This window comes from Lathyrus oleraceus, chromosome 1 (genome assembly GCF_024323335.1).
Source record: "Lathyrus oleraceus cultivar Zhongwan6 chromosome 1, CAAS_Psat_ZW6_1.0, whole genome shotgun sequence".
Classification (NCBI taxonomy): Eukaryota; Viridiplantae; Streptophyta; class Magnoliopsida; order Fabales; family Fabaceae; genus Lathyrus; species Lathyrus oleraceus.
The window spans coordinates 197,044,370-197,116,458 of NC_066579.1; the positions used below are offsets into that span (position 1 = coordinate 197,044,370).

A 72,089-nucleotide genomic window follows, 5' to 3' on the forward strand; every position below is an offset into this window, starting at 1 on the left:
CTCGCTCATCCAAGTTCTCGCCATCACTCAAAATACATCCAACCAATCAAACTCTTTTCTCGCCGCCGTGCGACTAATCAAAAACCTTTTTCATAAACGAAACATATATTGTCTTAAGGTGATGCAAAACAATGTTTCAGCCATGATTGTTGAGTCGAGATAAGTGACGCTTTTTCGAATGTAGATTTGTAAATCCATTAGATGTGTGGTATACGTCCGCTCCTCATCTGTTTTGGGTAAAATAATGTTTTTCATCAATTAATACAATATAGCTCTAGCTAAAATCGACCAACAAACAAACATTTTTCTACCCAGAACTACGTAAGCCTTGATTTCTCTGTTGAGATACGTAGGAGCAGGATTTGTAAATCTTGTCAGGCCCATTAATAAAAAACTTAGGTTTAGTCCTTCGTTAAAAAAATCCAAAAACGTTTCTTCTATTCTTTCTCTCCCTCATTATAATTTGATAAGACTAACATAAGCTAACATTCAAAACTAAACTAACTAAACGGTTCCCGTTGAATACAACGGGCGTGAGGGGTGCTAATACCTTCCCCTTGCGTAACCGACTCCCGAACCCTGATTTGGTTGCGACGACCAATAATCATTGTTGTTTTGTCTTGGGTTTTATCGATATTTCCCCTTTCCTTTTTAGGAATAAATAAATGTTCTGTGGCGACTCTGTTCAGTCCATCATTGCGAGCGTGCGATTTTGCTTCGCTTAAAGTCGTATCCCCATTTTTCGAGGTGCGACAGATGGTGACTCTGCTGGGGACAGGAACATCCTTAAGTGAGTCAACCCTAGTTCAGTTAAGTTTTCGTATGTGTGTTAGCTTTATTTGTTTATTTTTTTCTTCCTTTGTTATATGCTTTCTTTATCTCTGTTTTATCGCATTTTTATATCTGTATATATATCTATGTGTAGGTGTTGGGATTTTGATATCATGAATAAAGCTCTACACCCGAGCTTTGGAAAAAGAAGAGAGAACACATAAGTTTAGAATTGGAAGTTGTGTAGTGTTAGTCCCCAAGGGCCACTCCTTGCGTGCCTAGCATGAAGACTCCCCTAGAGTAGACCTGTTTGTAGATCTCGTTATAAGACAGCTAGCCTGTTGCATGACGTTGATTCATGAAGGGTCCATGACTCTAGGACCCCCTCTTAGAACCAGTTCCTGCTTTGGTGGTTGTGTAATGTTGGACTCCAAGGGCCTCTCTTTGTTGCACCCAACATGAAAACCCCGCTCAGAAGAGACCTTTCGTCACTCTTGTCATAAAGCGGCTAGCCTGTTGCATGATGTTGATACGATTATGGTCCATGACTCTGGGAACCTTATCAAAAACGTAGAAACTATCCTGTGAGTGGGTTTATGGGTAACCAACTTAGAACTATCTATTAAGCAGCCTACCAAATAGGGTGTTTTGAGTTACCTTATCCCAAAACCAAATACCATGCATTCATGATCATTTTCATAACATCATGACACTCATACAAAATTTTGTTTTCAGGGAATTTTTGAACACGTAGTTGCTAAGTACAAAAAGTTTGTAATGGGTTCAGAAAGAAGGAAAGCATTACCATTCAAAGCCAAAATGCCAGATACCGCCAACATATCAAGACTTTTGAATGAACTTCCCGCATGCTTCAGGGTTACTTTGCAAGGAAAGTTTGGCCATATTTTGGATCTTCTCTCCGTAGATGTTCAAACACCAGCCATCACCGCTTTAGCTCAGTTCTATGATCCTCCGCTTCGAAGTTTCTTATTCCAAGACTTTCAGTTGACTCCAACCTTGGAGGAATTCGACCGGCTCTTGGTATTTTCTATGAAAGGAAGGACACCGTATAATAGGATTGGTCAGGTACCTGAGGTAGAGATGTTAGCCCTTGCCCTCCATATCCCCATATCTGATGCATTGGCTAATTGGAAGAAAAGGGAGAATCTCTTTGGTTTTTGGAGGGCTTACCTAGATGAAGAAGCAGAAAGGTTGTTTGAGATACGTCATTGGGATGCATTGGCAAATATACTAGCTCTTCTCATATATGGGCTAGTATTGTTCCCAACCCATGAAGGTTTTATAGATTCAGCTGCCATAAGTATCTTTTGGGCCGTTTGGAAGGATAAACAAAGTTTGGTTCCTCCACTATTAGCTGACACTTTTCATACTTTGCATACTCGACATCAAAAGAAGAATGGAATGTTGATATGTTGCCTTCCATTGCTCTATAATTGGCTTATCTCATATGTGTTCAAGCCTGATGCTCACATCAGTGAAATGTCCAATGGGGAGTGGGCAAGAACTCTGGTGTCTTTGTCTAGTAAGGATATCATTTGGTACCGACACAAGCTGAATGTCGAAGAAATCATTATCAGTTGTGGTAGTTTCCCAAATGTACCACTAATAGGATCTAAAGGTTGCATCAGCTACAACCCCATGTTAGCTTTGCGACAGTTTGGATATCCTATGCGTGGGAAGCCCGATGGTAAAGAGTTAGAAGAGATGGTTTTGAATGATATGGGAACCAACGATCCTTTTCTCCTCCGTAAGATCATTCGATCTTGGGAAAAGGTGTATACCAAAGGAACAAAATTAGTAAAGAAGAACGATGCAACAAGGGTTCCTTATCAGCAATGGATCTCGGAGAGGATCAAAGTTGTGAAGCTCCCTTTTTCTATAGAGATTCCTCTAAAGTCTACTTCACCAGAACCAGTCCCTGTTTCTCTTGAAGAGGTGGAAGAACTTCGAGCCATGGTAGCTAAACTTGGAAAGGAGAAAGATGATCTGCAATCTGAACTCTACAAAGAAACTGGGAAAAATATGATTCTCAAAAGGAAGAGTAACCAAAGTGTCGCATCACGCGAAAAACCGGCGGGAAAACAAGAACAACAGAGCCGCCACCGTGCGTTATTTATCCCAAAAGAGGGAAAGGAAACGCTCAGAGTAAACCTGGGAAAGGAAAGGTCTCGCGACCAAAGAGAATGGGATCGGGAGTCGGTTATGCGAAGGGAAGGTATTAGCACCCCTACGCATCCATCGTACTCGACGGGATCCACGCACAATAGAAAGGAAAATGGTTGCTAAACACTGCTCAAACACACACACACTGGCTGAAAGAGACACAAGAAAACAAAAGAGACTGACTCGGCAGGACATCGCATCATGGGCCTACTTAGTCTATCAGGCATAGACATCAGAGTCAAAGTAGTTCGGACTGGGGAAACGACACATGCTCGCTAGGATGTCGCATCCTATGCATACGTATCTCCTTGGACGAAGGAGAATCAGAGCATTCGTAGCTCGGCTGACACGCACACAAACAGACACAAGCAAAGGCAAACGTGGAGCCCGAATGCCAATCACTGGACTTACATCAGCATCCGAACCAAAACACACACAAGAAGGAAAACATGGAGCCCGAATGCCAATCACTGGACTTACATCAGCATCCGAACCAAACAAACCCACGATGGAACCCGAATGCCACTCGATGGACTTACATCAGCTTCCAAGCACACGACAACACAAAACAAAGACACAGGCGCCCGGAGAGATCTGCTCATCTCCTGCCTACGTACCTCATCTGGTATGAGGATCAGGGCGACGTAGTTCCCCTACAGAGGGATAAAGGACTAGCCTAACCAGATAACAGAGGGAGACACAACTAGGGAGACTACGGCTCGAGCCTAGATGTTATCATGCAAAATCATCCCTAAGTTAAGGTTTCTAGCTAACTTGCACAGGGAGCAAGCCTATCCTAAATATGACTTGCACAGGAAGCAAGCCACACCTAACTTGCACAGGAAGCAAGCTAAACTAAACCTGACTTGCACAGGAAGCAAGCTAAAGCAATCACACAAGCACAAGTAGCACACACTATATGCAAGCAATGGGCTCAAACAAGGTCAGGTTTTAGTCGAGGGGTCATATCAACCTCAACAAACAAACCACTGGAACTGGGTAGTGTTAGCTCTTAACCTTGCCATTGAGGGGCTAAGGTGAAGCAGATAGAAGGTGAGTGAAGATAGGACTTCACAGTTCTTATCCCTGGCCTGGGAGAGCTTAAGACAAGAATGTGTGGGTTCAGAAGGTGGGAACCCTCCTACACATTTGAAACTGACTCAACTGTACAATTGTACAAGATCTTGGGTTTGTATCTGCAATGCATCAACACAGTGGTGTGAGCAAAGCAGATGACACACAGAATAGCAGGGGATGGATTGCACATCCCTTGTGTCTGCCAATTGCCTCTTCACTTAGGAGGTCTTTGACTCTATACAAGGACAAATGTAAACAGTCACAGACATTGCCTCTTAAGGAGGACTTCAGACAGGTGCCTGGCCAAGTAACAGGCCAGGTCTTCCAGACTACATGGAGTAAGGAAATATACCTCAATGCAAATTGCTACTCAAGCAAAGCAAAGCAAAGTTCACAAGGAACTAAAAGCAACTAAAGATACCTGAAACCAGTCAGACAACATTAGTACACAAGTCAAAGTTAAATCAAAATGAAACAAAAGTCAACAGTCAACACAAGCAGATAAATGTGCAATGCACAAGGCTCAAGGCATGTGAGCCAAGCAACCTACAAGACAAAACAAGTTAGTCATGATATTCAATCAAGCTCAATCATTTTGTATTGATCTCTTTGGGTATTTGTTGCTTAACCTGAAACAACAAACTTAAACATGAGCAACATGACCACTAGGACAAGCCTAGGGTCAAAAAGAGATAAGAAAGTCAAAACAGCAAATGAATTTCAATCAAAATCAAGTTCAAGCAATCAAGAAGCAAACTCAATTGGTTTCATGTTCATATCAATCATCATCATCATTTCATGAACAGATTAGGTCAAAGCATGGCATTTAGAAGCCCATAGAAGTCAACAGCAAGACTCAACTCAAAACCAATCATAAACAATCCCAAAAATCATCAAATAAATCATGATCAAACATAATCCATAGCATGGTAAGCACACCAAATTTCAACTCAATTGGATCATGGGAAGTAGGTCAATGAAAATCAGAAAGGCAAGGTAAGTTCAAACATGCTCAAAGAAGTCAACCAAACATGTATCAACTTCAAAAAATCATAACTCAGTGATAGCATATGAGAAATGAATGGGATCAACACCATGATAAACCTTAAGATGTCTACTAATCACATGTAAAATTTCATGTCCATCTAATAAAGTATGAGAATTTCACAAATGAAATGGGAACATGTATCACAAAAAGTCAACATATGACCAAACAGGGGAGAAAAATCTCAAACAATTAGGAAATGCCACAAATAAATCCAAGAAAAATCACATGTAAACTAGACATACTCAAGTACTTTCATGCAAAAATTCAATCCAATTTGAGGTCAAGAGGCATGGTAAAGAAAATCAAGAAGTTGCACATCATTGGTGTGACACAAATTGTCACACCCTAATTCAAAAAATCATAACTCAACAACCAGATAAGATAAATTCACAAACTCTAAACCAAAATCACCATGAATGTGTCTAGTTTAAGCACAAAAAATTTGGGAGCCATTGGATAAAGCATCATCATTTCACAAATGTTTTGGCAAAGTGTACAAAATATGAGCATATGTCATAAACCCTAGCACCAATTAAAATCTATCCATGCAAAAATTCTGGAAAAAATATCATAAAAAACTAGAGGTCAAGATGAACATTTCACAAAAAATCCCATCCAATTTGGATTAAAATTGAGTGACTTATGATTTTCCTAAGTTTGCCATGCCAAGTGAAATAAAAATTGAAAAATGAAATGATTTAATTAAATAATAAAACCGGGAATGGCAAAACGGTAAATAAGGGAGTCACTAAGTGAAACGCCGCGTTTCACTTAGTGAGGTGGCGTCCGGTCATTGGTTTCATGGCCCAGAAGTTGGGAGGGACATGCAATGCAAGGGCGAAACGTGTTCTGGGCAGGAAATTAGGGTTCGTACGCTACAGTAACATCATCATCACTTCCAAAATCGTGAATGAACTTTTGTGCCCAGAAAATGAAATCCAACATATCAAACGAAACATCTAAGAACACAAATCAACATTCTACCATTTATTTTCATCAACTCAAGCTATCACATGAGATATAAGCAAAAACAAGTTTGAACATGAAACTTTAAAGTCAGATTTCTCTCAGCACAAGCAACCAAAATGCACGATTCAAAGCTTAATGAAACCAGCAAAGTGAGATCTATTAGAAGCATGGCATAGTTTAGCAAAATAAGGAGGTCGAAATCTTACTTGTTCTTGAAGAAAATGGTGAAACAGTTGGGATTTGGTGATGTTGGCTCAAAACAGTTGCTCACCCAGCTTCCCAATGATGAATGTTTGAAGAAATTTTGCTCAAGAGTGCCTGGTTTTGCTTCCATCCCAATCTTCCATGAGTGAAGCTTGATGTAGCAGTCGTGTAAACAGGCCTTACAATTGGTGTGTGAGGGTTGGAATCAGCTCAACAAGGGTGATGGATGATGGAGCAACCAAGGCCAGGTCGGGTCCTTGAGGTTTTTTGACAGAATTTTCAAGAATGGAAGAAGATGAGAATTTGAGAGAGTGAGAGTTCTGTTGGTTTTTGTTGGCTGCTAGGGTTTCTTTTGGCAGAAAATGAACCTATATACTTCTGTTTATGGTTTTCTAATTGAATGCTAAACACAAATTAGTTTAATTGTAAGTTTTGCTAAATGACCACTTTGGCTTGAATGGTGAGGTGTAAGGGCTGTAGCACGAAAATGGGCTTTGTAACATGACCAAAATGCAATTTCAGAACATGTTTGAATGGCCAAATTGATTAGAAATGGTTATCTCAAAAATTCACTTTTGTACCACACTTGAAATAATTCATGTAAGTGAAAAAAAAGCCATTTTGATTTGTAATATTTTGGTGCATGATGGTTGCATATTTGGAAAGAGGGGATCAAATGTGACTTGTTGCAAAAAACCCCACCCAATTTGGCCAAATGGTTTGAGAGATATGGCCTTTTGAAGTTCAAGAATTTTTGAAAATGAATTGATCATAACTTGCCAACCATACATGGGAATTGAGAGTTCTTGGACTTTTTGGAAATGGGAGAACAAGATCTTCAACTTTCATGTTGGGCAAAAATTCATTTGAAGCTTGTATCATGATGTAAGTTTGGGATCAAGAAGTTTCCATTTTTGGCAGGTTTCAATTACAGGTCCAGTTTCTATTTTTGGAAATTTCTGATCTGGCTTCAAATTCTTCCATGATGATGTTTGACATGTTATATGAAGACTATATGGACATGAATGAGACCTCTCAAACCCAATTTCCACCATCAAATCACTGATTAAATGCACAGTTGACCAACAGTTGACTTTTAGGGTTTCTGGTGAACTGAGCCATGACTGATGACTTCTGAACATCCAATCCTTGACCAAAATACTTCAAAAGGACCCCTAGGTCATGTGAACATGTTGGACAAACCCTAGGGCCTTGGCTCAATGAGAATTGCACTTGCTTGCTTGATTGACTGATCTCCTGACCAGTTTGACCTAATTCTTCTGATGACTTGCACTTGAGGCAAAGGGGACAATGCAATGTTATGCAGTGGACCATGTTATGTTATGACCAAATATGAAAATGTATGTACGATGATAGGTGCAAATTTGAGGTGCTACACAAAGGAAGGAATTGAGCAAGATCTCAAGGAAAGAGTCTTGGAGTGCCTAGATCAGGCTGATAGTGGATTAGGTTCACTCTGTGATGAGTTAGCTAAGGCTAAAAGAGATGGACAAGAGTGGAAGCATTGGTCGGACCTAGCCACTAAGCAAAAGAAGGAGGTAAGAGAGGAGCTTGAAGCCCAAATACAAGAACTGAAGGAGCAACTTCGAAGCTCCGAAGCTGAAGTGGTGCGTGAAAGACGTCTTAAGGAACAAGCCCAAAGAACCTCTCAAATATGTCCTAAAGCCTGGGAAAAGAAGTGTGATAAGTTGAATACCAACAAGGAGCTAGCTAGTTATTGGAAGGAACAATATGAGTCTCTGAAGAGCCAAAGCATGGGTTGGTTAAATCATAGGAAGCATCTGAATGAGATATTGGATGAGTATGAATGCACCATCAACCTTCTGTAGCCAAGCCTTGATGCATACCATACTAAGTTGGCTAACCTCATAGAGTTTTGTAATGGCGTGGCCATAGACTTACCATGGAAATTAGAAAATGCTCTAGAGGACATGGATGAAAATAACACTCATCCTTCGGCTCATGACCTTGTTTTGCTTTGCGAAAGGATGATGCGAAAATTCAAAAAAGAATTGAAGGCACACAAAGAGCGAGTTGCTAAGAAGACTCTTTAAGTTGTTTGCTTCGTGTTATTTCCAATTTTTTGTATTTGGCTTAATGTTTTGTACCCACTTTGACTATGTACTTCGTACTCTTTGGCTTCATTGAATGAATGGGTATTGAATTTTTGAATCAGCTTCTGACTATTGTTTTCTATTTCTGTTCACATTACTTTCAAAGTGCGTGCTCAACAACTGCAAAGTTTATAAGAATCCCTAAAAATAAATAAACATAAAATGCATTCATACATACATTCATGCATTCTCCATATAAATAAATAAAAACTCATTTTGTTTTCTCTATCAGTTGTTACACATTGAGTCCTCAACACCACTACAACACCAGAGCCAGCGCTCGTCGAAGAATGGCGGACCAAGAACAAGAATTGGAGCGAGTAAGCTCAGAACTCAAAGACCTACGAGGAAACATGGGTCAAGTCATGGAGATACTAAAGGTCATCAGGGCAAAGTTGGACATCCAAATGACGGTCGTTTCAGAAATCGCCCATCCTACGATTGAACCCCAACCTGCAAGGACAGTACCAACCACCTGGCCAGCCTATGGTTTACCTCCCGGTTTCACACCTCTAGTTGAAGGCGCCCCTGGTTTTGCACAATCTACTCAGCAGACGGCTCCTTTACCAACTATCAATGAAACTCATCCAGTGGTCCACACGTTCGCACCACCTCTCGTTCGTGCACATGTGCAACCTTACTTTGAGGATCAACAACATGCTCTGGACTTTTCAGACAAAGATGATGAAAGGCAGGAAGACATAAGAGGGATGAAAGAGAATTTCCAGATTCTTGAGAAAAGGTTAAGGGCTATGGAAGGTGACCAAGTTTTTGGTGCTACTGCTAAGGAGATGTACTTAGTGTCAGGTCTTGTGATTCCTGCGAAGTTCAAGACCCCGGATTTCGATAGGTATGAGGGCCACTCGTGTCCTAAAACTCACCTTATTATGTACTATCGAAAAATGGCTGCGCACGTAGAGGACGATAAACTTATGATACATTGCTTCCAGGAGAGCTTGAGGGGTGCTCCCTCTAAGTGGTACTTAAGCCTTGATCAAAGTAGAATTCATTGTTTCCAAGACTTATCTGATGCTTTCATCCAACATTATAAGTATAACATGGATATGGCCCAGATAGGAGGCAATTGCTCAGCATGTCCCAGAAAGATAATGAGTCTTTTAAGGAATATGCACAACGATGGAGGGAAGTGGCCTCGCAAGTCGAACCACCCCTTGCTGAGAAGGAGTTAGCAGATTGGTTCATGGGTACGGTAAAACCATTGTTCTATGAAAGAATGGTGAGTAGTGTATCTGCAAGCTTCTCTGACCTGGTCTCCGTGGGCATAAAGGTCGAGCTTGGATTGAAGAATGGAAAAATGATAACCACCCCTGAAACATCTGGTAATAATGCCAAAACGTTTCCCGGAAGTTGTCAAAGAAAGAAAGAGGGGGAAACAAATGCAGTGTCAACCAGTCAAATGAGGAGTTATTCATGGAAGAAGCAACATCAATTTTCTCAGCAACAACCAACTTATCCAGTGCAATATGTTCAACAACCGTATGTGGCAGCAGTCACACCAAATTTCAACTAGTCACAAGCTCCTGTCTATCAACCTATTCAACCAGCACCAGTATACCAGCAAGCGTCCACGTCACCTGCTTATCAACAGCCGAGGGCACAGGCTCCTCGTCCACAAAATCCTCCAAATCAAAATAGAGTACAAAGAGGTAGACTTCCGTTTGCTTCAATCCCTATGACATACACTGAGTTGTACCCATCGTTACTACGAAAAGGATTGGTGACTCCCAGACCGTTGGGTCCTCCACCAAATCCCTTACCTCCATGGTACAATCCAGATGCCCATTGTCCTTTCCATGAGGGTGCCCTTGGGCATGATCTAGAAGGATGTTATGCTTTGAAGCATATTATGCGTGAGCTAGTTGAGAAGAAGATTCTTTCATTTCGAGATATTTGACCTAACGTAAAAAGTAATCCTCTGCCGGCGCATGGTGATGTTAATGCCATCGAGGATGCTTCTGATGTTTGTATAATCAAAAATGTTGAAGATGTTAAAACCCCGTTGATAGCACTTCATGCTAGATTGGTGGGAGCTAGTTTGATTAATACACGCCACGACAATTGTGAAAAATGTGTCGTTCATCCAAGAGGATATAAAGTGGTACAAAGTGATATTTAAAACCTGATGGATCAAGGTGTTTTGCAAGTTTGTGGTCCTACAACAAACGAGGAAGTTTCAGTCATTGAACCCGTTTTCAATCTACCAGAACCGTTTGAGATAACTTAGTTGTTCATCCATCACCCGTGGTAGTTTGTATGCCTACCCCCTTTCCTTTTGAAAGCACCAAAGCGGTACCCTGGAAGTATGACATAACTGTGGTAGATGGAGTGGTAGATGAAAAACCCAAAGCTGCTGAAAGTGAGAAAGGCTTGAAGAATGTTGACCCCGATATCACTAACATCGCAGGGACGAGCAGGATGACCCGCAGCGGTCGGATTTATACTCCCAATATTAATATAAACCCTCAAGAACCAACAAGGGAAGCCGCAACTGCAAATCCTACCCCAGATTATGGAGGGGCACAGCCGACAGTGCAAGCAGATGAAGCGAGTGAATTTCTAAGAATAATAAAGAAATCCGACTACAAGATAGTTGATCAGTTACATCAGACACCGTCAAAAATATCTATCTTGTCTTTGCTTCTGAATTCCGAAGCTCATAGGGAGGCTCTACTGAAAGTGCTTGCTCAGGCTCATGTTACCCAAGATATAACGGTTGCCCAATTCGATGGGGTGGTCGCCAATAGCACAGCCTGCAACACTCAAAGTTTCAGCAATGAAGAGCTACCCAAGGAAGGGAAGAATCATAGCCGCGCCTTACATGTATCCATAAAGTGCCAAGAAGATGCTCTGGCCAGAGTTTTAGTTGACACTGGATCGTCCCTCAATGTTCTACCAAAGAGGGCACTTGCTAAATTATCTTACCAAGGTTTGGAATTGAAACCTAGTGCACTTGTGGTAAAAGCCTTTGATGATTCTCGAAGGACAGTAGTTGGGGAGGTAGAGCTACCAATCCAGATCGGACCGCATGTATTCCCCATCAATTTCCAAGTCATGGACATAAATCCCGCTTACAACTGCCTTTTGGGATGTCCATGGATACATGCTACTGGGGCAGTGACTTCTACTTTGCATCAAAAAATGAAGTTTGTTGTCGATGAAAAGCTCGTCATTGTCTCGGGTGAAGAAGATTTTATCATCAGTCAACTCTCCTCTTTCCGTTATATCGAGGCCAATGAGGATGCCTTAGAGACCTCTTTCCAAGCACTTGAAATATCCAATGCCACACTTGAAGAGGTTAAGAACCCTATTGAGAAAACCAGTTTGTCGTTCGCCTCTTTGAATAGGGCAAGGTCAGCAGTTGAAAGTGGAGGCCCTGCAGGTTGGGGGAAAGTCATCAATGTCAGCGAGAAAAATGATCGTTTTGGTTTGGGGTACAAGCCTTCTGCTAATGGAGGAGCCCTGGTCCCTACAAAGGACCGCGCACGGAGCATACAAGAAGTTTTCCTGAGCAAAGGATTTATCCATGGAGATCAAGTTGGTGTAGTTGAAGATGACACTGAAGATGGAGAAGCATCAAATCTGATATACCGGTGTGAAGCGCCCTTGACAAATTGGGAAGCAGTTGAGATTCCAGAAGTTTTTCCTGTGTCAAAGTAATTATGTTTTCCTTTGTTTTTTGAAAATCCTTAGCTCTGCCCAAGACTAATGGATCATTTGTAGGGCCTCTTTAAATTTCAAAATCATTATGACAAATAAAGAGCATTTTGTTCAAATTCTTATCGTTCATTCATTTGTTTTTCTTTCCTTAAAATGGCAATCCTTTCAAAAACTACAAAAATATTTTTAATTCTTTTGCATTTTATTTCCATTTTTCTAAAAAACCATCATTAAAAAAACATGCAAAATAATCAATAAACCAGTTGAATTCGATGACCCCCCTACTTCCTATAACTTTGAAATCCCCATCTACCAAGCGGAAGAGGATAGTGAGGAAGATTATGATTTCCCTGAAGAATTGGAAAGGCTGCTCGAGCACGAGTCAAAGGCCCTTCAACCGCATCAAGAACCAGTGGATACACACAACCTTGGCACTGAGGTAGACAAGAAAGAGGTCAAAGTCGGGACTACACTTAGGGCAAGCATCAAAGAAAGATTGATCGAGTTGCTGCAAGAATATGTAGATGTATTTGCTTAGTCGTATCAGGATATGCCAAGTTTAGATACTGATATTGTTGTCCACAAGCTACCACTACAGCCAGATTGTCCGCTAGTGAAGCAAAAGCTCCGAAGAGCAAGACCCGACATGGCTCTCAAGATTTGTGACGAAGTGAAACGTCAATTTGATGCCGGTTTTCTAGCAGTTGCGAAGTACCCTCAATGGGTAGCTAATATTGTACATGTACCCAAAAAGGATGGCAAGGTCAGGATGTGTGTTGATTATAGGGATTTAAACAAAGCTAGTCCAAAGGACGATTTCCCCCTGCCACATATTGACACTCTGGTAGATAACACTGCTAAGTTCGCGGTCTTCTCCTTCATGGACGGATTCTTGAGTTACAATCAAATTAAGATAGATCCAGAGGACATGGAAAAGACCACATTAATCACCCCTTGGGGAACATTTTGCTACAAGGTAATTCCATTCAGTCTCAAAAATGTTGGGGCAACTTACCAAAGAGCAATGGTCACTCTTTTCCATGATATGATGCATAAGGAAATTGAGGTTTATGTAGACGATATGATTGCAAAATCCCAAAGTGAAGAGGATCATATAGACCACTTGCAAAAGCTATTTGAGCGTCTTCGGAAATTTCGACTACGGCTGAATCCTGCTAAATGCACCTTCAGTGTCCGATCTGGAAAGTTGCTTGGTTTCATTGTTAGCCAACGAGGAATTGAGGTAGATCCAGACAAGGTTAGGGAAATACAAGAAATGCCTGCTCCGCGTACAGAGAAAGAAGTTAGAGGATTCCTGGGACGTTTGAACTACATCTCTAGGTTTATATCTCATATGACTGCTACGTGTGAACCTATATTCAAGTTGCTCAGAAAAGATCAAGCAGTTGAATGGAACTCTGACTGTCAAATGGATTTTCATAAGATTGGACAATACCTGCAAGAGCCCCCTAATCTAATTCCACCTGTTCAGGGGAAACCACTCTTTATGTACTTAACTGTGCTTGAAAAGTCAATGGGATGTGTGCTGAGACAACATGACGAAACCGGCCGAAAAGAGCATGCTATCTACTATCTAAGTAAGAGATTTACCGATTGTGAAACCCGATATTCACTCTTGGAGAAAACTTGTTGTGCTTTAGCATGGGCCGCTCGTCGTCTAAGACAATACATGATTTGCCACACTACTTTGTTGATCTCAAAAATGGATCAAATAAAGTATATCTTTGAAAAGCCTGCTTTAACTGGAAGACTCGCCCATTGACAGATGTTACTATCTGAGTATGACATCCAATATGTATCTCAAAAAGCCATTAAAGGAAGCGTGTTGTCTGATTACCTAGCCAACCAGCCCGTTGAAGACTACCAGCCGTTGAAGTTTGACTTCCCTGATAAAGACATTATTGTAGTAAAAGATTGTGAAATCCCAGGACTTGATGAAGGACCTGAACCCGGATCTCGGTGGAAGCTCATGTTCGATGGTTCCTCCAATTACATGGGGCATGGTGTAGGAGCTGCACTATTGAATCCGAATGGTGGATATACTCCTTTCACAGCAAGGTTGTGTTTTGATTGCACAAATAATATAGCAGAATATGAGGTGTGCATCCTAAGCATTGAAGAAGCAATTGACCTCCGAATCAAAATCCTTGAAGTATGTGGAGACTCAACCTTGGTGATATACCAAGTCAAGGGCGAATGGGAAACCCGTGATGCCAAGTTGATCCCATATCGTGCCTATGTCATAGAACTAATAAAATACTTTGACGAAATCACTTTCCGTCATATCCCGAGAACTGAGAATCAAATTGTTGATGCTTTGGCTATGTTGGCTTCAATGTACCAAGTTAGATTCCATAATGAAGCACCTCTCATTCAGATCGAGCGGAAATTTAAGCCTGCCTATTGCCAACTGGTTGAAGAGGAAGCTGATGGTAAACCTTGGTTTCACGACATCAAATGCTTTTTGAAAAATCAAGAATATCCAATAGATGCAACAACCCTTGACAAGAAAACATTGAGGAAGTTATCATCCAAATTCTTCTTAAGCAATGGTGTGTTATACAAGAGAAACCACGACATGATTCTGCTCAGATGCGTGGATGGACGTGAAACGGACCTGTTGATCAAGGAGATTCATGAAGGATCCTTTGGAACTCATGCCAATGGGCATGCCATGGCCAAGAAGATTTTGAGAGCTGGTTATTACTGGTTGACCATGGAATCCGACTGCTTCAATTATGCTAGAAAATGTCATAAATGCCAAATCTATGCCGACAAGGTACACGTGCCTCCGACCCTACTAAATGTTTTGACGTCACCTTGGCCTTTCTCAATGTGGGGCATCGACATGATTGGCTCCATCGAGCCTAAAGCTTCCAATGGTCACCGCTTCATCCTGGTTGCCATTGATTACTTTACCAAATGGGTAGAAGCCGCCTCTTCCGCTAATGTGACAAAACAAGTGGTTGCACGGTTCCTAAAGAAAGAGATCATTTGCCATTATGGGGTTCCAGGCCGGATCATCACAGATAATGGGACGAATCTGAACAATAAGACCATGAAAGAATTATGTGAAAGCTTCAAGATTGAGCACCATAACTCTTCATCGTATCGTCCAAAGATGAATGATGTTGTTGAAGCCGCTAATAAAAACATCAAGAAGATCCTGCAGAAAATGGTGAAAACCCATAAGGATTGGCACGAAATGCTACCCTTTGCACTGCATGGATACCGGACTTCCGTCCGCACTTCAACAGGGGCAACCCCATTCTCTTTGGTATATGGGATGGAAGCGGTTCTCCCAATTGAAGTGGAGATGCCTTCAATGAGAATCTTGATGGAGACCAAGCTAGAAGAGGCTGAGTGGATCCAAAATAGATTTGATCAGTTAAACCTTATATATGAGAAGCGAATGACTTCTTTGTGCCATGGACAGTTATACCAGAAACGGCTCAAAAGGGCTTTTAACAAGAAAATACGTGTTCGGGAATTCAGAGAAGGAGACCTCGTGCTTAAGAAGATCTTGCCAATACACAAGGACTCACGTGGGAAGTGGACTCCCAATTATGAAGGCCCATATATTGTGAAGAAAGCTTTCTCTGGAGGTGCCTTGATCCTCACAACTATGGATGATGAAGAGCTCTCGCACCCCGTGAACTCTGATGCAGTTAAAAAATACTATGCTTAATAAAAACCCGCTAAGTCGAAAACCTGAAAGGGTGATTTAGGCAAAAAAAGGGTATCCCGGTGGACTGAAAACCCGAAAGGGCGGTCCAGGCAAAAGTTAGGGATAAAAAAAATGGTAGCTCGCTAAGTTGAAAACCTGAAAAGGTGACTTAGGAAAAAAGGAGCGTCCCGGTGGATTGAAAACCCGAAAGGGCGATCCAGGAAAAAGCTAGGGGCACAAGGCATAAACTGCATCGGTTGTTACTGATTAACACCGAAGAATCCGAGGCGGAAGATCAATCCAGTTACTCCCCTTAGAAGCAAGGTTTTGGGAGAATCATATCTATTGGGGATGTTAGTGGTCACTGAATTCAACGTAAACCTTTCCTTATTGCCATTTTCCAAAAATTGTAACATTCTATGGAGCTATGCCATTTGTGTGCTACCATTCTTGAATAAAATACAAGTTTTGCCTGTTAATCATTGTTATTTATGTTTTTCTATATCTTTCTTTGTTATGCAAAGTGTCATTTATTTGTTAATAATGAAATTTTGAAACTTGAAAAAGAATTTGAAATTTAGTGAAAGGAACAAAATTACTTTGATATATGTGAAAATCAAAGGAAGATCCATTATTTTTTCGAAAGTCTCAAGGTTGCATAAATATTCCTGGATCACCAACAAAAAAAATCTCCATGGAATACAACTTATTAATCCTCTGGAAGGATGGACCTCTGGTTATTTGTAACTGTCGATCATGATAGATTCTCCTCTGGATGCGCCTGTTAATTGTACGGGTTCGAGTTATTGGTGTTGAGGAATCAGAATCCCTGTAAACAGTCCATACAAACTCCCAGTCTGCCTATTGTCAGCATTGCATATCATGATCATTCATATATCATGCATAAAACAAAAATCAAGTCATACATGGTTCAAAGTGTACTCTATGCCCATGTTTGTGACCCCTTCGGTCCCGTTGTTGATTGTTATCCCTTGACCCAAAGACCAGTTGTTGCTAGTATCGTTTCAAAAGTTCAAATCGTCGTTGGCATCACTGTCAGACTATTTGTAAGTACAATTGTAATTGGTATCTGAATTTTGGTTGTCACCAACATCATTTCAAGTCCAATTGTTGTTGGCAAACTCCGTTAAAAGCTGGTTGTAATCCATTGCTTGCGGTTAAGTCCAATTGTTGTTGGCAAACTCCGTTAAAAGCTGGTTGTAATCCATTGCTTACGGTCAAAGTCCAATTGTTGTTGGCAAAATCTGTTAAAAGCTGGTTGTAATCCATTGCTTACATTTCAAGTCCAATTGTTATTGGCACCTATCTGTTAAAAGCTGGTTGTAATCCATTGCTTTCGGTCAAAGTCTAGTTGTTGCTGGCAAGCTGGTTGTAATCCATTGCTTAAGTCAAAGTCCAATCGTTGTTGGCAAACTCCGTTAAAAGCTGGTTGTAACCCATTGCTTTCAGTCAAAGTCCAGTTGTTGCTGGCAAGCTGGTTGTAATCCATTGCTTTCGGTCAAAGTCCAATTGTTGTTGGCAAAATCTGTTAAAAGCTAGTTGTAATCCATTGCTTACAGTCAAAAGTCCAATTGTTGTTGGCAAAATCCGTTAAAAGTTGGTTGTAATCCTTTACTTACGGTTAAAAGTCCAATTATTGTTTGGCACGTATAGAGAGTTTAATTACCCTGTCTTTCCTGATGGTTCCGTGAAAGTCATGTATGACTTATCATCTTGAGGAATTCCTAGAAGCTTGGAGGTTTTTCATGTTAGAAAACTCCAATGATGTTGGTTTTGTTTGATTTCTTTGTTAAGAATCATCATAGCCTTTTGCACGGATGATCTACTTATAAGAAAAGACTCCTACTTATCTTTGTCTTACATAAATTCCCTATTAGGAATCTCCCAAAATCTTTGATTAGATGAATTTCTTGTGAGAAATCTCCAGAATTGTCGGAAGTATTCTAAAGTGTCAGGTCATGTATGAACCTAATAAGGAAACTTGATATGTATGTTTTTTCAGTATTTTCAGGTCATGTGTGAACCTATAGTTGAAGTTTTCTTTGTGTTTTCTAGTTTGTCAGGTCACGTCTGAACCTGTTATTAAATTCTTTGACTTTCTCCAGAATCGCCAGGTCATGTGTGAACCTGTGAGTGAAACTTTCTTTGAATATCCAAATGTTGAGGTCATATATGAACTTGTTGATTAAAAAAATTCTTTGGTTTTCTAATTTTCTTAGGTCATGTTTGAACCTATTGTTGAAACGCCTCGAATTTTCCAATGTTGTTAGGTCATGTTTGAACTAGTTGTCAAAGATTCTTTGAATATTCAAGTGTTGTTAGGTCATGTTTGAACAAGTTGTTAAAAATTCTTTGAATATTCAAGTGTTGTTAGGTCATGTTTGAACCATTTGTTAAAAATTCTTTGAATATTCAAGTGTTGTCAGGTCATGTATGAACCTGCTGTTGAAAATTCTTTGAATAATCGAGTGTTGTCAGGTCATGTATGAACTTGTTGTTGAAGATTCTTTGAATGTTCCAGTTTTGTTAGGTCATGTATGAACCTGTTGTTCAGCCTTTATTCCAGTATTACCAGGTCATGTCTGAACATGTTTTGAAGAATCTTTCTCTATGATTATTTCAGTGTTCTCAGGTCATGTATGAACTGTGGATATACTCTTTTTGAACTTTTTATGAGTTTGTTAGATCATGTCTGAACCTGCTGTCAAAACTTCTTGATATTCCTCAACATTGTCAGGTCATGTATGAACCCGTTGCTTTTGAGCCTTTATCCCAGTATTACCAGGTCATGTCTGAACCTGTTTTGAAGAATCTTTCTCTATGATTGTTTCAGTGTTATCAGGTCATGTATGAACCTGTTGTAGAAATTTTTCTTATTCGAGTTGTAGTAAGTCATGTGTGAACTTACTGTCAAAATATCTTGTGTTCTAAGTCTCATTTGTCAACTTTCACTTCGATTACTCCCCAGTGTGTGTCTGACTCTCCAGCAGGATTGTTATCCCCAGCGAGTTGGTTGTGCATTGTTTGTCTATTTCCCTGTGGGCCATCAGAGTTCCCCACAGATTGGTTTGTCTGTTATAACATCTCCTGGTAAAAGTTCACCGTGTCCCTAACGGGTAAATTCAAAAGAAAGTCTTGTATCCATGCATATCATATCATAGCATTTGCATTTTTCAGGATCAAAATCTGGGTCTCCATGGTATTTAACCATCCCCGACTACGACCCGATGAAAAAATGTTGTTTCATTTTCCTCTGGTGGAGGATGTTTAAATAGGGGCAACTGTCATACCCCGATTTTGGTCCTGAAATTTTTTCATTTTTTCATCTGGCACTTGGCCTAAAGTTCATTTGCATACATTCATGCCAATTTCATATGTACCATCCATTCATATCAAATGTTGCAAGTATCCTCATAGATTCAAAAGTTTGTGGTTGAGTTCTTGACCTTGTATTCATGTGTGTCAAGCCTAAAGCTTAACTTATGTTGGTGGGGTGTGATCCTTGATAATAATATTTCACTTGATCTTAAAACCCTAGTTTTGTGGGACACTTTGGTGTGAGTTTATTTATGGGACTTTTTATTTGCTTTAGGGTGATCTTGGAAATCCTAATTCATGAATATTTGGACTAGTTGGTCATTGAGGGTTGATTCATCCCTTGGCCATGGTTTAGGGGCTTGATATGTGTTTCCTGATACTTTGATCTAATGCTTTGTTTCATCCAAGTTTATTCATGCTTTCATTTATAGGCATAGTCATTTGATTCATTGCTTGTGGTACATTCATATTCATACTTTCATAATGTATCAGCTATTTCTTATTGTGGATTTACTAGTTCATGATTTCATTTGCATCTAGGATCCATGGAACCTTAGTCCATTATTGCATTCCTAGGCCATGATTCCATTCACATTCATGATTCATTTCATTTCCTCTTTTCAATGCCATTCAAACCGGTTAAAAGGAAATGAGATTTCACTATTTTCATAGAATTTAATAACTTTCCATACATTCAAAATCACATCATAATTCAACCATAATCTAATCCCAAATAATCCCAAGTCACAATTACATGTGGGATCCTATTACATAAACCGTTTCATTTCAATACAAAAACCATTGTTTGAACCAATTTCCAAACCTTCCATTTCATGTATAAACCATACAAATACATACACCCAATTACAACAAAAATTACATATATTACATTTTTACGTTTTTCCAATTCACAAAGTCCATTCTTTTTGTCTCAGATCATTTTCACATTTTTCAAACCACTTGGAACAGTGTTCATTTGTCACCTTTTAAACCAATTCCATTCCAACTTTCATTCTTTTTCATTAGGATCACATATTCGTCATGCCACCTTCATTCAAAGCCCACTGCATTGAAACCATACAATTTTCAATTCCAACTATAATATTCAATTACACCATTCAAATTCCATTTAACCCAATTACATCCATATACTAGGTTTTCAATCAAAAAATACATAAAACCCACAATCTACAATTCCTAGCCAACTCCAAAGAAAGCTTTATAGTACATCATTAAGCCTTTCAAACTTCTTTGATGGCAAACCAACACCCTGCGAAGAAAAAACCTGCAGAAAACATTCCGCTCAACACATAACAGAAAACAGAACAAGAAGCCACGAATAACCGGCATTCACTTTTTCTTTCGAAGTTGACCCCTCAAAAACTGACAACAGGATGCCAACCACAATTAACTTCTAGCTTCCAATTTCACTCATAACAAAATTCCAACAACATGTAACCATTTTCCATAACAACTTCAACAAAAACCTATAACAAACCTATAACAGACTCCAAATCCACAACAAAAATAACAAACTCTCATAACAACTTCTAACCACCTTCCAAAAACAACGACACACCCAAATTCCATAACAGACCGAATTGATAACCAAACTGAAAAAACCTCCATACCAAAACTTCTGCACCCTTCAACCTGCAACACCTACTAACCTGCAGAGCTTAATAAGCATAACAGTAAGAATAATTCCTGACAGTTGAACAAAAATTTCCAATTAATAAGAAATTCTGCACTAACAGTTCAAGTAAGACAATGTAATGAGACTTAACATTAACACTAGCTTATAACTGAACTAATTTCATTCTTGATAGCTAGCACTTCTTCACACCTAGAAGTTCATGACAATAGCAATAGTTAAGCTTTGCAATTCAAGTCGATTAGCAGATCTTACCACAATCCACATGATTCAAGACCGATATCGAACCCACGCTATGCTAAACATCCATGCCACGCACCAGATGATACCCATAATCCTGCAAAACTCTGGCAGCCGCATACCGGTATTGTGACCCAAAGTTCTACAGCAAACCATTCTACAATAGCTCAACCGCGACGCGACAACATGATACCAACTTGAACTTGAAACTGAACCGGCCACCGGAGGAGAACCTGTTCACAAACGACACAAAGAACAATGCTTCCCATGCTGTTCTTCTTGAAGCCTTTACTCTGTTGTGCAAGATATCATAAAAAGACATCAAATCACTCACGAATGTTCCGATTTTCACTGCAGTAAAACACAAGTAAATTAGCAAAGGCGGTAAAAATTCAACAAATAACCCAAAAAGGATTGAGACAAAATTAGAAGAAGAAAGTGTAGGTTTGTATTACCGTTTCCAGATCAAACATCAAATAGGGAAAACAAACTGAGCACCCTAAAGGATTTCGCAGAGATACCCTTTTGGATCTCCATAACCAGCTCGAAACCCTAAGGTGGTGAGTATAAAAGGAGCGAAGCGGAGGCGAGAAAAAGAGGACGAAAACCCTAATTTTTCAGACAGCCAAAAAACCCTAGGAACGGTATTTTCAGAGACGGCGAGGAGAATACGAAGCGAGGGAAGGCATTTGAAGAAGACGATCTGACATTGCTCTTTTTCGCCGCCGAACCACCGCCGAAGGTGAGCGTTATTGTTTGATTTCCTTTTGAGGCCATAGTTTTCGCATTTAGAGTGAGAGTAGAGATTGAGAGATTGAATGGTGTGAGAGTCTGAGAGAATGAATGAGGTTGAAAGATGACGAGTGAGATTGAGGGAGCGGGAGCTTTTGCGTGAGGACGATGAATGATTGTTCTGGGTTTACTACGTTTTCTCTCACATTCCTTTTCTTTTTATTTATTTCTTTAAGAACAAGCCTTTAAACCCATTTAAAATTTAATATTGTTTAGTCTTCCCTTGCACCTTTTTATTAATTAGTGTCTGTTAATATACTGTTTTGTGTTCCCCACCCATTAATCTCTCTTTTGGAAACCCAACAGCCAGGCGGCTAGGGTTACTTTTTGGATTCCTCCATCGTTTTAATTAGTTGTCCATTAACAGTAGCCCACCTCGTTTTAATTAGTTTTTATTCTAAACTGTCTTCAGCTATCCCTGTTCATATATTCAAGTTGTTATTAAGGTAACAAATGACCATAAGTGGCATAGTGGAGAGAGAGCAGTTTCACTTTCTTTAGTGGGATGGGTTTGATACTTAGGAGTAGCATATCTCCATATTTTTATTTTACTATTTCATTTAAATTTTTATAATTTCTTACTCTTTATTTTACTTTTATATTTTTATTAATTTAATTTAATCGTTATTTAGTTGTGTAGATTTTTAAATGTTTACTTTTTAGATTTAGTTAATGGTTGACTTTCTGATATTGGTTTTTATTCGATTAGTCGATTTTTGTGTGTTAGTTAATTTAATTAGGTTATTGGTATCCATATTCATACCTTTACACATGTAAATAATCACATTCAAATTCACTAAATTTTTCGATTTAAATTTCATTAACTTTCCATAGTTTCAACATTTAATTTCATTTCCTCCCACTTGAACCTAACATTCTGGTGGGAACTCGATTATATATATAAAATTAATTCGATATATATATAAAATATTAAAATTAATTTTATCCCTATAATTTTATTTTATTTTTAAACTATCTTTGCAACTCGATTAAATTCCTTTTTTTTAAAAACATGAAAGAAGAGGACCATTCGAATCTTGCATTCCGGTGGGAACCCTCGAATGATCAGTCCCGAGCCTCACGTTTTGGATTAACCCTTCATTCTTTTCTTTCATTCTTAAAACACTTTAATTAACTTGGACAAAATAAAGGCCATTGGGATCAAGCATTCTGGCGTAACCCTTTGAACAATTGATTCTTATCAAGTGTTCGTTGTCCATTAAATAATGTTCTTAATTAATTCGAATGAAAAAGGACCATTGGAATCTAGCATTCCGGTGGAACCCTGAATTATCGATCTTGGGGCTTATGTCTCGTTCTTAAATATTTGTCTTTCAAAACTCAAAAAATACTTAATTCCTACCTAAACACTTTTTCAATAAAGATGGAAATGGAACATGGTGTATACCGTGCACTCCTGAGATTAAGATTCAAGGTGGATGCCCTTCCTATCTTAGCTCCCGCCATCGTCTAAAATTGTCAATGCGGTTTCTTCAAACCCCTTTCTCAATCAAACCTAAAAATACTTAATCTTTATTAAACACTTTTGTCAATAAAGATGGAAATGGAACATGGTGTATACCGTGCACTCCTGAGACTAGGATTCGAGATGGATATCTCGCTCATCCAAGTTCTCGCCATCACTCAAAATACATCCAACCAATCAAACTCTTTTCTCGCCGCCGTGCGACTAATCAAAAACCTTTTTCATAAACGAAAGATATATTATCTTAAGGTGATGCAAAACAATGTTTCGGCCACGATTATTGAGTCGAGATAAGTGACGCTTTTCCGAATGTAGATTTGTAAATCCATTCGATGTGTGGTATACGTCCGCTCCTCATCTGTTTTGGGTAAAATAATATTTTTCATTGATTAATACAATATAGCTCTCGCTAAAATCGACCAACAAACAAACATTTTTCTACCCAGAACTACGTAAGCCTTGATTTCTCTGTTGAGATACGTAGGAGCAGGATTTGTAAATACTATGCCTATGTATTTCCATAATGCAGTGAGAAAATTAGAGCCACGTAGGTCGTGGGGTAGAAAAAATAAGTATTTGTTGGTTGTTTTTATGCAACGATATTAACGTTCACGTTTTAAGAAAAGTTTTGAATTCTCTAAGGCGAGAAAATCAAGTTTTGATTGGTTGTGATTGGTTTTAGTCGGAAGATGAATATTCAAATAGTGACCTGTACAACAGTACCTGAATATTTGGGGAAAGAAAGTATACATCCTCCTCCTTTTTCTTCCTTTAATTATGAAAAATTTCCCTAATTTGAATTGCACTAAAGTCTATGAATGGAGGTGAATACTTTTAAAAACTAGGTCATTCGTCCTGTATCCAAATAATATTCAAAATAAGGGTAGGAATACACCGTCTTATTCCTTCTCCACTTGTTATGGTTTTAGTTTTATATGACATGATTATAATAGGAAAAATCCCTAATGTTATCATGCAATTGTTCGCCTATTTTTCAGGGTTTTGATCACATAACTAATTAATCAAAAGGATTAACTAAATAATATCCTAAAGTCATTAATTCAACTAATTGACCCAATAAAATTTAATCAATTAATTAAATTAAGAAAATAATGATCATGCAAGATTATGGGTCAAGTTATATTTCACATGATTAAAAAATTCAAACAATCTACCATGAATTATGAATTAAAGACAAAGAAAAAGAAAAATCAAGATTAATGCTATTAACCCTAATTTTCTAATTAATTCTATTCTAGTCCTAATTAAGAAATGTTAATCCTAAAATTAGTTAACCAAATCCTAATCATGACTAAGGTGTTATTTTGATGTATTAAAAAAAGACTAAAATGAATTTATTAAGAAGAATAAATAAATAAAAATCATGCTGACATGGGGTACTAAGAGCAACAAAGGACCAAAGAGGTGTGTGTGGCTAGGAACTAGGTGCAAGGCCCAAAATGCATGGTGCAATCTATTTTTGTCCCTAATTTTACATTAGGGAGGGGGTGTAGAAGCATCTGGATGGTGCTCATGATTAAAGGCCATTGGGCCAGGTACTAGGCCCATTAACAAAATAAAATGGGGGAAGAGATTGAACTTAGCCTCATTCTTACGCTCTCTCTCTGTCCCAGTCTCCTTATCATGTTTCTGCTTGCTAGAATCTCCTCTGCCGTGTCGGAAATGCCCTTTGGCAGCGACGCAACCCAAAACAACCTCTAACCTACATCAAAATGATGTTAACTCCACCCTCTCCCAGAATCTCACCTTAAACAAATTAGAAAAACTACCCTACCTCTTGAATCTAAACAAGATCCATAAAACCATGATCTTTAGAATTAAAATTAAATGGTGGTGGAGTGAATAATCATGCAATTACCTTAGGTTTTTCACTCAGGACATCACACACGACAATGTGATAATAAGTATTTGAAGAACAAATGAAGGATTGAAGCTTGAAAACCTACCAATGAAGCTGAGCTTTGCTCCAGTGGATGTTGCCAATAGATTAAAAAAGATCAGGTACGAGTATTTCTTCTCAAATTCTTGCTTTCTGATTTAATCACCTTCTTCTTTCTTCTTGATTTCTTTTTCTGGTGTTGGAATCTTGTTGTTGTTGATGTAGAATAGGAAGATTAGAAAGTAGAATTAGAGTGTAGAGATTAGGATGGAATTATGAAATTGTAGAGATGAGTGATAATGAACAAGTAGGGCAGAGCTTGATGTGTGTGCAAGCTCATCTCGATTGCTAAGAGCTTTACAATTCATGGATTTGAGAGCTTTGGTGAGGTGAGTTGAGGGAAGAATTCAGCAGAGGTTCGCTAGAGTCATTGAAACATAGGGATGAATAAAGAAGTGTAGGGTTTTATAGATGGTGAGAGAGTGGAATTAGGAGGGAAATAAGTTAGTTATGGAGGTTATGTGAGATTGAGTTCTAACCTTTGGATATAAATCTGTGGCAATGTGTTTATCAAGGGTGGAGGATGGATTTTAAAATTTAGTTTGGTTATATGTTAGTTGCAAGTGAAAATGAGTGAATTTGTTGTAGTTTGATAGATTTTGAAATTGGTTAATGTGATTACAAACTTGGTCAGTTAGTTGATGATTAGGGCAGGGTTAGTTATATTGGTTAATTGACTGAAATTTGATGGTTAGGAATTTGGTTAGGTTGTTAGATTCTAAGTATGTTATAGTTAAGGGAAAGTTAGATGTTAAGTTAGACGTTGGTTATGATGCTTGAATAATTGTGTTAATTGACAATGTATGTATGCATGGATCTTATGCCATGGATGTTATGTATGTGTGATGATGCGTGTGCATTTGAATCATATTTGAGCTATGTTTATTATGAGTTATAATTATGAATTAATTGTGCTATGCTTGACTGAATGGGGATTGAATTGTATGGACATCATTGGGATCTTGTTTGTGTATGCTGGATCTTGATTTGGAACTTGATGTATGTTTGGATGAGATGAAAGCTTGGTTTGAAGGACTGTTTTGAAATGTGAAATGTCATGAGGATGATATGATTGTGGATTGTGGATGATGGCTTTGAATTGCATAGCATGAATGCATTGAATTGTGTGTGTTGTATGGTTTGTTATGGGTTTGGCTGTGCTTGAATGGTTTAGTTTGAATTCCAAATGCTATGATGATATTGTTAGGATTTGATGTTGTAGGTTGAACAACTGGTGGTGCATGTAATTGCAGGCATTGATGTGGGTTTGTGCATGAAGTTTGGTGGTTTGTCATGCCAACGTACATGGCCCACCATGATTTTGGGCATGGAATACACATGGAGGCACATGGTCAAAAGATGATGGATGAAGATGAAGAAGACTGGGAGACTAGAGGAGAAGTAGGTCTAGAGTCAATGTTAGTGTTAGGGTCATACTTTGGTCAACTATTTGACCAAAAGTCAACTGTGAGTCAAACTTGGATTTTTAATGTATTAATCTTGTAATAATATTTTCCTTGTATTTTGGTACACTTGAATGAAATGTTAACTTGTAATGATAAATTGTTTTTCAAGTAATGAAAAATATTTCCCTCCACCTTTAAATTCAAATCTTGAATTTTAAATTCCCTTTGAATACTTGTATCTGAAATGCCTTGAATTTTTTGAATTTCCATGTATCAATACCAAATAAATTACTTGAGAATGTTTTGAATGTATAAATCCAAATGAATTGGTCAACATGAGTCAACCTTCCATGATTGACTTAGTTGATTAAAACTCAATTATAGTAATGAATGACTTCTATGTTTCCTTTTTCCATAATATGCACACCAAAATATTGGCCATGATTCAATATTGAAATGGAGATTCCAAGGATTAGGTAAAAAATACAGCTTTCACGATTGACTTTGATAAAAGGGTCAAATGTAATACAATAGCTATTTCCACAAGTAGACACATGAAAAACCCTAATCCTGGAGATCAATAACATCATATTTCCTAATTCATAATTCAAGCACCTAGTATAAATTATTTGATCAAACCATCCGGTTGAAATCCAAGCATCATGGACTTTTGAACTAATGATATTACCTTATGCAAATGAATCATAAAATGAATGGTTTTATGCATATGGATGAATTCTCTTGAAAATAAATAAGTGATTGGGGTAAATGTATGCAGATGAATTAAATATGGGTATGGAAAATATGGGGTATGACAGCTACCTATATTTAATATTCTAAAACCTGAAGGTATGAATAGCAACGACTTTTAGACATTCGAGGTTTAAGAGGATTAAATATAAAGACCTTAAAATTTTAACTCCGAAGAGAAGGGACATGTATAGGTGTTAAGATTTTTTCTATTTTGCCTGCAGTTAACAAGTTTTTGCAGGTATTGGTAGTTTTGATATTCTCGCATTGTTCCACAAAGGTAAGAGGATTGATTGTGTACTTATAAAAGGAAAGTAATAGAGGGTATAGAGTTAATTTGAAAAGTTTGAGGTTTTCTCGGGCAAAAGGAAGAGACGTCTTGCAAAAGGAAAGTGAGACTATGCTTGGTAATGATAGGATTTTCTACCACAAAGGGTAGAGGCAACCTGCAAAAGGAAAGTAAAGGAGTATGACGCTTCCTCACGCAAAAGGAAAATGAGGATTAGTTAGCAAAAGTTCAAGAAGATATATGAAAGTGAGTGTGATTTTATCATGCAAAGAGAAATGATAACTCCTTAGCAAAATGCTAAGAAGAAGGATGAAAGTGAATGTGATTTCTCACACAAAAGGTAATGAGAACCCCTTAACAAAAGGCTAAGAAAAAGGATGAAAGTGAATGTCATTTCTCATGTGTAAGACCCTAATTTTGACCCTAAGATCCCTAATTCTATCCCATCATATGCATTAGCATTGGGATCACACCTTAGCATCCTTCTTACCCCTCATTCATTAGGTTTGCACTGGGAGAGATCACCAAGCACAATTTGATTGTATCATACTTTGTTTTTCATTATTTACTAACCAAAATACCAAAAATATGTCAATGTATAGTTTGTTGCTTTTGTAGGTAGTATGTATGCTCACCTATGCTCTATCAAGCTCATATCTAAGGTTTAAGACCCTCAATGTAAGGAGCTGTAGAGGTAAATTCATGACCATCAAGCTATGGATAAGCTTGACGTCAGTAAAACCAGAGTCGCCACCGCGCTTTTATTGTTTCCAAGGTAAACGGGAAAAGTACAAACAAAACCCAAATATAAGAAGTTTTCAAATAAAAACTAATAAAATGCCAGAGATTACAGGTAAGGGGGTTGGTTACACAGAGGGAAGGTGTTAGCACCCAAAGTGTCCTAGGTACTCCCAGGGAGCCCTTTTTTGTGTGTACATGTGTTTCAGTATAAAATGATGTTTTCAATAAATATAGTGTGGGGATGAGAAAATAATTTACTAATTATATTTTTGTGTTTGACAAGACCTTCGGACTTGTGCCTACATACCAACATAAAATGAGGGATCAAAACCTCGTAGTTTGTGGTAACAATTTCAAAGTGAGTGAGTTGCCTTTTAACAAAATTTAAGTTTGAAAGAGGCAAAAAAGGCCTAAAAGAGTTTGAATGGGTGTTAGTTCTTTTTGTCTTTTGAAATTTTAAGTCAAGTATGGTTAAGTTCATTTACAAGTTTGATCAAGAAAAAGAGTTTGAAAAATACAATGGCATAAGGCCAAAGTTTCTAATTTGCAACCAAGTCATAGTTTAGAAATCACAAGCAAAGAAGATTTTGAAAAGGGGGAGAGATTTGAAATTTAAGAAGTGGGAGGATATGAAGAGATTAATCCTAAGAAAAAAGTAAAAGTTAAGGGTTGAAAAGATCTAACCAATGGGATGCAACCGAATAGATAAGAATGTCATAGAGAACCCCAATTTTCCCTTGGACTTTATAATCAAGGAATATCAATACACACAATAGCAAGGTGAAGAGCAAGGCATCAAATAAAGATATCCACATCCAAGCTTAGAAACTCCATGATCTTCTTCATAATCTCCCATGTATTAGATGACATACTCCTTGAATGGCTCAGAATAAGGCACTAGACACAGGTTCAAAGTAACAATTGCATCAAGACCATGTAGTAAATGAACTCAAAGGGGATCTTAATACTTGCTTTAGATGAAAGTTCAATTCACAATGACTGGATTTAGAAAATTTGGCATTGGCCAAGTCCTTTTTGCATAAGGAATGTTGCCTAATTCTAAGTCCAATGTCTCATATCCAATCCAACAGTCAACACAAATCTTTTTTAGGGTTTTTGTTGTTGAAATTCTGGTATCAGATATGAGATGTCGAAGGTAATGTCACGACACTAATATCTGAACAATATAAATATGATAAAAGATAAAGAACATTAATACAAGTGACACAAGCAATTGTTAACCCAGTTCGGTGCAAACTCATCTACGTCTGGGGGCTACCAAGCCAGGAAGGAAATCCACTAAACATAGTTAGTTCAAAGACTCTCAGTAAAAAACTTCAAGTTACAATCTTTTCACCTAATCTCTACCCGTGTGACTTCTATCTAAGAACTCTTAGATATGAGATCCTACTCACTCCCCCTCAATCACAGCAGTGATGTAAAAACAAATATTACAATGAATGAAGACACTCTTCAAGAACACATACTTGATCTTGCTTAAAAGCTTCAACCAAGTAAACACACACTCATGCTTCAAAACTTAGAGTGGACAAATTACAACTCAAAAGTCAGTCCAATTCAATCATCTATGGATGAATGAATGGCTCACAATACACACGACCTGTAAGACCCCAATTTTGTCCCTAAGATCCCTCATGGCATCATATCATATCATATCATTGCCTCAAGGATCATTGTACACCTTGCTTCCTTCCTTGTGGGTGGGTCATCTTTTGAGAGTGATTCTTGATCACCAAGCATGTTTTGCATTTGTATATCATTGCTTTTAATTTGTTTACTAACCCAAAAGTACAAAAATATTGTCATCTAACCTTGTTACTTGCAGATGAAGCAACACTAGGTCAAACTAGTCAAAGGCAGCCATTGAGCAATAGATGGTGGCCATTCTGAAGAATTTGGGCACCATAATCATTCATAAGAGGTTCATATGAGTTGTGACATCATTTGGAATCAAGATCTCAAGTGGTAGAGGCTTGAATCTCATCAAGGCATTGTTCAGTCAACTGAAACCCTAGAAAAGTCAACACAAGTCAACTGTGCATTCAATCATGGATTGGAAGGTGGGAGATGGTTAGAGAGGCCTCATTCATGTCCATACAAGTCTCATTTGACATTTAAAACATCAACATGGAAGAATTTGAGGTCAGACAAAAAGTTTCCAAAAATAGTAAGTGACCTATAATTTCAAACTGCCAAAAATGGAAAGGTCTTCTCCTCAAGTTTACATCATCAAGCAAGCTTCAAATCAAATTTTGTCCAACATGAAAGTTTAAGAACTTGCTCTCACCTTTCCAAAAAGTCCAATAACATCCATTTCTCATTTGTGGTTGGCAAGTTATGATCAAATCATTGCCAAGGAATTTTGAACTTCAAGCTAGCTTAACTTTTGAACCAAAAGGCCAAATCATGTGGTTCTTTTTGGAGCATTTCTATCTTGATGTGCACTATCATAGTCATGCATCACATTTCACAAATTCTCATCACAAAAATATTGCATTTTTCATTTGAATTAATTTGAATTTTGGAGGGAAAAGGTGAATTTGAAAATTGGGCATTATTTCCACTTCCAACCAATTTCATATGCATCAAAACATATTTTGCAATGCATTTCCAAGCCAAATTCGCACTGTTCCATTGGCATATGAGCATAAGGGTGATTTTGGCAATTTGCATGAACATGTCCATTTCACTAATCCTTGGGTTTTTGCCTAATCATGATTAAAGAGCTTCATTAGCAGAGGGTATATATTCATAATCCTAACAGAATTCCACAACAACAACTTCAGAATTTCAGATCTAAACTTTTGCTCTCAAATTTTCTCTCAACTTTTCATCGATTTTCTTCATTTCTTTTGCTTGCTTCTTGTTCTATTCATCATCTACAGGCATAATTGAAGAAGATTGAAGCAAGATCCTGCAGCATTGAGGCCAAATCATGACTGTTGAAGCTTGAGCACTTTCATGGCAGTTGAAGATTCCATCGAGATTAAGCATTGTTGAGCTGTTGTCCATCATTCATTCATCTTCCTCAGCACTATAGAGCATCTGTTTCAGCTCCTCCAAGCCAGATTCACACGATTTCAACTCTGCATCATCAGCAAGGTTAAAATTCGAATGCTCTAATTCATGAAATTATGATATGCATCTTGTAGATCCCTTGTTGCTGGTTGTAATGAACTTTAGATCGTGGATTTTCATTGAGTTTTGAGGTAGTTATGTGGATTTGAATGTTGACATGTGAAACTTTCTTCGCTTGAATCTTTGAACATGAGTAGAATTAGGTTGAATTGATGCTGGATTATTGATGTGTGATGCAAGATGAATCGATTGATATATGTTTTGTGAATTTCTGTGCACATTGGATCTTGATGATGATGAACACGATGGACTGTATGAGTTTGTTAGGGTTTCCAATTCCAGAATTGTTTTGATCTTGTTCAGCGCCTGCTTGCATGCTTTTCGTTGTTTTTCGCCCATGCACCAGTCACGTCGCGCCACATCACTTAATGAAACGGTGCGTTTCTTTAAGTGAGCGCTTCATTCAAATCTTCACTCGGTTCGATTCCGAGCCAGAGCATTCCAATAATTGGCTTTTTGCATTTTCTTCAATTATGCTTATCATGTTCATATGCCTTCATCATGCATTTTTTAATTTTTCTCTTCATTAAAAAATTCATAACTCAAAAAATACTCATCCAAATCATATGAAATGTTTTGCACAATGATCCTCATGATGTCTGCTGTTTTATGGATATTTTTCCAGAATTTGTGCACGGTTGAAAATGTTTTTGGCCTAGGGTTTATGTTTGCATGTCATACCTTGCACCTTGCTTGCCTTTTCCTTTGTGAAATGATGATGATTAATCCAATGAAGCTGTAAATTTACATGCATAAACTAGATTCATTCTTGGTCATTTTGGTATATAGTTTGCATTTTTCTCATTTCTGGATGTTGAGTTATGATGTGATTAATGGAGGTGTGACAATGTGTGTCACACCATTTCTTGTCCAATTTGCTGATTTTATTTACCTTGCCAAATAAATGCCAAATGATCTGAAGTTTTGCATGATACTTATTCTGAATATTAGGATTGATCATGAACTTTGGTAGAATTTTTAGATCTATTTCCCATTTGTTTGAAATTTTCTTTGCTGGTTGGTCATAATTGGACTTTTGATGAGTGTTGAACTTAGATGATTTGTGAAATTCTTATGCCTTATCATATGAGCTTGAAATTTTGTACATTGATTCTTGACACATTGAAGTTTGTCTTGGCTTTGGTTTGAGTCATTTATCACTTGTCATCTCTGTTTTAGGATTGCCTTAAGTTGATGTATCATTTTGTGCTTCCTTTGAGCTTGTTTAGACCTACCTTGACTTGATGATTTTAATTGCCATGCTTATACTTGTCCAAATGCCATGATTTTTGGTGTGCTGATCATTTGATGTGTCCTGTTTAGCCATTATTTTGCTTGAGATTTGTTGAGCCATTTTTGAATTAATATGCCTGTGATCATTCTGTTTGCTTCAATGTGATTCCAACTTGCATGCTTTGCCATGATTTGTTTATGAAATGAAATTGGTTGATGCTTTTGATATGAGACCACTTGGATATTGTTCTTGATTGATTAATCTTGATTCTTGTAAATTTTCATGTTCTGTTTTAAATTTTGTCTCCTTCTTTGACCCTAGGCCTTGTCCTAGTGGTTTGCTTCTCATGTTTGAGTTTGTTTTCAGGTTAAGAAGCATAGGGCTTTAAGGAGATTAATTCACATGGCTTGAATTGGTTTGTTTGATTGTTATGGACTAACTTTGACTTGTTTTGTAGGTTGCTTTTAGCTCATTTGAGTTGAGCTTGTGCCTTGCACAATGTAGCCTTGATTGTTGATTGTGTATTGTCTGTTGACTGTTGGATTATCTGTTTGACTTTTTAGAGTTGTATAGTGATTTGTTTGATGTTTCCACAGGTACATTAGTTGCTTAAGTTCACTTTGAACTTGCTTGGTTGCTTAACCAATTAGGTATAACCTCTCTTCTTCATGTAGTCTGGAAGACCTGGCTTGTTACTTGGCCAGACACCTGTCTGAAGTCCTCCTTAAGAGGCAATGTTTGTGATTGTTTATCTTTGTCCCCAAGCAGGAAAAGTCCTTTGATAAGACAATTGGTAGATAAAAGAGATGTGTAGTCCATCTCCTACTATTCTGTGTGTCTTCCCTTTGCTCACATTACATGTTATAGCATCGTGGATCTTAACCCAAGATCTATAGAGTCATTAACTTGTGGAGAGAGTTCCAACTTTCTGAACTCCCACACCTTCTATCATTCAATGCTCTCCCTGACCAGGGATAAGAGCAATGAGGCACACCCCTCATATCCTTTCATCTGCTTCACCTTAACTCTCAATGTTAAGGTTAAGAGCACCATTTACCCCATTCCAGTTGACTTTAAAGTCTAACCCTTGTTTGAGCCTAATTGCTTATATATAGTGGGTGCTAATTGACTTTGTTTGATTGATTGCTTGATTCATTTGTGCATGCTTGCTTGTTTGTCTTTGTGCATTTATCATCATTAATTGCTCATTATTGCATGATCATCATTTCATATCTTTGTGGTTTGTTTGAGTTTGCCCATTGAGGAATCAACTGTAAGTCCATTAATTGGCCCTTGTTCCTATGATTTAGGAGGGATTGAGTGTAAGTCCATTTCATTGGCCACTTATGTCCTCTTTGCTTAGTGCTTGTTTGTTTGTTGTATGTGAGGATACAATTGTAAGTCCATGTTGTTGGCATTTGTACTCCCATGATCATCTCTTGGAGATTAGAGTAAGCCCAGATAGATTGGCATCTGACATCCATGTTTTGTTTTGTTTTAGGAGATTGGTGTAAATCCATTGATTGGTATCCGGTATCGGTGTTTGTTTTGTGATATTGGAATAAGTCCATTTATTGGCATCCAGTATCATTGTTTTGTTTTAGGAGATTGGTGTAAATCCATTGATTGGTATCCGGTATCCGCCTTCGTTTGTGAGATTGGAATAAGTCCATTTATTGGCATCTGGTATCATTGTTTTGTTTTAGGAGATTGGTGTAAATTCATTGCTTGGTATCCGGTATCCGTGTTTGTTTTGTGAGATTGGAATAAGTCCATTTATTGGCATCCGGTATCATTGTTTTATTTTAGGAGATTGGTGTAAATCCATTGATTGGTATCCGGTATCCGCCTTTGTTTGTGAGATTGGTATAAGTCCATTGATTGGCATCCGGTATCACCTTGCTTTTTATTTGCTTACTTGCTTTGTTTGACTATTCCAAAGGACACACTTGAATCATCTTCTATATGATTTCAAGAGGTGAACTTATAGGAAGTTTTACACTCCTTCATCCATATCCTTTTTGTTTCAAAACCCCTTTTCACTTGTTGACTTTTGAAACTTATAAATACATATTGTGCAAACATTCTCACCTCTTTTCAAATTAGAAACTTGGACCTTAAGTCCTTGACTTTTCAAACTCCATGTCATAACACTTCTTTGAATTGAATACTAATCATACTTTGACCATATTTTGTGAATACTCATAATCAATTAACTTCACTCATTCAATTGTTTCGTGGCTTTGTCCATTGTTGATATGTTTTCATACATTAGCCATAGGTTTCAATTCTCATAGTGGTTGATGTAAATCTCACCACATCCTTAGTGAGTTGATTGTAAGTCTTCCATACTTATTATAGAGTTAACCCCTCACTAGTATGTTGAAGATATACTCGCATGGTGGATTGTTGGTCTTGGTTGAGTTTTCTCCCGTTGAGAATGAAAAGCCTTAGTGCTCTTGTTTTAAAATGAACCCACTGATATTTTGGAAATCTTTTAGCCGAACTACGGCGTTTTGATCCTTACCTTTCATGGAAGGTACGTAGGCAACGGGTTCATCCGTTCAAACACAAAAAATAATTAAATTGTACATTCTTTTCTCATTTTCCCAATCATGTTTGCACAATATGTCATAAACAAATAAACTTTTTCTTATACAACAAGTGTGAAAAGGGCTCCCTAGGAGTACCTAGGATGTTTTGGGTGCCTAACACCTTCCCATTGCGTAATTAACCCATTACCCAGACTCTCTGATCTTTTTATTGGTTTTCTATGTGTAAAACTTCTTAGGCTTTTGTTCGCTTTTTAGCCAATCCTTTGGATAAATAGAAGTGCGGTGGCGACTCGATTTCTTTGTATGCTTTGCTCTTGGTTTAATCAATAAATCATAAAGTGATGAATACACCGCTACAGAAAAGTGGCGACTCTGCTGGGGATAACATTAGACCTTCCCTGGTGGTTTTGCCTACTTTTCACCCTTTGTGTATGATATTTGTTTATGTGTTATTTGACATATTTTTGTATAATTTGGGATAACTGTATTGATTGTAATGTTTGAATTGCTTGATATACAATTGTTGTTTGCTTTGGTGATCTCTGTGAGATGAGTTCTATACCCGGACTTGAGTGCACTCTAGGATAGGAGAATGGCGTAGTCTTGTTGACTGGTGTGGAGTATTCCTTAGCCAGTTGACTTGCGAGTCCATTCACTTGGTGGAGGTCATGTTGGATTAATAATGTCACACAAGTTATTTGTGGTTAGGCATTATTCTTTCAATCATGTGCCTTAGAAGCCAAGGACCGTAGTTTACCAAGCCCATCTTGGCCTATTTTTAGGACGTAGTGCGAAGGTCGTTCAGATGTCAGATCTGATGCGATTGTTACGCGATACTACACTCATAAGAGTCTCTCTTGAGAATATTTTTGGAATACGAGTATTCGTTCCTCCGATAATATCCGAAAGATGGGACGATGATTATGGGAACCTCTGGTAGAACATGTTCGGCAGGTTTAAACCCTAGTACACTCCCTCTGGGTGGTTCTCAACCGAGACTCCATGCTCGTGACTCTCAACAAACCCGTGATTCGTGGTTGAGTCGTTCAAATATCCTTAATATCAGTGAAACTTGGGCGTTGATAAAGTGTAAACCATAATCCACCAAAATGGATGGTTGATATTAAGGATGATTGAGCCGGTTCATGTACCGTTAATATCAATGGAACTTGGGTGTTGATAAGGTGAAAACCTAAATCCACCAAAATGGATGATTGATATTAGGGATACTATGAGCTTTCCCATGACCTTTGTCTGGTGTGACTTGCTTGATCCTTGAGTGTGATTGTTGCATTCATGCATTCATGCATTCATCTGCATTCATGTCATCAGAAAATGAGAAAATTTTCAAGGAACTTAAAGGGTTTATTTGCAAAATTTTCAGACATGGAAAGACCGAAAAGGCATACAAAGAAGTACAACTTTAGACAGCCCGATGTGAAAAAGTTAAGGAATCTAACATCTTATGTATTAGATCCCTTGGGTTTCAAAGCTCGCTATGGGAAGCTTCTGCCTCTATTGACTACTCAAGTTGATGAGGGTCTGATGAGTACCTTGGCACAGTTTTATGATCCTCTGTATCACTGCTTCTCCTTCCCGGATTTCCAGCTGTTGCCTACTTTGGAGGAGTATTCTCATCTTATTGGGATTCCGATTCTGGATCAGGTGCCGTTCAGTGGCCTAGAGAGTATTCCGACTTCTCGAGAGATTGCAGACTTGTTGCACATAGATGAAGCATTGATTAAAGCTAATCTGACTACCAAAGGTGGAATTCAGGGTCTTCCTTCCGAGTTCCTCATTGCTCAAGCTACCGTTTATGGGAAGGCCATGAGTGAGGATGCCTTTGAGGCTTTATTTGTGCTGCTCATCTATGGGTTGGTCTTATTCCCCAACATCGACAAATTTGTGGATGTGAACGCCATTAGGATCTTCTCAGTTCTTAATCCCGTTCCGACTCTGTTGGGTGATGCCTATTTCTCTTTGCATCTGAGGAATGCGAAGGGTGGAGGAGTTATTGTGTGCTGTCTGCCTTTGCTGTACAAGTGGTTTATTTCGCACTTGCCGCAAACGCTTGCTTTCAAGGAGAACAAGGGATGTCTACGGTGGTCTCAGAGAATTATGTCTCTCACTAATGACGATATCTCTTAGTATGATCGCGTGTATGATACTGTGCAGATCATTGACTATTGTGGTGAATTCCCTAATGTGCCTCTTCTCGGTACATGTGGTGGGATCAGCTACAATCCTATTTTAGCACGTCGTCAGCTTGGGTTCCCCCTAAAGGATAAACCTCATAACATTCTGTTAGAAGGTGTGTTCTTTCAGGAGGGTAAAGATCCCCAAGGCCTGAAAGCCAGATTTGTCCGCGCTTGGCGCAAGATCTGCAAGAAGACCAGGAATGAGTTGGGTCCGAAGAATTGCATTGCTTTGGAGCCATATACTTCTTGGGTCAGACAGAGAGCTTCTGAATATCTGATGCCGTACGATCATCCGAGACCTACACCATTGGATGTGGCTGGGCCTTCAACCCTCCCTAACCCGGATGTAGAGGAGTTGAGAGAAGAAGACCTTTCACGTGCTTGGATCCGTGAAAGAGAGGAGTTGCTTCATCAGCTGAAGGAGAAGGACGCTCTGATTGAATTTCTCGAGCATCAGGTGATCGACGATCCGAATGATACTTGGACTTCTCTGCTTCCTCAGTCTTCCAAGTTCTGGAAGAGGAAGTATGATCGGCTGGCGAAGGAGAAAGCGGATATGGAAGCTGCCTATGAGAGAGAGATCAAGAAGCTGTGTGCCTCTTGTCTCCCAGCATCCCGAGCTTCTAGGGATCCATAGGATGTCTATTTTCCTTTTCTCTTTGTAATAATCAAATGCTGTACTTCTTTGTTCAAAATATATTGAATGAGATATTTTCCATATTGCTATTAAATGCTAAAAAATCAAATTTACAAATAAATACCCTAAGAGTTCCTTGAAAATAAAATAAAGCATATGCACAAACATCGCATGCATCATTCTGCATAAGCAGGTGTCGTTCTTGGTCTTCTTGTCTGTGGCCTAACTCTGTGCTCTTCATTTATTTTGAAGACAAGCTGACTCACCGGTACTATACAAGAGCCAATTCTGCCAGAGTAATGGATCAATTGGAACAAGAGAACCGTGAATTGAAGGAAGAGGTCGCTCGCCTGAGTGCCCTGATGGAGCAGTTTCTGTCTGCTCAGAACCAACCTTCTCCGCCGCCTGCAACTCCTCCCCAGAGGACGGTTATATCAGAGGTCGTTGCTCCGACTGTGCCAGCTGCCAATGCTCACTTTGTGCCTCATGCTATGCCATCCGGGTTTCCTTGGGGTATGCCTCCGGGTTTCATGCTTGATATTCCAGCACCAACTTTTGCTTCTATGCCGGCATCTAGCCCGGTCCTTGCTGCTGCTCCTCCTGTCGTGCATACTATTCCCAGGGTAGACGACACCATCTATCATTCTGAGCCGTCTGAGGGCCCAGATGTCAATGAGAAGATGGAAGCGATGAATGATCAATTTCTCGAGCTGCGAAATGAATTGAAGACCCTCAGAGGGAAAGATCTGTTTGGCAAGTCCGTTGCTGAACTTTGCCTTGTTCCCGGTGTGAAAATTCCGATCAAATTCAAAGTGCCTGACTTTGAAAAATATAAGGGGAACACCTGCCCTCTTGCTCACCTGGTTATGTATGCCAGAAAGATGTCTACGCAAACAGATAATGATCAGCTTTTGATCCATTATTTCCAGGATAGTTTGTCTGGTGCGGCTCTTCGCTGGTATATGAGCCTGGATAGTGCAAACATCCGATCCTTCAATGATCTTGGAGAAGCCTTCGTCAAGCAGTATAAGTACAATGTTGATATGGCGCCTGACCGTGATCAACTCAAGGCCATGTCCCAGAAGGATAAGGAGACATTCAAGGAGTACGCCCAGAGATGGCGAGAATTGGCTGCTCAGATCACTCCTCCGCTGGAGGAAAAAGAGATGACTAAGATCTTTCTGAAGACTCTTAGTTCTTTTTATTATGAGCGGATGGTAGCAAGTGCTCCCTCTGATTTCACCGAGATGGTGAACATGGGGATGCTCCTGGAGGAAGGAGTCCGTGAAGGACGTTTGGCTAAAGATGAGAGCTCTTCTAAACGGTATGGGGCGTTTAAGAAGAAGGATGGGGAGGCACATGCTGTGCAATCCCATACTAAATCCAGAAGACCCTCTGTTCAGAGGAAGCCTGCACGCCGTGCAAATAATCAGCACCAGGTGGCTCATATAGCACCTGTTTTCAGAGATGATGCTCAGTATCAGCAGCCTCAGCAGCATCAGCATCAGCAACAACCGCAGTATCAGCAACAACACCGTCCACAGCAACAGGCTTACCAGCCTCGTGGCAGTACTAGTAACCAAGCCAATCTGAATTATGATAGGAAGAAGATCAGCTTCGATCCCATTCCTATGTCATACGCTGAATTGTATCCTTCCTTGTTGGAAAGGAAGCTGGTTACTCCAAGGGATCCTCCAGCTGTGCCTGCAAATCCTCAGTGGTGGTATAAGCCAGACCAACACTGTATGTATCACTCCGGTGCTCCGGGGTACAATATCGAGAACTGCTTTCCGTTGAAGACTAAGGTGCAAGACCTTATGAGATGCGGTATTCTGAGCTTCGAGGACTCAGGCCCCAATGTTACAAAGAACCCATTGCCCGAGCATGGGAAATCTGTGAATATGGTCCAGGGGTGCCCTGGGAAATATAAAGTCAAGTATGTTAGTCATATTAGACAGTCATTGGTCGAATTACATCGTTTGCTGTATCAGTACAGCCATATGGAGCATGACCATGACCGGTGCCGCATCTGCTCTGTTAACCGTTTGGGGTGTCGCCAAGTGCGCAGAGAACTTCAAGAGTTGTTAGACGAAGGAACTATAGAGATTCTTCAGAACCGTAATGTTGATGAAGATGAACCAGAAGTGAATGTGATTTCCCCTGTGTTCAAGCTGCCTGAGCCTGTTGTCATCCGTTATGATGGCAGCAAGCCGAAGGTCTCTCCCTCTCTAACAATTAAGCCTGCAGGCCCTGTGCCTTATTCTTCTGACCGAGCTGTGCCGTTTAGATATAATCCCGTTGCTGTAGAAGAGGGGAGAGAAGTGCCGTTGCCTTCCACTTCCGTTACCAATATTGCCGATGTCAGCGGATTGACCCGGAGTGGTCGTGTGTTTTCTGCTCCTAAGCCTCAGGCTAGAGCTGTTGCTTCTGATTCTGCCGAGCGTCCGGTTGGGACGGCTGTGAATGTTCAGAACCCGGCACTTGCTGTTGCCAAACCCTCCTCTGTACAAAAGACTCCTGATTCTTCTGTTGGCCCGAGTGGCATTGTGAATGAAGAATGTGATGAGATGCTGAGGCTCATCAAGAAGAGTGAGTACAATGTTGTAGACCAGCTTCTACAAACACCGTCCAAAATCTCCGTATTATCTCTGCTTTTGAATTCAGAACCCCATAGGGAGGCTCTGCAGAAAGTTTTGGATCTGGCGTATGTTGATCATGATGTCACAATTGAACAGTTTGATAGTATCGTTGCAAACATCACTGCTTGCAACACTTTGAGTTTCTGTGACGCTGATCTCCCTAAGGAGGGAAGAGACCACAACATGGCTTTACACATCTCTATGAATTGCAAGTCTGATGCCATGTCCAACGTGCTGGTGGACACTGGATCATCTTTGAATGTATTGCCAAAGACCACACTCTCTCGATTGTCATATCAGGGGCCTCCCATGAGGCAGAGTGGTGTTGTTGTGAAGGCTTTTGATGGGTCGCGTAAGACTGTGATTGGGGAAGTTGATCTCCCAATCAGGATTGGACCAAGTGATTTCCAAGTTACCTTCCAGGTAATGGATATCCACCCATCATACAGCTGTCTCCTTGGTAGACCATGGATTCACGAGGCTGGCGCCGTGACATCCACCCTACACCAGAAGCTGAAATTTGTCAAAAACAAGAAACTGGTTGTGGTAGGGGGAGAAAAGGCTCTCCTGGTTAGCCATTTGTCTTCTTTCTCGTATATTGATGCCGAGGATGAAGTTGGAACTCCTTTCCAAGCTTTGTCTATGGCTGAGCCAATTGAGAAGAAGTCTCCTTCATTTGCTTCCTACCGTGATGCGAAGCTGGCCATTGAATGTGGTGCAGTTGTTGGTTTGGGGAAGATGATTGAGCTTGAAGACAATAGATCCCGGGCTGGCATTGGCTATTCCTCTGGGGCATTCAACGAGCAAGGTTTGTTCAAGAGTGCGGGATTCATCCATGCTGATCAACCTGAAGAGGCTGCTACTATCTTGGAAGAGGATCTGAACAATTTCATCATACCGGGTGGTGTCTGCCATAATTGGGTCGCTGTAGATGTTCCTACAGTCATCCATAGATCAGAGTAATGGTTCACTTTGTTCAAAACCCTTCTCCCATGCCAAAAGGAGAAGTGATGACATTGTTGGCAAGCATATATACAATGATGTTTTCATTCAATTAATGCATTGTTAAACATTTGTTTTTCCATTTGTTTTCACTTTTTGCTTTTGAAAGAAATCAGTGATCACAAAAAACCCATAAAAACAAGAATAAAAACAATCATTTTTCATCTGCATAATGATTTGTTTGTTTAAATTCTGAAGTTTTTATTAACCAAAATCATTATGCGGGTTGATTCTAAAACCCATTGAACATAATGATCCAACGCCATCTCCCAATTTTGAATTCCCTGTATTCGAGGCAGAGGAAGATGATGTTGAAGGAATTCCTGATAAGATTACCCGTCTCCTTGAGCACGAGAAGAAGATCATTCAGCCGCACCTTGAAGATTTGGAAACAGTCAACTTGGGGTCTGAGGATTGTGTTCGTATGGTGAAGATTGGGGCACTTCTTGAAGAGTCTGTCAAGAAGAGATTGATTGAGTTGCTACGAGAATATTCCGATATCTTCGCTTGGTCGTATGAAGACATGTCGGGTCTAGATACAGATATTGTGCAACATTTCCTGCCTTTGAAGCCTGAGTGCGTGCCTGTGAAGCAGAAGCTCAGAAGAACTCATCCAGATATGGCAGTGAAGATCAAAGAGGAAGTTCAGAAGCAAATTGATGCGGGGTTTCTGGTGACTTCTACATATCCTCAATGGGTGGCCAATATTGTGGCTGTGCCTAAGAAGGACGGAAAAGTCCGTATGTGTGTTGATTACAGAGATTTGAATAAGGCTAGTCCTAAAGATGATTTCCCTCTACCACACATTGATATGTGTGTAGACAATACAGCTAAATTCAAAGTCTTTTCCTTTATGGACGGATTTTCCGGTTATAATCAAATCAAGATGGCACCCGAAGATATGGAGAAGACAACATTCATCACACCTTGGGGAACATTCTATTATCGAGTGATGCCCTTCGGTCTGAAGAACGCCGAAGCCACGTATCAACGAGCTATGACTACCTTGTTTCATGATATAATGCACAAGGAGATAGAGGTCTATGTTGATGATATGATTGCTAAGTCCCGAACGGAAGTTGAACATGTTGAACATTTGTTGAAGCTTTTTCAGCGTCTGAGGAAGTTCAGACTTCGTCTGAATCCGAACAAATGTACATTTGGAGTCCGTTCCGGCAAGTTGTTGGGTTTTGTAGTCAGCGAGAGAGGTATTAAGGTTGATCCTGCAAAGGTCAAAGCAATACAAGAGATGCCTGCACCCAAAACTGAGAAGCAAGTCCGAGGTTTTCTTGGCCGTTTGAATTACATTTCCAGATTTATATCCCACATGACTGCCACATGTGCGCCGATATTCAAGCTCCTCCGGAAAGACCGGTCTCATGATTGGACCAAGGATTGTCAGAAAGCTTTCGACAGTATCAAAGAGTATCTGTCTGAACCTCCGATCTTGTCTCCGCCTGTGGAAGGAAGACCTCTGATTATGTATTTGACTGTTCTTGAAGACTCGATGGGTTGTGTACTCGGTCAACAAGATGAATCAGGGAAGAAGGAATCTGATATCTACTACCTCAGTAAGAAGTTTACTGATTGTGAGTCTCGATACTCTATGCTTGAGAAGACGTGCTGTGCTTTGGCTTGGGCTGCTAAGCATTTGCGCCAGTACATGATAAATCATACTACTTGGTTGATATCCAGAATGGATCCAATCAAGTATATTTTCGAGAAGCCTGCTTTAACTGGGAGGATTGCCCGTTGGCAGATGTTGTTGTCTGAGTATGATATTGAGTATCGAGCTCAGAAAGCTATCAAAGGTAGTATCTTGGCTGACCATTTAGCGCACCAGCCGATTGAAGATCATCAGTCAGTTCAGTACGACTTCCCTGATGAGGAGATTCTGTATTTGAAAATGAAAGATTGTGATGAGCCTACACTTGATGAAGGTCCGGAACATGGTTCCAGATGGACGATGGTGTTTGATGGCGCTGTAAATCAGTACGGAAATGGTATTGGGGCAGTAATCATTACTCCTCATGGCACACATATTCCGCTTACAGCAAGGCTAACTTTCAAATGCACGAATAATATGGCTGAGTATGAGGCCTGCATTATGGGACTGGAAGAATGTATTGATTTGAGAATCAAGCATCTTGATGTGTATGGTGATTCGGCCCTAGTTGTTAATCAGATCAAGGGTGAATGGGAGACGAATCAGCTAGGTCTCATTCCGTACAGAGATTATGCGAGAAGGATTTCAACATTCTTTACAGAAGTTGACTTTCATCATATTCCTCGAGAGGATAATCGGATGGCAGATGCGCTTGCTACGCTTGCTTCCATGATTGTGGTCAAGTATTGGAATGAAGTTCCCAACATTGCCGTGATGCGCTTGGATAAACCAGCTCACGTATTTGCAGTTGAAGAAGTCAATGATGACAAGCCTTGGTATTTTGATATCAAGAATTTCCTCCAGAACCAGGTCTACCCGCCTGGGGCATCTGTGAAAGATAGGAAAACTTTGAGAAGGTTGTCAGGCAGTTTCTACCTCAGTGGTGAAGTGCTGTATAAGAGAAATTTTGACATGGTTTTGCTCAGATGCGTGGATAGACACGAAGCAAACCTGTTGATGACTGAGGTCCATGAGGGTTCATTTGGTACTCATTCCAATGGACATGCCATGGCAAGAAAGATGTTGAGAGCAGGCTACTATTGGCTGACAATGGAGTCTGACTGCTGCAAATATGTGAATAAATGCCACAAGTGTCAGATTTATGCGGATAAGATTCATATTCCTCCGACACTTCTGAATGTGATTTCATCATCATGGCCTTTCTCTATGTGGGGAATCGACATGATCGGCATGATTGAGCCGAAGGCGTCCAACGGACACAGGTTTATTCTCGTAGCAATTGATTACTTCACCAAATGGGTTGAAGCCGCTTCGTATGCAAATGTGACCAGGTAGGTGGTTATGAAGTTTATCAAGAACCAACTGATTTGCCGTTATGGTGTGCCAGATAAGATCATTACTGATAATGGATCTAATCTGAATAATAAGATGATGGAAGAATTGTGCGCTGAATTCAAGATTGCACACCATAATTCCACTCCCTACAGACCTAAGATGAATGGGGCTGTTGAAGCTGCTAATAAGAATATCAAGAAGATTATCCAGAAGATGACAGTGACGTACAAAGATTGGCATGAGATGCTGCCATTTGCTTTGCACGGTTATCGTACATCTGTCCGCACTTCAACAGGGGCAACCCCTTTTTCTCTTGTTTACGGCATGGAGGCTGTTCTCCCAGTAGAGGTGGAGATCCCATCAATGAGAGTCTTGATGGAAGCCAAGTTGACTGATGCTGAATGGATTCAGAGTCGTTACGACCAGTTGAATTTGATTGAAGAGAAGCGATTAACTGCCATGTGCCATGGTCAGTTATATCAGCAGAGAATGAAAAAAGCATTCGATAAGAAGGTCAAGCCTCGTGTGTTCCGAGAAGGTGACCTCGTGCTCAAGAAAGTCTTGTCTTTCGCGCCCGATTCCAGGGGCAAGTGGACTCCAAACTACGAGGGACCATATGTTGTTAAGAGAGCCTTTTCAGGCGGTGCTTTGATGCTTACAACAATGGATGGGGAGGATTTCACTCGTCTTGTGAATTCAGATGTAGTCAAGAAATACTTTGCCTAAAAAAAAAGTATATGCAAATGAAAAACAGAATAGCTCGCTAAGTTGAAAACCCGAAAGGGCGGCTTAGGCAAAAATGAGCGTCTCGGTGGAGAATTCGCAAGGGTAATCCAGGCAAAAGTTAGAGACTCGAAAAAAAAAGGAGTATATTTGCATCCCGCTAGATTGAGTACCTCACCCTGGGGCAATCTAGGCAAAAGTTAGGGATTCTGCAAGTAACTGCATCCTGACGAGACTTTCTGTTCCACAGTTGTCTTTTCGTCAGAGGTTCTCGATTCGTCGTCAACTGAAGCTTCGAATACATCGAGATTCAAATTGGTAGAGAAAGGACCATTATGTTCAATGTAGCCCTCTTCCAATATATATCACTGATTTCAAATTTGTACAGATCTATGGAGTCTTGCCATTTGCAGGCTACCATTCCATCAAATCAATTTGAGCTTTTATCCAATTATTTGCACTCTTATTTGTTTCATTTCAACAAATGTTTTGCATGTTTTAATTGATAAAATGTCATTGTTTTAAACAAATAAAATTTTCAAATTGTTGTTTTAAACAAAGTGAACATTCACAATGATGAAAGGATACTCAAGAATTTCTCAGTGCTCTCCCAAGGGTGGCATGATTTTCGACAGGTAAGACATTTGTTCATATTCCTGGCATTGGTTGTATCCTCTTTCTTCAGTTTGTTGTTGGGGTTGTTCCCCAAGCAGATTTGTTGTTCGGGTTGTTCTCCAAGCAGAGGTGTTGTGGAAGACTCAGCTTCTTCTCCAGCAGTAGTCTCCCCCCAGTACAGTCGCTAGCAGAGTTATTGTTTCTCTCCTCAGCATGGTGGCTTTCCTTTTTGAAGATTCAGTGGTTGGTGGATTGATATCCCGGTACTTTACCGCTTTCCCCAGCATCGTCGCGAGCAGGGTTGTTGCTATCTTTCCTCAGCACAGTCGCTAATGGAATCTGTGATATATCCCCAGTGCAGAGCGCTTGTGGAAGATTTCGTTTGCTCCAACAGTACCCTTTTTCTCGGTCAAGTCGCCAACGGAGTTGCTATCTCCCCATCAGTGCGCTTATCCCTTCAGCAGAGCAGTGATTGTGTTCCTCCTCAGCAGTTGTGGATGTTCTCCTCAGAAGAGTCAGCATTTGGTGGTTGATCCCCCAGCTCTCTTCCATATCCCCAGTGGGTCCCTCAGTGGATTTCCCTAGTGGAGCCGTCAGTAGATTTGTGGTTTGGTGGATTGTATGTATGCAAAATCCCCAATAGAGTTGGTATTCCCAACAGAATCATGATTGTATCTGCAATATTTCCCTCAGAGTCTCCGTCAGAGCAGGTATTCTCGACAGAGTTGCTTTTGTGGCAGTCTCTGTTTCCCCTCTGTTGCCCCAGTAGGGTCGGTTGATGATCTAGCATCCATGGATTGGGTTGATTCCCTGATTGTTTGTGATCCTCAGTAGAGTGGCTTGTTGCAGAATCTACTTGTGTGATCTGGATTTTCCCTCCAGTGGGTGTATTCCCCGATGGAGTGGCGGTTTGTGTTCTCCCCAGGTAGAGTTGCTTATGCAGAAGATTCTACGTGGATGATCTGTTCTCCCTTTGTGGGTTGTTCCCCAGCGGAGTTGTATGGAGTTGCTTTCGTAGCAGTTCTTGCTTGTGCAATGAATTCTTGTTTCTCAGTTGATACTGAAGATCCCCCTGCAGATATTTTGGGGTTTCCCCCATTCCCCAACAGATTTGTCTTGGTGGCACTTGTGCTTGTTGTGACCTGTTTGGGTTGATTGTTGATCCATTACTCAGAGATTTGGTGATATCTCTGATCTTTTGCCTCCTCGCAGATCTTTGCTTTTCAGCATGTGGATCTCCTGCAGATTGGCTTTCCAGTTGGTTTTTCCCCTAGAAGTATAGTACCGGGCGTTTGATTCCTGGACTCTGTTTGTGTTAGATATGTCTATTTTGTCAGCATTCATCAAACATAAATTACGCATATTCATGCATATTCATAAACATTCAGATATTCATGTTGCATTTTTTGCCATATATCTTTTGTTTGATTGTCTCCTGCTATGGGTAATATAGATCTCTAATAGATCTCCCTAAGCAGATGTCGGGTGTTTAAATCTCTCCATGTAGAGTCAGCCCCATAAGCAGAAAGTGTCTGTCTTTCCTTCTGCAGTTCCCCACCGAGATATATCCTCGTGGATGACGGTTTCTTCCGTTTCCTCCCAACACATATATTGGGATGGATTTTCCTATTGAGTTATATCCTCATTAGGACGTGTCTTGATTCAGTCTGTCTTTTCGGTTTGATCCTGAATGGGCTATTTGTCAGTTGTTTCTTGTGCTTCCCTGTGGAATAAATGAATGAATTGCCCAGTAACCGGCATTAATTCTTTTATCCCCAGCGGAATCTGTTTGGGCCTCTACCCTCATACCGGTAGTTTGTAAGTCCTATGTTCCCTCTTCTTGGCGGAATTTGTGGTTATATACCTTTTATTCCTCAGCAAGAGTTGTGGTTTTCTACCCAATATTCGGTAGTTGTAAATCCTAGTTTTTCTGCTCTTCAGCAGTTTGTGGTTTGCTATAAACCCTATTTTGTCTCCCGTGCGGAATTGTGATTTTTTCATTCCCACGCGGAGTTGTGGTTTTCTACCCAGTATTCGATAGATGTAAACCCTAATCTTTTTTTATCCTCATCAGAGTTGTTGGCTACTACCCCGTATTCGGTAGTTGTAAGTCCTATCTCTTTTCCCCTAGCAGAGGTAACCTTTGTGGTTCGTTCTGGTTGATGGTGGATTTGGTGTCGTTGTGGGTTTATTCCCAATGGAGTCTGTGCTTTTTGTGGATAATTGCCGGTTACTAGCAATTCTATCCCCAGCCAGAGTTTGGTTCTCTACCCCGTATTCGGTAGTTGTAAACCCTAATTTCTCCCCTTTGCAGAGTTAACCTTGTTGTTCATCCTAACCGATGATGGTTACTCTTTGTGGTTATCTTCATTCAGCTTTGATGTTGATATTCCTTCTTTGCTTCTGGGCAATTGCCGTATGCTCGCAATTGTATCCCCAACAAGTCTTCTGGATAATTGCCGTATGCTTGCAATTTTATCCTTTTTGAAGTCGCCAGTGGGTCCTTTCACCGTTTGCTAGTGATTTGTTCCCCGGATTATTGATTGTTTATCAATATATCCCCAGCTAGTCTTTATGGATAATTGCTGTTTATGCAATTCATCCCCGGGTCATTGATTTTTGTATCAATGTATCCCCAGTTGAGTCGCTTTTCATTTACCCGTTTGCCTGGTAATGATTGTTGCTCCCTTTGATTGGTCATCTTTATATACCGAGTTTGGTATCCCGATGCCTTTCTTTTCGGTCGATTTATCCTTTATTAACCCAGTAACCGGTTGTGGATAATCTTCCATGCGAGTATGTTATCCACGTTCTGACGGTAATGGATAATATATCTCATGCACTCTTCAGTCGAAGCCGTTTGTGTTTCCCTAGTCGAGTAAGATTCGTTATTTCCCTTTGCGGAGTCGAATATTTGTTGTTGTTGGATAATTGCCGGATGCTTGCAATTTATCCTTTGAGTTGTCTTTCGTTTACCCGTATGCTTGGTAACAATTGTCTCTCTTTTTGGTTGGCCACCTATTATATGCCCTAACCGGTATCTCTGGTGTCTCTTCCCTTTCGAGTATATTATTCACGTTCTGACGGTAATGAATGATATATCTCTTTCGCTCTTTGGTCGGAATCCTTTGTTGATCTTCCCCAGTAGAGTAAGGTTCGTATTCTTTGTAGAATCTGTGAAAGAATTCTTTAACTTGAATTAACTTTTAATGATAGCAAATTGTGTGAACATCATCCAAATTGGTTGTGCATTGCATTACATGATATAATTGTGTTTTTACTTTGTGATTCATCCCACTCTATTGTTGCATAAACACACATATATATGTACATTGAAAAAATTATATAATTGTGTTTTTACTTTGTGATTCATCCCACTCTATTGTTGCATAAACACACATATATATGTACATTGAAAAAATTCCTTAAAATAACTATTAAAATGCATTTTGTAACAGTATGTATCAATACATGAATCTGTGCATCGATACATGCAGCCTTGATTAATGTCAAAACAAATTATGTTCAGTATGCATCGATACACACGAGCCATGCATCGATACATGGAAGGGCAAAAACTCTGTGCATCGATACACACGACTTCTGCATCGATACATGACCACTTGAGATAACCTGTGCATCAATACATGAGCATTAAGCATCGATACAGATTAGTGTAAATACCACATGCATCGATACACACGACTCCTGCATCGATACATGATTAATTAATTTGACCAAATTTCATACAACTTACAGTATGCATCGATGCACACTCCTGTGTATCAATACACAAGGTTGTTTCAAGTCATAACAGAATCTGTTTTGCAGCACATAAATATAGGTTTCAACAGCAGGTGGCAGACACGAATTCATTGAGCAAAAAGACAATTGAACACAAGATCAAACAAGTGTTGGAGCAATTGTCAGTGAGCATTTAGAAACCTGAAAGAGACTTCATCTTCTTCATCTTCTCAATCAATTTTCTTCAAGAACAATTACACACAACAATTCTTGTTCTTTGGACTAAAGAGGGATTGAGATAACGTTCAGTGGTGTGATCAAGGATCTAGCTGTGGTTTGCAGTGGAACGATCGAGGATCTAGCTGGGTTGAAGGTTGAAGGGGGTTTCTAGGAAAAACCTACTGGTTTGTCCTTCAAGAACTGGACTGTTCTTGAGGGTTTCGGAGTCACATTTGCAGAACAGATTCATCCGCAGCGTTGCGTTTGGAGATCGGGGGATTTCGCAAGCAGGTCGTGGAACCGGTGAATTGTTTGCAACTTTGTGCAGGAAAATCTTGATCAAGCTCAGATCAAGTGAAGGTTTATACAAGAAGAGGTTCTTGGAGATTAGAAATTCTGTCTTTGTATCAAAACCTTGTATCAACGGATTCGGCAATAATTGATAATCAAAGTTCTCAATTTCATTTGAAATTGAGAGGGAGACGTACCCACACGCGAGGACGACGTGGGGAACTTCCTTAACAAATCTCTGCGTATCTTCTTTTACCTTAATCTTCTTTACGTTTCAAATACTGTTTTGCAAATTCTGTTAGTGTGTGGTGATTGATTAAATTCTGGACAGCAGTGATAACAAAACCTTTAGTCATACACCATTGCTGTTTATCATCAAACACTCACACACCAACTGTTTGACAAAACGGTTAACTTGATTGTGTTCATTGGAAATAGTATTTGAGGATAAGCGCATTCAATCTGTTAACATTCTGTGTGTATTAATTCTGTCATTCTCATTAAAATCCAGCAACTGCACTTGCGTGTCCGGCTTTCTAGTAGCGGTTCAGAATAGACGGAAGTCGATTCGGGACTGCTTTATACGCTGTTTTTGAAAACTCTGATTAAACGTAAAAATCCGTAAATTTTAAAGAGGTGATCTATTCACCCCCCTCTCGATCACTAGCCACACCGTCTAACAAGTGGTATCAGAGCGCCGGTTCGCTGGTGCTCTGTGGCTGCCTGTAACAGTATGGATTCTGAACCAAAGGGGGCGTATAATAGAGCGCCTATTTTCAACGGTGAAAACTATGGCTACTGGAAAGACTGCATGCGAGTCCATATAAATTCTGTGGATAGGCTAGTATGGGCTGCCATTGAAAACGGTCCGTTTCAAATTACTATGACAAATGCGGCTGGCGCCATAGTACCTAAACCAGAATCTGATTGGAATGAGAAAGATGAGAAAAAGTGGCCGTGTGATTGGAAAGCTCGAAATATACTAATTTCAGCACTTGGTGTTGATGAGTATTATCGAGTATCCCATTGCACGACAGCTAAAGAAATGTGGGACGCTTTAGAAGTTGCCCATGAGGGTACGACTGAAGTAAAACAGTCCCGCATTAACACACTTAATCAAGAATTTGAGCTCTTTCGCATGAAACAAGGAGAATCTATCTCCGACATGCAAAAGAGATTCACTCATCTCACAAATAGGTTGAATGCACTTGGAAAACCTGTTTCCAATGAAATTGCTACTAATAAAATTCTGAGGTGTCTTAGTAGGGAATGGCTACCTAAAGTGACAGCTATCAAGGAAGCCAACGATCTAACGACACTTACGATTACAACTCTGTTTGGAAAGCTGGAAGAACATCAACAAGCATTGGAAAGTCTTGAAAAATACGAGAACAAAAGTAAGAAGGAAAAGGAGAAGAAAAGAGACAAAGAGGGAGAGAAGAAGCCAATAGCTCTTGTGGCCTCTAGCTCTAAGTCCTCACGAAAAGAGCAAATCGACAATGATTCAAGTAGTGACAAGGATTCGGACGATGAGGAAATGAGACATTTTGTAAGGAGATATAATAGATTCATTCGAAAGAATGGAGTCAAGCATTCCGACAAAAATCTCATGAAGTTTCGAAGACAATCCATAAATTCGAAACAAGAAGAAAACAAGAAGAATAGAGGAAGAGGATCATGTTTTAATTGTGGTAAATCCGGACACTATAAAACGGACTGCCCTATGAAGTATAAGGACCAAAGAAAAGATTCACCAAAAGGGTACAGCAAACAAAGAAGAGCTTACATTGCATGGGAAAGTGATAGTGATTCATCAAGCACACAAAGTTCAAGTGATAGTGATGAATCCGCAAATCTGTGCCTTACGGCTCACACCAAAAATCTGTCCTACCACAAGAAGAAAAACAATGACAAAAAGGTAAAACAAGCCTATTACAATAATTTCTCCTCTATGTCTTTTTCGGAACTAAAAATAGCTTTTGAAAAACTGCACAACGAAGCTGTAGATGCTTTTAAAAGACTATCTTCCGACAAACATATTTTCTCTTTTTTGGAAGGTAAAGTAAACAAAGCTGAAATTGATTTAGAAGCATTGAAAACTAGTATTGCAGAAAATTCAAAAACTATTGACATTGACGGATGTAGTAAAGTTAGGTATTGTGACGCTTGTTATGTTTGGCAAAAAGAGGTAAACACTCTTAAGGTCAAATTAGAGAAAGCGCTACAACCTAAAATTACTTATGCCGTTGACCCCAAGTTGTTTAAGAAGTCATTGAATCCTCCATATGCAAAATACTCTTTTATTCTAAAGGATTCAATGAATAAGAAACAACAAACACATCATTATGGTCTATGTCATTATTGTTGTCATGCTGGCCATACCATTGAGAAATGCAAGTTTAGGAGATTTCTTGTCCCTAAAGGTATTTATCAATGGAAGCCAAAAGGCAACCATGTTAGCACTTACCCACTCGGACCCAATGAAAGTTGGGTACCAAATTCTCTCTTTTGATATTGTAGGATGAGTGCCTTGCTTCCGTAGATAGAAGATGGTTTCTTGACAGCGGCTGCTCAAGGCACATGACCGGTGACATATCGCTTTTCATAGACTTCAAAGCAAAGAAGAAGAGATATGTTACTTATGGAGACAATAATAAAGGAGCTATACTCGGCAAAGGTAGTGTAGGTAATCCCTCCACCACTACTATTTCTAATGTCCATTTAGTTGAGGGACTTAAACACAACGTGTTAAGCATAAGTCAATTGCGAGACAAGGGTTATATAGTTTTTCTTTCACAAAAACTTGCTGCATAATTGAACATGCTGAACAAAACATTGTGTTTAAAGGAGTAAAAGCATATAGAGTGTATAATAAGCGTTTGCTTACTATTGAAGAATCTGTCTATGTTTCTTTTGATGAGTCTTATCCGAAAAATGTCGGAAAAGGTATTTCTTTTGATGACGCAGGTGTATCTACAGAAGACATACTCAAGGAAGCTGTTGAGGAAACTGATCAGTCCAAAACAGCTGCCCATGAGAAGGAGGAAGATACGAGTCATGAAGAAAATGAGGAAGAAAAGACAGCTGAAGTGAAGGACCTTCCAACAGCTTGAAAATCCTCAAAAGACCATCCTATCGACAACATCTTGGGAGACATTTCAAAGGGAATAAAGCGACTTGATGAGGGTACAGCAGTGTGTCAAACAAATACTGCAGAAAACTACTCAAGCGCTTTGGAATAAATGACTCAAAATCAATTGACACCCCTATGCCTACCAACGGGAATCTGGATAAGGATAAGCATGTTTCTTCTTATCTATATTATGCCTCACCTTGGTTGATGAGATTTGTTTTAGATTTCATTTATGCCTCGCAAGATAACATCAACAGAGGTAATATCAATCCTTTCTACAATTCTCCTACTGCTAAGTGGTTGTATATGTTAGAACAAATGTTCTTATTCTAATCGATACTGATTTGGTCGCATTTACTGCTTGCCTATATTGTTTGAACATTACAATAATCTGACTTATGAAACCTTCTTGAGCATAAACATCATGACTTAGTGCAAAATGCATATCCATACTGCATCAAAAGTCATTAAAATCTGCTTTGGCATCAGTTTGCATCGATACAAAACATGTATGCATCGATCCATATACTCTAAATTTCAATTTTTTGTCAAACTGGTTCAGGATGCATCGATGCATCCATCGCACGTATCGATACACAGGCCAAATGTGAATGATAGGCATCGATGCATGACCATTTGCATCGACACATACTGATGCTATTTGAATTAAATGCATTTCATCTCATGCTGCTCAAGCTTTATTTGAATTGTTGCATAATATATGGTTTAGCTGCTGCAATTCTTAAACTCGTTCTAATCCTTAAATGCTTTTCACTCTATGTTTATCTCTATTGTTATTTCCCTTATTCGTCATTCTTTATGAATGATTCTTTACTTTGATAGCTTCTTTCTTTGTGATTGATAGCTTGTTATCCATTTTTTGCCACGCCCTGTTACGCTGCTACCTTGATAATTCTGTTTCCTCCTCTTTTTGATGTTGACAAAGGGGGAGAAAATGCAGATATGCACAAACTCAGGGGGAGTATCACACATCTTGCCAAGAATTTGCCATCATCAAAAAGGGGGAGTTTGTGAAAGAATTCTTTAACTTGAATTAACTTTTAATGATAGCAAATTGTGTGAACATCATCCAAATTGGTTGTGCATTGCATTACATGATATAATTGTGTTTTTACTTTGTGATTCATCCCACTCTATTGTTGCATAAACACACATATATATGTACATTGAAAAAATTATATAATTGTGTTTTTACTTTGTGATTCATCCCACTCTATTGTTGCATAAACACACATATATATGTACATTGAAAAAATTCCTTAAAATAACTATTAAAATGCATTTTGTAACAGTATGTATCAATACATGAATCTGTGCATCGATACATGCAGCCTTGATTAATGTCAAAACAAATTATGTTCAGTATGCATCGATACACACGAGCCATGCATCGATACATGGAAGGGCAAAAACTCTGTGCATCGATACACACGACTTCTGCATCGATACATGACCACTTGAGATAACCTGTGCATCAATACATGAGCATTAAGCATCGATACAGATTAGTGTAAATACCACATGCATCGATACACACGACTCCTGCATCGATACATGATTAATTAATTTGACCAAATTTCATACAACTTACAGTATGCATCGATGCACACTCCTGTGTATCAATACACAAGGTTGTTTCAAGTCATAACAGAATCTGTTTTGCAGCACATAAATACAGGTTTCAACAGCAGGTGGCAGACACGAATTCATTGAGCAAAAAGACAATTGAACACAAGATCAAACAAGTGTTGGAGCAATTGTCAGTGAGCATTTAGAAACCTGAAAGAGACTTCATCTTCTTCATCTTCTCAATCAATTTTCTTCAAGAACAATTACACACAACAATTCTTGTTCTTTGGACTAAAGAGGGATTGAGATAACGTTCAGTGGTGTGATCAAGGATCTAGCTGTGGTTTGCAGTGGAACGATCGAGGATCTAGCTGGGTTGAAGGTTGAAGGGGGTTTCTAGGAAAAACCTACTGGTTTGTCCTTCAAGAACTGGACTGTTCTTGAGGGTTTCGGAGTCACATTTGCAGAACAGATTCATCCGCAGCGTTGCGTTTGGAGATCGGGGGATTTCGCAAGCAGGTCGTGGAACCGGTGAATTGTTTGCAACTTTGTGCAGGAAAATCTTGATCAAGCTCAGATCAAGTGAAGGTTTATACAAGAAGAGGTTCTTGGAGATTAGAAATTCTGTCTTTGTATCAAAACCTTGTATCAACGGATTCGGCAATAATTGATAATCAAAGTTCTCAATTTCATTTGAAATTGAGAGGGAGACGTACCCACACGCGAGGACGACGTGGGGAACTTCCTTAACAAATCTCTGCGTATCTTCTTTTACCTTAATCTTCTTTACGTTTCAAATACTGTTTTGCAAATTCTGTTAGTGTGTGGTGATTGATTAAATTCTGGACAGCAGTGATAACAAAACCTTTAGTCATACACCATTGCTGTTTATCATCAAACACTCACACACCAACTGTTTGACAAAACGGTTAACTTGATTGTGTTCATTGGAAATAGTATTTGAGGATAAGCGCATTCAATCTGTTAACATTCTGTGTGTATTAATTCTGTCATTCTCATTAAAATCCAGCAACTGCACTTGCGTGTCCGGCTTTCTAGTAGCGGTTCAGAATAGACGGAAGTCGATTCGGGACTGCTTTATACGCTGTTTTTGAAAACTCTGATTAAACGTAAAAATCCGTAAATTTTAAAGAGGTGATCTATTCACCCCCCTCTCGATCACTAGCCACACCGTCTAACAGAATCGAATATCCATCCTTTAACCAGTTTGTGTTTTGGATGATGAGTGTTTTGGCATATATACCAATTCATGTTTTCGGTAGGTCACCTATTATATACCTCGGTATCTCTGGTGTCTCTTCCATGGGAGTGTATTATCTACGTTCTGACGGTAATAGATAATATATCTCATGCAAGTATTCTATCCATGTTCTGACGGTAATGGATATTGTATCTCATGCGTTCTTTGGGTTTGTGTCCCCAGTTGAGTAAGATTCGTTTTCCCGTTGTGGATTCGAATGTCCATCCTGTAAGTCGATTTGCTTTTTTTATCAAGCCCTCCTTTCGGATGATGAGTGTTTTGGCATATATACCAATTCACGCTTTGGTCGGTCACCTATTATATACTTCGGTATCCCTGGTGTTCCTTCCCTTCTGCTCCCTATTATGACCTTGGTCCCCGGTGGAGTCAGATTTTCCTGAGTTGATGTACCTTTTTCAGGTCTTTCTCAGATGTTGGTTGATTGATATCTCTCACCCTTATACCGGTCTTGGATATTCATTCTTCCTGAGTTTGTTACCCTTATACCGGTAACACCTCATTTCCTTGTTGCTTCCCCAAGAGAGTCTTTTTGTTAGACCTTCCTCGGTGGAATGTTTCTTGTTGTGATTTTACCCTTTTGCTGTATTGGCGTTTTCCCCAATATATGCAAATTTTCCCCGGCAGGGAGGTTCTTTGTGAATCGTTCCTTGGTCCGAGTCCGGATTCTTATCCGAAGTATCCCTTGTGGATAGTTTGAGTCAGCTTGTGTCTTTCCAATGGATTTGTCTTCCTTTGGAAATCCTCTGATCCCCAGCTTGAGTCCTTTACTTCCCCAGTAAAGTCTCCAGTCTGTTTTCTATTTTCCCCAACTCAGAGTCGTGTCCTGCTCACACATTTCTTTTTCTTTTTATCCCCAATAAGAATCCCCGTGAGAGTCTTGTTAGAGTCTCTGTTCCTGGTGAGTGTATTACTCCGATGGATCGTCTTTTTCTTCTGTGTGAACCATATCCCCACAGAGTTTGTGTCTTTTACATGCATACATCTGCGTCATGAGCTCTCTTAGGGACCAAAATTTGTCTCATTACTGTTATTTAAGCCCATTCTACCGCGTCGAGATGAAGATTTCTAAACTTCACTTCTCCGGCTAGAATGACCTTAAATAGGGGCATTTGTAAGACCCCAATTTTGTCCCTAAGATCCATCATGGCATCATATCATATCATATCATTGCCTCAAGGATCATTGTACACCTTGCTTCCTTCCTTGTGGGTGAGTCATCTTTTGAGAGTGATTCTTGATCACCAAGCATGTTTTGTATTTGTATATCATTGCTTTTAATTTGTTTACTAACCCAAAAGTACAAAAATATTGTCATCTAACCTTGTTACTTGCAAATGAAGCAACACTAGGTCAAACCAGTCAAAGGCAGCCATTGAGCAATAGATGGTGGCCATTCTGAAGAATTTGGGCACCATAATCATTCATAAGAGGTTCATATGAGTTGTGACATCATTTGGAATCAAGATCTCAAGTGGTAGAGGCTTGAATTTCATCAAGGCATTGTTCAGTCAACTGAAACCCTAGAAAAGTCAACACAAGTCAACTGTGCATTCAATCATGGATTGGAAGGTGGGAGATGGTTAGAGAGGCCTCATTCATGTCCATACAAGTCTCATTTGACATTTCAAACATCAACATGGAAGAATTTGAGGTCAGACAAAAAGTTTCCAAAAATAGTAAGTGACCTATAATTTCAAACTGCCAAAAATGGAAAGGTCTTCTCCTCAAGTTTACATCATCAAGCAAGCTTCACAAATTCTCATCACAAAAATATTGCATTTTTCATTTGAATTAATTTGAATTTTGGAGGGAAAAGGTGAATTTGAAAATTGGGCATTATTTCCACTTCCAACCAATTTCATATGCATCAAAACATATTTTGCAATGCATTTCCAAGCCAAATTCGCACTGTTCCATTGGCATATGAGCATAAGGGTGATTTTGGCAATTTGCATGAACATGTCCATTTCACTAATCCTTGGGTTTTTGCCTAATCATGATTAAGGAGCTTCATTAGCAGAGGGTATATATTCATAATCCTAACAGAATTCCACAACAACAACTTCAGAATTTCAGATCTAAACTTTTGCTCTCAAATTTTCTCTCAACTTTTCATCGATTTTCTTCATTTCTTTTGCTTGCTTCTTGTTCTATTCATCATCTACAGGCATAATTGAAGAAGATTGAAGCAAGATCCTGCAACATTGAGGCCAAATCGTGACTGTTGAAGCTTGAGCACTTTCATGGCAGTTGAAGATTCCATCGAGATTAAGCATTGTTGAGCTGTTGTCCATCATTCATTCATCTTCCTCAGCACTATAGAGCATCTGTTTCAGCTCCTCCAAGCCAGATTCACACGATTTCAACTCTGCATCATCAGCAAGGTTAAAATTCGAATGCTCTAATTCATGAAATTATGATATGCATCTTGTAGATCCTTTGTTGCTGGTTGTAATGAACTTTAGATCGTGGATTTTCATTGAGTTTTGAGGTAGTTATGTGGATTTGAATGTTGACATGTGAAACTTTCTTCGCTTGAATCTTTGAACATGAGTAGAATTAGGTTGAATTGATGCTGGATTATTGATATGTGATGCATGATGAATCGATTGATATATGTTTTGTGAATTTCTGTGCACATTGGATCTTGATGATGATGAACACGATGAACTGTATGAGTTTGTTAGGGTTTCCAATTCCAGAATTGTTTTGATCTTGTTCAGCGCCTGTTTGCATGCTTTTCGTTGTTTTTTGCCCATGCACCAGTCACGCTGCACCACATCACTTAATGAAACGGCGCATTTCATTAAGTGAGCGCTTCATTCAAATCTTCACTCGGTTCGATTCCGAGCTAGAGCATTCCAATAATTGGCTTTTTGCATTTTCTTCAATTATGCTTATCATGTTCATATGCCTTCATCATGCATTTTTTAATTTTTCTCTTCATTAAAAAATTCATAACTCAAAAAATACTCATCCAAATCACATGAAATTTTTTGCACAATGATCCTCATGAGGTCTACTGTTTTATGGATATTTTTCCAGAATTTGTGCACAGATGAAAATGTTTCTGGCCTAGGGTTTATGTTTGCATGTCATACCTTGCATCTTGCTTGCCTTTTCCTTTGTGAAATGATGATGATTAATCCAATGAAGCTGAAAATTTACATGCATAAACTAGATTCATTCTTGGTCATTTTGGTATATAGTATGCATTTTTCTCATTTCTGGATGTTGAGTTATGATGTGATTAATGGATGTGTGACAATGTGTGTCACACCATTTCTTGTCCAATTTTCTGATTTTATTTACCTTGCCAAATAAATGCCAAATGATCTGAAGTTTTGCATGATACTTCTTATGGATATTAGGATTGATCATGAGTTTTTGTAGAATTTTTAGATCTATTTCCAATTTTTTTGAAATTTTGCTTTGCTGGTTGGTCATAATTGGACTTTTGATGAGTGTTGAACTTAGATGATTTGTGAAATTCTTATGCCTTATCATATGAGCTTGAAATTTTGTACATTGATTCTTGACACATTGAAGTTTGTCTTGGCTTTGGTTTGAGTCATTTATCATTTGTCATCTCTGTTTTAGGATTGCCTTAAGTTGATGTATCATTTTGTGCTTCCTTTGAGCTTGTTTAGACCTACCTTGACTTGATGATTTTAATTGCCATGCTTATACTTGCCCAAATGCCATGAGTTTTGGTGTGCTGATCATTTGATGTGTTCTGTTTAGCCATGATTTTTCTTGAGATTTGTTGAGCCATTTTGGAATTAATATGCCTGTGATCATTCTGTTTGCTTCAATGTGATTCCAACTTGCATGCTTTGCTATGAGTTGTATATGAAATGAAATTGGTTGATGCTTTTGATATGATACCACTTGGATATTGTTCTTGATTGATTAATCTTGATTTTTGTAAATTTTCATGTTCTGTTTTAAATTTTGTCTCCTTCTTTGACCCTAGGCCTTGTCCTAGTGGTTTGCTTCTCATGTTTGAGTTTGTTTTCAGGTTAAGAAGCATAGGGCTTTAAGGAGATTAATTCACATGGCTTGAATTGGTTTGTTTGATTGTTATGGACTAACTTTGACTTGTTTTGTAGGTTGCTTTTAGCTCATTTGAGTTGAGCTTGTGCCTTGCACAATGTAGCCTTGATTGTTGATTGTGTATTGTCTATTGACTGTTGGATTATCTGTTTGACTTTTTAGAGTTGTATACTGATTTGTTTGATGTTTCCACAGGTACATTAGTTGCTTAAGTTCACTTTGAACTTGCTTGGTTGCTTAACCAATTAGGTATAACCCCTCTTCTTCATGTAGTCTGGAAGACCTGGCTTGTTACTTGGCCAGGCACCTGTCTGAAGTCCTCCTTAAGAGGCAATGTTTGTGATTGTTTATCTTTGTCCCCAAGCAGGAAAAGTCCTTTGATAAGGCAATTGGTAGATAGAAGAGATGTGTAGTCCATCTCCTACTATTCTGTGTGTCTTCCCTTTGCTCACATTACATGTTGTAGCATCGTGGATCTTAACCCAAGATCTATAGAGTCATTAACTTGTGGAGAGAGTTCCAACTTTCTGAACTCCCACACCTTCTATCATTCAATGCTCTCCCTGACCAGGGATAAGAGCAATGAGGCACACCCCTCATATCCTTTCATCTGCTTCACCTTAACTCTCAATGTTAAGGTTAAGAGCACCATTTACCCCATTCCAGTTGACTTTAAAGTCTAACCCTTGTTTGAGGCTAATTGCTTGTATATAGTGGGTGCTAATTGACTTTGTTTGATTGATTGCTTGATTCATTTGTGCATGCTTGCTTGTTTGCCTTTGTGCATTTATCATCATTAATTGCTCATTATTGCATGATCATCATTTCATATCTTTGTGGTTTGTTTGAGTTTTCCCATTGAGGAATCAACTGTAAGTCCATTAATTGGCCCTTGTTCCTATGATTTGGGAGGGATTGAGTGTAAGTCCATTTCATTGGCCACTTATGTCCTCTTTGCTTAGTGCTTGTTTGTTTGTTGTATGTGAGGATACAATTGTAAGTCCATGTTGTTGGCATTTGTACTCCCATGATCATCCCTTGGAGATTAGAGTAAGCCCAGATAGATTGGCATCTGACATCCATGTTTTGTTTTGTTTTAGGAGATTGGTGAAAATCCATTGATTGGTATCCGGTATCCGTGTTTGTTTTGTGAGATTGGAATAAGTCCATTTATTGGCATCCGGTATCATTATTTTGTTTTAGGAGATTGGTGTAAATCCATTGATTGGTATCCGGTATCCGCCTTCGTTTGTGAGATTGGAATAAGTCCATTTATTGGCATCCGGTATCATTGTTTTGTTTTAGGAGATTGGTGTAAATCCATTGATTGGTATCCGGTATCCGTGTTTGTTTTGTGAGATTGGAATAAGTCCATTTATTGGCATCCGGTATCATTGTTTTATTTTAGGAGATTGGTGTAAATCCATTGATTGGTATCCGGTATCCGCCTTTGTTTGTAAGATTGGTATAAGTCCATTGATTGGCATCCGATATCACCTTGCTTTTTATTTGCTTACTTGCTTTGTTTGACTATTCCAAAGGACACACTTGAATCATCTTCTATATGATTTCAAGAGGTGAACTTATAGGAAGTTTTACACTCCTTCATCCATATCCTTTTTGTTTCAAAACCCCTTTTCACTTGTTGACTTTTGAAACTTGTAAATACATATTGTGCAAACATTCTCACCTCTTTTCAAATTAGAAACTTGGACCTTAAGTCCTTGACTTTTCAAACTCCATGTCATAACACTTCTTTGAATTGAATACTAATCATACTTTGACCATATTTTGTGAATACTCATAATCAATTAACTTCACTCATTCAATTGTTTCGTGGCTTTGTCCATTGTTGATATGTTTTCATACATTAGCCATAGGTTTCAATTCTCATAGTGGTTGATGTAAATCTCACCACATCCTTAGTGAGTTGATTGTAAGTCTTCCATACTTATTATAGGGTTAACCCCTCACTAGTATGTTGAAGCTATACTCGCATGGTGGATTGTTGGTCTTGGTTGAGTTTTCTCCCGTTGAGAATGAAAAGCCTTAGTGCTCTTGTTTTAAAATGAACCCACTGATATTTTGGAAATCTTTTAGCCGAACTACGGCGTTTTGATCCTTACCTTTCATGGAAGGTACGTAGGCAACGGGTTCATCCGTTCAAACACAAAAAAATAATAAAATTGTACATTCTTTTCTCATTTTCCCAATCATGTTTGCACAATATGTCATTAACAAATAAACTTTTTCTTATACAACAAGTGTGAAAAGGGCTCCCTAGGAGTACCTAGGATGTTTTGGGTGCCTAACACCTTCCCATTGCGTAATTAACCCCTTACCCAGACTCTCCGATCTTTTTATTGGTTTTCTATGTGTAAAACTTCTTAGGCTTTTGTTCGCTTTTTAGCCAATCCTTTGGATAAATAAAAGTGCGGTGGCGACTCGATTTCTTTGTATGCTTTGCTTTTGGTTTAATCAATAAATCATAAAGTGATGAATACACCGCTACAAGACCACACAAGACTAAAACCCTTATTCCTTCTCAATATTTCGTTCGTTATTTCTTGTGTGTTAAAACCAGGTTTTCCATGCCCTTTATATAGAAGTGTTTGGCTTGGCTTGGACATCATAAAACCCTAAAACTGTTTTCCATTCGCATCTTCTTATGACAGCTGATTATATCTTGTTGGAAAATAAGTCAATCTGGTTTTAATTACTGATTGAATGGCGCGTTCAATCATCACATCAATCACACAGAGATTAGCATAAAAAGCACAATCACACAATACATAACATTCAGACCGAATGTTCTGTATACAGATGTCTTGACATCGGGTTTGACATCTCAGCAAAATCTTGCATATCCATATTTTAAACAACATGCAGGAACCCGTTATCTTATGTCAAGACAACACTTGTGACACCTTGTGAACACTCTAGGTTTTACCAAAATTGCTGCCAACACATAGAACCAACAAACTCCCCCTTTGGTAAATTTTGGCTAAAACATACATCAGACCATTTGTTTCACCAAAGTATAATCACAATATCAGTTTTAGAAGCAGAAGTATTAAACTAGTAAACACGTATTAAACACACTTGCGCTTGTGCTCCACCTCCCCCTCAGTCTGCTCACCACAGACATCACCTTCAACATCACCTGTAACATACACCTCCCCATATAACATCATCTTCAAGAACACCTGTACTAAACAGATTATCTCCCACACACACCATCTTCAACATCATATGTCACTTGTTTATAGTATAGCATAGCTACTTCTCCCCCTTTTTAGCTAAAAGAGACCAAAGAGACCCACGAGACAAAATAAATGTCTATTAGTCAAATAGGATGTCACACAGAATGTCAAAGCAGATAGTTAGGTGTTACAGATCCACAAACATACACAACTTCACAAGCTGAGATAAAAATACAGAAACTAGTCAGAGGAGCTTGCATCTCCATCAACTTCAGAACTAGAACTGCCACTTGTTTCATCTTTAGATTCAGACCTCTCACTAGAGGTTTGGGCTTCTGTTTCCTTGGCCTGTCCAACATTATCTCTATCAGCTTGCTCCAAGCTTTTAATCAGAGCCTCCAAAGCTTCTTTCCTGGCTTTTTCCACCCTTATCCATGTATCCAATTCTTTACAAGTTTCTTTCAATTCAGCAATAAAACCACCTTGTGAGGCTGGCTTCTTCACAGCAGATGTCATGACAATGTCATTGACATGACTGCCTTCAAACAATTTGTAATGAACTGATAGAGGAGGTTTTCTTCTACTAGGAAGATCATTTGTGCTCATAATTTCAGGTTGCTGGCTCAGGATAATCCCACAAATCATTGAGGGAAAAGCTATGGGCAACTTCACTGCATTTGTAGAAGCATGTTTGACAATTTGTTCAAACATGAATCTACCATAATAAAATTTCAGCTTGGTTCCAACAGTAAAGATGAACCTTCCAAGGGAATTTGAGATTGTAGAGATGTGATTGGTTGGCACCCAATTTGCTGACCCTATGTTGTGCAGAATAGCATATTTCACAGTCAACTTTCCAGCAGTGAGATGCTTCTTGCTAGGCCACTCCTTGACCTGTCTTGCAGTAATTTCCCTACAGACCTCATTGTGTGTGGCTTCCAGTTCACATGCACCTTCTGTTCCTCTTCCTAAAAACTTGTTAATCACAGTTGGAAAAAAATTGATACACTTCCCTCTTACAAACACCTTATAAAATTCCTTGCTGTTTTTGTCAGCAATGTCCTCAGGAATGTTGACCACAAATTCTTTCACCACTCCTTCATAACACTGAGATAACCCAACAACAGTTTTCATTAATCCAGCAGTTTTAATCGGGTCCATGACCTCTGTGACCTCCACAGCATCCTTGCCCAGTTCTCTCTCCACAACCACCCTTCTTTGGATTACAAACTTCCATTTTGCTGCTCTATCTTCAAGATGGAAAGAGATGTTATCCAGGTGTACAACAACAACTTTTATAGGGGATTTCCTAACAATTGTCCTCTTGATAGGGGAGATGTCACGAACATCTTCTTCAACATCTTCATCTGAGTTAGAACTCTCTCTCACTTTCCTCTTCTTCACCTCAACCTTGCTCTAAGACTTTGAGGGCCCTACACCAGCAGCCTTCTTCGCAGTTTTGGCTGATATCATTTCAGCCACAGACCTACCCTTTCTAGTCTTCATCCTCTTAGCCACACTAGGCTTCAAGTGATGAAGCAAGTTGTCATCTTGATCATCCGAACTATCACCTTCTAGGTCAATCACCTTCTTTGTAGAATCAAGCTTCTTAGACTGTGAAGCATTAACAGTAGGTGATGCCACAAATTTCTTACTAGACAAAGTTTGCCCTAAAGAGCATAATCCTTCAGCAGCTATATCTTTTTCAGACCTAGAGGAATCACCCTCCTTCTCATTGTGAGGTCCAACCTTAGGAGAGGGGTCCCTTCTTGATAGAGGAGTAGAAACTCCCTTTACAGAGTCTCCTTCATTGAGGATTCTCGTGACAAGGTTCCTTATAACACGATCAGTGTGATGCATGTCGTCCTTAGAACTAGGAGTATGAGTAGAGCTGGAGGGGATATTAGAATGGTTACCTTGAGTAGGGCATGCAGAGGCAGATGAGCCAGGAGCTTCGCCTGGGATGACAAACAGGGGAATCACGTCCAAAATATCTTCATCAAGAAAGTCCATAGAGGTCGTTCTATCCTTGTGAGTAGGTTTGATAGTTTTAGAACCAGATGGTGTTGGATGTTGTGACATCTTGTTGTTCTTGTGGAAAGGTTTCTGTTGCCCTAGCAGAGAAGTTTGATGAAGTCGAAGGAAGGTGTAAATGTTTGAGTAGAGGTTGCGTGTGAAAGGGCAATAGATGGAAGTTCCAATACTAGGTGATGATTTACCATAAATGGGGTACTTTATTTTAAGTGGGCAGACAATATTTTTATTACCTTTTACACTCCAAATTAATTCCTACAAATTCTCATAGATACGAATCCCTAATTTCCCTCTTAGACATTCAAATTGATTAGTATCCAAAGCCTTTGTAAATATATCAGCTAACTACATTTCAGTAGCAACATGCTCCATGGCTATGATTTTATCTTCCACTAGTTCTCTAATGAAATAATGACGAATATCAATATGTTTTGTCCTGCTGTGCTGATTAGGATTCTTAGAAATATTTATAGCACTCAGGTTATCACAGTACAATGTCATGACATCTTGCGTGACATTGTATTCAGTCAGCATTTGTTTCATCCAAACCAGTTGAGAACAACTACTTCCAGCTGCTATGTATTCAGCTTCAGCAGTGGACAAAGACACACAATTTTGTTTCTTACTAAACCATGATATTAAGTTGCTCCCCAATAAAAAGCATCCTCCTTATGTGCTTTTCCTATCATCAACACTTCCAGCCCAATCAGCATCACAGTATCCAGTCAGCATAGATCCAGATCCATGAGTGTACAACATCCCATAGTCACTGGTGCCATTGACATATTTCAGTATCCTTTTCGCTTGGTTTATGTGACTGACTTTTGGTTCAACTTGATATCTAGCACAAACACCTACAACAAAAGCAATGTCAGGTTTGCTTGCTATGAGATATAACAGACTCCCTATCATGCTTTTGTAGAGACTTTGATCTACACTAACACCATTTTCATCTTTGGAGACTTTCAGATGAGTAGGAGCATGTGTCCTTTTATGACTTGCATTCTCCATGTCAAACTTATTAACAATGTTTTTGGAATATTTGCTTTGAGATGGAAAGATAGAATCTTCCATCTGCTTGACTTGTAGCCCAAGAAAATAGGTCATCTCTCCAACAAGGCTCATTTCAAATTCAGACTGCATTTGTTTAACAAAATGTTTGACCATCTTATCTGACATCCCACCAAACACAATATCATCCACATATATTTGAGCCACCATGAGTTTTCCTCCTTCATTCTTAACAAATAAGGTCTTACCAATGCCTCACTTCCTGTATCCATTGTCAATGAGAAACACTGTGAGTCTATCATACCAAGCGCTAGGAGCTTGTTTTAAACCATAGAGAGCTTTCCTCAACTTATACACATGCTTTGGAAGATTTGGATCTGTAAACCCTTTAGGTTGTTTAACATACACTTCCTCATTTAAGTAACCATTCAAGAAGGCACTTTTTACATCCATTTGGAACAGTTTAAACTTCAAAATACATGCCACTCCAAGCAGTAGTCTAATGGACTCAAGGCGATCTACAGGGGTAAATGTTTCATCAAAATCAACTCCTTCAACTTCAGTGTATCCTTGTGCTACTAATCTTGCTTTATTTTTAGTAACCACCCCTTGTTCATCAGATTTATTCTTGTAAACCCACTTTGTTCCAATAACATTTATTCCTTCAGGTTTTGGAACCAGTTCCCATACTTCATTTCTCTTAAATTGGCGTAACTCTTCCTGCATGGCATTGATCCAGAATTCATCAGTTAAGGCTTCCTTTACATTCCTAGGCTCAATCTTGGACACAAAACAACCATGTGAGATCACTTGCCTTGATCTAGTTGTAACCCCTTTATTTGGGTCTCCTATGATGAGATCTTTAGGATGATCCTTCTGAATTCTGATAGAGGGTCCCTTATTAATTTTGTCAGCTTCAGGTTCAGCTTGAGTGAGTTCACTCTCATTACTTTTGTCTGGGAAATCAGCTGGGGCATCATTTAGAGATGTCTCAACATCGTATGTGACATCCGTCTGTTGATCATAAACCATAACATTGATAGATTCCATCATTACTTTTGTTCTGGAATTAAAGACTCTAAATGCTCTACTATTAGTTGAGTAGCCTAGAAATGTTCCTTCATCACTCTTGGGATCCATCTTCCTTCTTTGTTCACGATCAGTCAAGATATAACATTTACTACCAAACACATGGGAGTATTTGACAGTAGGTCTTCTTCCTTTCCAGACTTCATATAAAGTAGTAGGTGTCCCTTTCTTCAAGGTTACTCTGTTGTGAACATAGCATGATGTGTTCATAGCTTCAGCCCAGAAGTAGTAGGTGTCCCTTTCTTCAAGCTTCGCCTGCAATTTCTTAGCAAGAATCATAGCTCTAGCAGATTCTTGGAGAGTTCTATTTTTCCTGTCTACCACACCATTTTGCTGAGGGGTAATGGGATATGAGAACTCATGACTAATTCCTTCAGATGCACAAAATCCAGCAAATTTGCTGTTCTCAAATTCTTTCCCATGATCACTTCTGATTCTGATAACCTGACTTTCTTTTTTTCTTTGAAGTCTTAGGCAAAGATCTTTGAATACTTCAAATACATCAGATTTTTCCCTTATAAAATTGACCCAGGTGTATCTGGAGAAGTCATCCACCACCACATAAGCATACTTTTTCCCACCAAGACTTTCCACCTGCATAGGTCCCATCAAGTCCATGTTGAGAAGTTCCAGTACTCTGGAAGTGGTGTCAGGTCTGAGCTTCTAGTGTGACATCTTTGTCTGTTTTCCAATCTGACACTCCCCATAAACTTTTCCTTCATCAATCTTTAAGTTCGGAATTCCTCTGACAGCTTCAACAGATATAATCCTCTTCATTCCTTTAAGATGCAGATGGCCCAATTTTTGATGCCATAACTTCACTTCTTCTTCTTTGGATAGAGTACACATTGATGAATAACTAGTTTCTTGAGAACTCCACATATAGAAGTTGTCCTTAGACCTGACTCCTTTCATGATCACTTCATTTTCTGTATTAGTAATCAGACATTCAATTTTTGTGTAGTTTACATTTAGACCTTGGTCACATAGTTGACTGATGTTGATTAGGTTTGCAGTCAGTCCTTTAATAGTAGCACATTGTCAAGGTTAGGGACTCAAGGGCAGCTCAACCTTTCAATCCCCTTGATTTCACCCTTTGCTCCATCACCAAAGGTTACATAGCTGGTGGCATGAGGATGAAGGTCAGTTAGCAGGTTTTTGCTTCCAGTCATGTGGCTGGAGCATCCACTGTCAAAATACCAGACTTCTTTGGCTGAAACTCTGAAGGAAGTGTGAGCTATCAGGTTAGTAGCACCAGTCCTAGGAACCCATTGTTTTCTGTTGACAGGGATGTGGTGTTTGGATCTAGGTTGATGATGAGAAGGACTAGGATAGCCATACAACTTAAAGCAGAATGGTTTTATGTGGCCAAATTTTCCATAGTAATGACATCTCCATCTTTGGTGTTTTCCTTTATGTTGTCTTTCCTTATGATGTTGTGACACATGATGTGACATCTTTGGTTTGCTACCAGTGTGACTACACTCAGGTTTGGATTCATTGAACCCAAGGCCAGACTTATCTCCTGCCATTTTTCCAGTCTGGAGAATTTTGTCTAATGTGTCAGATCCATTGTTTAACATTATGACATACTTAGTCATCTCATCTAGTTTGGAGTTCAAGAACACTGCTTCAGTCTTCAACTTAGAGATGGTTTCCAAGTGTTCTGTCTTCTCATCCTCCAGTTGTGTTATCAATTTCTTCTGACTTTCCACTTGTTGACACACTTCTTCACTTCTGTGACACAAATTTCTGTAGGTAGTGGCTAACTCATCAAAGGTTACTTCATCATCACTTGAGTCTTCATCAAAACCCCATCTTCCAGTCAAGGCAGTCACAAGATTTGCAGATTCTCCTTTTGTTTCACTTTCATCATACCAAGTAGCAACAATACTCTTCTTCTGTTTCTTGAGGTAGGTCTGACATTCATCTCTAATGTGTCCATACCCATCACATTCATGGCACTGAACTCCTTTTCCTTGTTTGGACTTTTCATCAGATCTTGTTCTTCTTCCAGCATCATTGGACCTACTGATGTCAGATGAGATATTCTTGACATTAGACTTAGACCTTACATCCATCTTTTTCAAAAGTTTGTTGAACTGTCTCCCCAGTAATGCTACATCATTTTCCAGATCTTCATCAGTATCTTAACCACTTTTTTCCTCTTTCTCTTCAGTGTTTGACATGAAGGCTATGCTTTTGACTTTCTTTTTAGATCCATCACACATTCCCAACTCAAATGTTTGGAGGGATCCAATTAGCGCATCCACTCTCATATTGCAAATGTCTTGAGATTCTTCTATGGTTGTCACTTTTATGGAAAATCTTTTGGGTAGTGACTTGAGTATTTTCCTCACTAGTTTTTCATCTGACATCTTCTCACCCAGGGCTCCTGAGGCATTAGCAATTTCCAGGATATTCATATGAAAGTCATGAATATTTTCATCTTCTTTCATCCTCAAATTTTCAAACTTGGTAGTGAGCAGCTGCAATCTAGACATCTTTACTCTAGAGGTGCCTTCATGAGTGGTTTTGAGAAAATTCGAAGCATCTTTAGCCACTCCACAATTGTTCACCAGTCTGAAGATGTTCTTATCAACCCCATTGAATATAGCATTCAATGCTTTAGAGTTTCCAAGGGATATTTCATCCTCCTCCTTGGTCCATTGTTCCTCAACCTTCTTATCAGTTGTAACTTCTCCTTCCTTAGTAATAACTGGATGTTCTGAGCCTGTTAGAACAACCTTCCAAGCCTTATTATCCAAAGATTTCAGGAAGGCTATCATTCGAGGTTTCTAGTAGTCATAGTTAGATCCATCCAGAATTGGTGGTCTGTGAACAGATCCTCCGTCTCTATCCATAGTACCAGAAAGTAACGTCCCTATGAAATTCTAGTTATCAGACTTTGGATGTCACACGGGTTGTTATGACATCCAATTCTGCACAGACAGGAATTATGCAGAACTTAACAGTAAGTGCAGTAACTAACACAAGTAATTGTTTACCCAGTTCTGTCCAACATGACCTACATCTGGGGGCTACCAAGCTAGGGAGGAAATCCACTATTAGTAGTATCAATTCAAAGCTAAACTCACCCGTTTACAACTTATCACTTAATCCCTACCCAATGCAATTTCAATCTTAACCTAAGATCAGAGTTCCTACTCACTCCCCCTCAATCACCTCAGTGATTACTATCTTTAAACAATATTAAAGACAAGTTGAAGTCACACTTCAAACAACTCTTGATTGTGCTTCACAGCTTTAATCAAGATACACAACACTCACGTTAAAAGCTTTGAGCGACACAACACTTACAACTCAATGAACACCCTATGCCACAGCTATCATCTACTTGATAATGGCTTGGCTTACAAGATACGTCTAATACAAGACTCACAAAATACAGCAGTGAAGTATGATGGACACACAAAACCTTCACGCCTCAAAAATCCCTGAAACTGAATGAAGGAACGCCTTCCTTTTATATTGCAGTACCCTGGGCTTTTGCACCTGTATTCTCCTGAATTTTAGGTCACGCGAGTTCCCATAAATTCAACATTTAGGTTACTAACAAATAGGCTATTTGTTAGGTTCATTGAATGTAGCTTGGTTGTTGATTTCCTGGATTTTCTCTCAGTTGTTGAATCCCTGAAGAATAGCCTGAGAAAAAGCTGAAACAGAAAACTGAACAACCTACAATATAGCATATGCTGTCAGGCATGAATGTCACGACATTCAGCTTGACATCAAGGTCCATATGCTGAGTCTGTTTTTCCAGAAAACAGACTGTACAATTTTGCTGACCTGTACATGATCAAAAAGACCATACTACAGTAACAGCTTACATTAATAAATGTCAAAGTGTCCAACTTAACATTTACACATTTGGCCTTCAGTTAGTTCTGTTATTCTTTTGAATAACAAACTAAGTTACATGCTGAAGTATAGCAGAACACCCCTCTGTCTAATGTTCAGTAGCTGCTGTCAATGAATGTCATAACATCCAGTTTGACATTCAGTCAGTAGGCCTTATGCCAGGTCTGGTCTTTCCTTGATAACCAGATTGGAAATAAATACTAAGTTCTAACAGAACACCAGCTATTCTATTTCTTAGTATCTGTTGACAGGTATGAATGTCACAGCATCCAGTTTGACATTCAATAAATCCTGTGTTAGCTAGTCCTGCAGCAACTACAATATAGTCACACATACATGTCATGACATTGGTCAAGACATTAGTAACCAGCTAGTGTTTTACCATATAATGCAGCCAATTAAGCACCTACAAACTCCCCC

General features: G+C 39.2%; 1 protein-coding gene and 1 long non-coding RNA gene across 2 annotated transcripts; both read left to right on the top strand.

Annotated features, from left to right (window-relative positions):
- Positions 1 to 1,548: 1,548 nt before the first annotated feature.
- On the top strand, positions 1,549 to 8,103 carry LOC127099195 (uncharacterized). The gene is made up of 2 exons (XM_051037377.1): positions 1,549 to 2,833; positions 7,631 to 8,103. The coding sequence occupies exons 1-2, from the start codon at positions 1,549 to 1,551 to the stop codon at positions 8,101 to 8,103; spliced, it is 1,758 nt and encodes a 585-aa protein (XP_050893334.1).
- Positions 8,104 to 24,717: 16,614 nt separating this feature from the next.
- On the top strand, positions 24,718 to 26,830 carry LOC127127282 (uncharacterized). Its single transcript, XR_007805301.1, has 2 exons — positions 24,718 to 25,287; positions 26,448 to 26,830. It is a non-coding gene; the product is annotated as an uncharacterized LOC127127282 (long non-coding RNA).
- The last annotated feature ends 45,259 nt before the right edge of the window (positions 26,831 to 72,089 follow it).

Excerpts from the sequence above, each read along its gene's own strand:
- LOC127099195 (XM_051037377.1), top strand. The coding sequence starts at position 1,549 with ATGGGTTCAGAAAGAAGGAAAGCATTACCATTCAAAGCCAAAATGCCA. Across the intron at positions 2,834-7,630 it reads TATGATTCTCAAAAGGAAGA|GTGCAAATTTGAGGTGCTAC; the intron begins GTAACCAAAGTG and ends GTACGATGATAG.